The sequence below is a fragment of the Labrus bergylta genome, chromosome 21, assembly GCF_963930695.1.
Source record: "Labrus bergylta chromosome 21, fLabBer1.1, whole genome shotgun sequence".
Classification (NCBI taxonomy): domain Eukaryota; kingdom Metazoa; phylum Chordata; class Actinopteri; order Labriformes; family Labridae; genus Labrus; species Labrus bergylta.
Genome location: NC_089215.1, coordinates 8,845,185 through 8,905,103, shown reverse-complemented (window position 1 = coordinate 8,905,103; position 59,919 = coordinate 8,845,185). Strand labels below are relative to the sequence as shown.

The 59,919-nt window shown below is 39.0% G+C and overlaps 4 protein-coding genes across 4 annotated transcripts; 2 read left to right on the top strand and 2 right to left on the bottom strand.

The window, feature by feature from the left end:
• Positions 1 to 2,018: 2,018 nt before the first annotated feature.
• LOC109992985 (zinc finger CCHC domain-containing protein 24) lies at positions 2,019 to 16,479 on the top strand. The gene is made up of 4 exons (XM_020645783.3): positions 2,019 to 2,341; positions 4,317 to 4,520; positions 13,792 to 13,956; positions 14,997 to 16,479. The coding sequence occupies exons 1-4, from the start codon at positions 2,129 to 2,131 to the stop codon at positions 15,108 to 15,110; spliced, it is 696 nt and encodes a 231-aa protein (XP_020501439.1). The 5' UTR covers positions 2,019 to 2,128; the 3' UTR covers positions 15,111 to 16,479.
• Positions 16,480 to 17,925: 1,446 nt separating this feature from the next.
• Positions 17,926 to 22,016, bottom strand: ppifb (peptidylprolyl isomerase Fb). The gene is made up of 6 exons (XM_020645802.3): positions 21,772 to 22,016; positions 21,545 to 21,575; positions 20,376 to 20,464; positions 20,203 to 20,299; positions 18,992 to 19,067; positions 17,926 to 18,413 (listed from the first exon to the last, which is right to left on the bottom strand). Exons 1-6 carry the CDS (start codon positions 21,922 to 21,924, stop codon positions 18,269 to 18,271), a joined length of 591 nt encoding a protein of 196 aa, XP_020501458.2. The 5' UTR covers positions 21,925 to 22,016; the 3' UTR covers positions 17,926 to 18,268.
• Positions 22,017 to 22,723: 707 nt separating this feature from the next.
• On the bottom strand, positions 22,724 to 31,813 carry adam9b (ADAM metallopeptidase domain 9b). Its single transcript, XM_065949957.1, has 22 exons — positions 31,635 to 31,813; positions 31,208 to 31,314; positions 31,016 to 31,092; positions 30,835 to 30,913; positions 30,677 to 30,753; positions 29,645 to 29,837; positions 29,489 to 29,551; positions 29,049 to 29,120; positions 28,748 to 28,917; positions 28,532 to 28,622; positions 27,412 to 27,542; positions 26,771 to 26,942; positions 26,230 to 26,319; positions 25,946 to 26,141; positions 25,648 to 25,759; positions 24,862 to 25,042; positions 24,644 to 24,730; positions 24,441 to 24,546; positions 23,695 to 23,824; positions 23,466 to 23,565; positions 23,249 to 23,286; positions 22,724 to 23,156 (listed from the first exon to the last, which is right to left on the bottom strand). Exons 1-22 carry the CDS (start codon positions 31,699 to 31,701, stop codon positions 23,003 to 23,005), a joined length of 2,493 nt encoding a protein of 830 aa, XP_065806029.1. The 5' UTR covers positions 31,702 to 31,813; the 3' UTR covers positions 22,724 to 23,002.
• A 979-nt stretch (positions 31,814 to 32,792) lies between these two features.
• Positions 32,793 to 54,838, top strand: LOC109992995 (poly(ADP-ribose) glycohydrolase-like). Its single transcript, XM_020645798.3, has 18 exons — positions 32,793 to 32,873; positions 33,257 to 33,384; positions 33,478 to 33,569; positions 33,659 to 34,359; positions 35,085 to 35,207; positions 35,757 to 35,843; positions 36,072 to 36,146; positions 39,582 to 39,674; positions 40,478 to 40,632; positions 42,784 to 42,863; positions 42,958 to 43,018; positions 43,164 to 43,239; positions 44,485 to 44,632; positions 48,467 to 48,545; positions 49,318 to 49,426; positions 52,376 to 52,481; positions 53,545 to 53,673; positions 53,915 to 54,838. The coding sequence occupies exons 2-18, from the start codon at positions 33,269 to 33,271 to the stop codon at positions 54,088 to 54,090; spliced, it is 2,406 nt and encodes an 801-aa protein (XP_020501454.2). The 5' UTR covers positions 32,793 to 32,873; positions 33,257 to 33,268; the 3' UTR covers positions 54,091 to 54,838.
• The last annotated feature ends 5,081 nt before the right edge of the window (positions 54,839 to 59,919 follow it).

Sequence of the window (59,919 nt, the reverse complement as noted above, 5' to 3'; positions counted from 1 at the left end):
AAAGGATCATATTGATGAGATCTTAAAAATCCCCCAAGACATATTTAGTATACAGCCACTTTGTTTTATAAAAATGTTTCTTGATATGCTATTAACACACACAAAAAAAAGCCATCTTAAAACAGCAATCTTCAGGGATGGAAAATAAATGACAGAAAACTGCAGTTCCATTAGTGGCCACTTGAGGCTGGCTCCCAAAGTGAGTCGATCACCATACACTATGTGATATAAAGATCACTGCTTTACAGCAACACTGTTTTGTTAAGATGAACTTTATTAACAAGTTAGACCTACGCGTTTCGACTTGTGGCCTTCATCAGGGTCATCCTGGGCCTGAAGGCTGCTGTGAGGAAGTTTCAGGTAGTGTTGATTTTGACCTCTTCAAGCCGTTCACTCTTCATGAACCTTGTTAGTTGGTGAAGTTTTGCCAGAAAATCCCACTTGGCTTCTTCATGATGTTAAGTTGTGACATATCTCTTGAATGTCTGATTTTAAAAACTCTGTTCAAATAGTTTTGACTGTTGTTACACCTTAAAAATTTAGAAAGATCATGTTGCAGTATCTCTCGTGCATTAACAGGACTTGGTGGCTATCACCACATAAAGGAAATGTATAGTAGTTGTACAAATAAAATTGTTGTTTGAAGAATTATATAAAAAAAGGTTGTTTTTTTTCAGTAAAATATTTAAAGGCTTGGGACAGAAAAATGGACGTTTCTGTAGAATGACCCATTTGATCTTTTTTGTTCTCTTAAAAATGATGCTGTTAATTGAGTAATCCTACTATGCTGTTCTGCATACCAGGAACATGTTTCAACTGAACCTCAGTTTGTAAATACATTTGAATGATTTAGTTTCTTGGATGAAGTGTGAAATGTGTTTTTGTTCTGCCTTCGTTCTCCAATTTGTGAATTTGTTTTCATTCTATGCTAAGTTTGTGTTGAGACTGGTAAAATGCTACTTTGCGAAGCAGAAGTGGGGGAAGTTATTGTTTTTGATTTTAGATATATATTTTTATTAAGGCCTGTCCTCTGGAAATTTTGCGCAGCTGTTGCAGTAAATATTGCCTTCACAATTCCAAAAGTATTCCCAGTTAGATGGTCCCAACATTATAACATTTTGATCCATGATCCTTATTAGAGATATGAAAACGTATGTATGGCTTTGAATTTATAAAATCAAATCTAAACATAAGGTATTGGTGTCTCATTAATAAGACAGTGATTGTATGATTTGAATTGAGGTGGTAGTTAACTATAGCAGCTGTTGTAAAAATAAATGTCAGAAATATATTTCTGTATCAAATAAAGACACTAGATGGCAGCAGAGAACTTGTGATGGAGACCATAGACTCATGTAAGACATTCAACGATCCAGTTGGAGAAGAAAAAACATGGCAATCTGACATCAGCCTCACTAACACTAATTGTGCTTTGATAGTTTAATAAGCACTATTCATTTGAGAGTTTAGAAAAGTTCCTTTATTTTACATTTTCTAGTTTTATTTCATAGATGTGTCTTGGGAATGTTCAGTCAAGGAAAATCTAACCCCCTTTACTGTCTTGTGCAATCAACAAACTTGATAGTATAGGGCATTTTTACTTGTTTATATATAACAAAAAATAAATAAGAAAACATAAAAATAAAGAACGGAGATCAACTTTAGAAATAAGATAGGCCAAAGTTTCTGTGGTAGTCTAGGCTACATATTTAACCTTACCAACTGGTGTTTCTCCTATTCTTAAATAAGCATACCATTAATATCACACGCCTGCTTAATATAACAAGTTTTAGGTTACATTTTTTAAAATCAGTGTTAATAGAAAGGTAAGCAGCTCGATTGAATCTCCGGTCGGACCTCCTTCACGGTGACGCAACGCAGAGTTTGAGTGCTGCCTCCAGCTCTCTGGTATCATTCAAGCTTTTGCGCTTCATGCTCCCTGTCACTGTCTTCCGGTTTCTGGGGGTCCTTGAGGGCTCCCCAGGTGAACACCAGGATCCCACACACCCAGCCGGACCGGGGGTGGGGGGGGGGGGGGGGGTGACTGAGAAAAGTTTGCTGTTCCAGTACATCAGGCAGTTTTGACGGTGCTGTTCCAAGAGGAGCAGCCCTCTTTAAAAACAGCAACATGATGTCCGCTATAGAAACTGGTACCCCAATGTACCAACCTGCACAGCTGCTCAACTGGGTCTACATGTCTTTGCAAGACACTCAGAGCGGAGGATTTGATGCGTTCAAAGCCGAGTCAGACACAACTACTCAGGAATTGAACATCTCTAAGCGCAGTGTTGCTGATTTGAGCTCCAACTATATCAACAACTTCTTCCATCTGAGGAGTGAGGTAGATTTTTTTGTACACTTTGCATGGGTTGTTAATAACATGCATGTTTTGCTGAAACCTTCATCATCTCATTCAATTTTTTTGCTGCAGGTCTAAAACTTCCTTGCACGAATATTATACTCATATAACTCCCTCCAGGTTATTTTTGTTGTATGTACAGTAAACCTCACCTGCATGCCTTTGGGTGGCACTGTGGTGAGTGGGTAGCATATGAATATGTGTTTTGTACCCTGGTATAGTGCTTGAGTGTGTTCAGACTGTTCTGGTGTCAGTTTGCAGCTGGAGGAGGAATGGCAGGTTAAGAAAGAGCTCTCACAAGGATTTAAAAATGTCAGAGTTCACCCCAGCTGGCCTCTGTTGGTCAGAGGTATATACAGTGTTCACACAGTGGGTTTTGGTGTGGCTAAAATGGATAGGCTACTAATTCAAACTAAAAAAAATATAAGGGAAGTAGTCAAAAAGTAACATAGGATTAATGGACATAACTAATTTAGTTCCTATGTTTATTATAGAAATTTGTATTTTTAAATATAATCCTAAATGGTGTACCTCAAGGATCCATATTAGGTCCTTCATTAATTTTTTCATGCTGCTGTGAGGAAGTTTCAGGTAGTGTTGATTTTGGCTACGGAAATAGTGGGTGATTTTGCTCTTTACTTTGCTTCTTGTACATGTGTAAGAGCTCACCAGTCTTAAATGTAAATGTCTTACTTACAATGAATTTGGGTTTTTATTGAGGCTGTCCTGCAGTGTGTTGTTAATTTCTTGTCCAACACCTACCCTGCAGCTGGACTGACAGACATATAAAACCCATAGAATCCATACATTTGTTATGATGGTCCTTTTTGTTTTTTGTCTTTAAAGAGGTATCAATATTAATTTCAGTCGGTTTCATGAACAGCTAAAAACCTCACAGGAGTTTTAAATAATTCAAACCATAATTTAAACCATTCAAATTGCATACTTTAATTGCACGTGCCACAGATATGCAGCAGTTTGATATCTAGCGCACAACACTTCACTGTATGCATCTGATCACAATTGTCTGTCTGTGATGCCATCAGAATGAACAGCCAGTGTCTTCAGGCTGTTCCTACATGTTCGCCCTGCGGTGCCATAGCACCCATCTCCTCCAAAGGCACAAAGATGATGATTGTGCCGAGCCAATAGAACAAGAAAGAAGAATACACGACAAAGGCTTTTTGTTCTAATGAGGAAATGGACACTATTGGCCCACAGTGTAAATGCAGTAAAGGCAGCACATCTGGAGGAATGACATAATGTCGGCTACTGTCAGGGAGACAAAACAGAATCAATCAGGGTGATGGACTGACATTGCTGGCTGAACTGCTCTTTCATCGTACAGTCATGTTCTGTGTGTTGTGAAATAAGAGATACTTTTGTGTCGAGCTCAAGGGAAGCACTGATTTATTGATCAGTTTAACAACAGCATTTTAGTTAAGAACAATACATTGACTCTCTACTATATTAATCAATAAAACATGTAAGGCATTAGCTACTCCTATATAGGATCATACTGCTTTTATGGATCTGTAAATTAAATTTCTTTGCATCTATGGTTTGATAGAACCATTTCTAACAAGATTATGACAATAAATACATTAAAATGTAAAGTGCTAGATTACAACAAAAGTTATCTGGAAAACCTTCACATTAAGAACTGGTCTGACTCTTTGTACTATTATACGGTGTGCAGAGACTTAACATTAATCCACCAATGAAAAAATGGCAAAAATACAATTTAAATTTAAACAGGCCAAAACCTTGAGCAGAACCAGATTTATTAGTGGACAGCTATCTGCAACCGAATGGCCTGAAGTTCTGGATATTGTGCATTGTTTGAAATGGTTTGCCGCAGCCCTACTTTAAAGGTCTTTACCATATTTCAATGTTTGGACCAACATGCTTCAGTTGCAAGGGACTTAGCCTCTCGCTCTTTGTTTTTCCCTGTCAGGCCTTGAACAACAACAACTTCTACAAGAGTTCCTCGCCCTACGGGTCCCTCAGCAATATCGTGGACGGCCTGAGCTCTCTGGCGGACCATTTTTCAGACCTCTCCCTGTCCCCCGAGGCACGCAAACCCAGCAAAAGGCCGCCACCCAACTACCTGTGCCACCTTTGCTTTAACAAAGGACACTACATCAAAGACTGCCCTCAGGTGAGCCAGTCAGCGATACTGTACATCACTCAAGTCCGGATTCACATAGGCACCAACCCTAAACTAAAACACATGTATATGTAAGGAACTACGGTGTTTTGAAAAGCAAATGATGCAGAAAATCATGAAGTTAATAAGATGACACATTTGATCTGACTCTCAGTGCAAACTCTATCCTCATGTAGCCAGACTGTATAACCCCCTTTTTTACATTCAGTGGTGTGAAAACCTAAAATTCCAGGAGCTAAAATCACATTTGTATTCTTTTTTTTTTTTTTGGTGAGAAATAGACTCCTCAGCACATATTTGAGTTAGATGTGCCACCGCAGGTTAGTAATGAGCAACAGATGCCAGATTGGATCTCGGAGTTGGCCTTAATGAAAGATGATAGGTTTCTCTGTGGAACTAGGCATGGCCTCTACTCCAAACACGAAAGAAATATGACCACTGCTTCATGCACAGCTGCACTTCGCCATTGATCAAGTTCAGAGGGAAATGCCTGACATTTGTTAGGTATAATGGAGATAATCAGATGATTGATGGTCAGGATGTGTCCAAGGAGCAAGGAAGCAAAAAGTTGAAATTCCGATTAGCGGGTAATAATTAACTGCTCAATTATACAAGGTTAAAGTAAAGTGTAATGTCTTCCTTTTGGGGCCAACAGAGAATTAGCTCGTTTTATAACATTTATTGAATGCCACGTTTTAAACTAGGTTGTCAATTTCTCAACAAAATAAGTAGTTGTTACAATAGATTTATTGGAATTTACTGGAATCTATTAACATGTAAAGTATTTAATTCATGAAAAAGCTAGCCTCATTTTTAGCTGTGTGTTGAATGTTGTCTGTGTGAGCTGAAAGCCAGAGTTAGACATTTTGAAAAGGTACACTTGCTTCCTTTCTAAAATGAATACAAAAATTGAAAAATTGATTTCATTCTTACCCCTGTAAAATGTCAATGAAGCAACACCCATCAGAGTTTTAGCTTAGCTTAGGAAAAGGAGGAAGTAGAGGAAGAATTAGCAACTGTAGGAGTTAGCTCTACATGCTCTGTTCAAGGGCAAATAACCACCCCACAGAAAGTGATTTATAAGTATTATAGTCCATTTTTATAAAGATTACAAATTCAGGGAATAATATATTATTTTTGTTTTTTTTCTTAGAGTTGCTTGCAAAGGATTTTTTCTTAGCTAAAAACGAGCCATGCTAGGCTTTGGCCTATGTTTCCAGTCTGCTGAGCTACACTTTCCAGGTTACTCTGCATGCATGAGAAGTAAAATATTTCAGAAAACATACATTTAACAAAAAAAAAACACAAGGGTAGAAATAAGGAAGTTAATCACTTTGTCCATTAAAAGAAACGTGATCTACAAAACGCCTTCTTTGAAAGCTTATTGCCTTTCTAAAGCGCTAACAGACAAGCGACTGGTGTAGTGAAGCAGCCAATGCAGACAGTTAAGGAATGTAAGGAATGTTGAGAAAATAATTATGTTTGCTTATAGGTCTTAATATTTGCCAGCTTTGCATCCCTGAAAGTAGGTGTGATTGTACCACAATGTCTCAACATTGAGAGGAAGAGCAAAACCCTCAAATTGTAAAGCTAACACAATGCGACAAGTGGCAGTGTGTTAGTTTTTATTTATTTTTGAGTATACACCGGTTTTAAGCAAAACACTGCAAAAAGACATGTTTAAAGCGCCTTTCTTTACAGAAAGATATATATAGAATCTCATTAGCAGCAGTGTTTCTGTGCACTAGATAGCTGACTGATTTTCACTGGAGCTGCAGTGGACAGGAATCAAAGAAAGTCACGGCTCAGTAAGATGAGAGAAGAAGCACACAGGAAGTGGGTGTGCAGGTCCTTTAACAGCCTAACTCTGGGTGGAAAGGGGCCCAAGTCAACTCTCAAAGTCTGCTCCTTTGATAAAGAAACACATGGTACCTCAGGGAAAGCGATGAAGAATGATGAAAAGTGTCAGCTCAAGTCTATACTATCCTGAAAGGCATTAGTTATGCTGTCCACGCTGTGCTCTGCAAGCAGTAAACATCCTGTTGACAGCAAAGCGGAGAGTTGGGTTACTTGCTTCACTAAAAGGTTAAGACGTCAAAGTATTTTTCGGAGATATTTACGATTTCGTCTCTGCAGCCACACCCCTTAAAATGTGCAAAATCTGGAAACCATTTCTGCTCACTGACTTTCTCCTGCTCCTGCCCTTCTTTAGGGGGATGATGTCAGATTGTATCATGTGTTGCTAGTAATTCAAACCCAAATAAATTATTAGAGTGCCGATGGTGTGACAACAGGCCTCTTCAGTTGAAACTGTGCTGACCATCCCTCTGAAGCTGTAACTAATGAACAAACTGCTTTTTGTTCGTCATGGCTGGAATCTGAGGCATTTTAAGCCCCAGAAAAGTCAAATACATACTGCTGCTACACTGTTGGTGTCCTATTGCATGGTACACTGAATAATGGCTTCATTAAAACTTTCATCTAAAAATTATCACCATTTACTGTTTTAAATGTAAATTCATGTTTAAGTTCTACCAAATACCTAAATGTACTGCAGATTAAAGGCCTCTGGAAATTGGGCTTGAAATGATAAAAAATGCAGACATATTTCAATTTGACAAAATTCAACTGGTGTGGCATCCTAGACACCTGCCTGGCTCTACACACAGCTATAGTTTATGTTACAATCACTGTCACTGAGTCCAAAATTGTATGTTTGATACATCTGAAAAGTCAGAAACCTCTCCATCTGAAAATGATTTATTTAAGTGTTCACTAGTTAGCGCATACAATTTGTCTCAAAGCGACGAATGCAGTGCTAAATGTTGGCTTTTGGCTGTGTTAGCTAACCCTATATAATTACAGAGCTCAACTTCCCCTTCAGACGCTGAACACCCTCTATCGAAAACAGATTAAAAATGGCCACACTTAACTCACACAGTCAAACAATGCATCCATAATTCTGCACACTAAAAAAAAAAACAGCTGACTGAACTCAACATCTGTGTCTGTGCAGTTTTAGACAGAAATATATTTGCTTTTAACTGCACATACGCGTGTTCATTATGACTGTCTTGTCCGCCATGCATTTTTTTGGCGCATCGGCTGTGAACTTTCTAAAAAATAAATGTGAAGTGGTGCAAGATGGAGTATGCACATGAACAGTGGGGGCAGTTTAGAGGCAGAGGAGATGTGACAGAGACTACAAATGTTGGAATCAAGCTGATACAATATTACAAAGTCCCAAAAACAACTTTATCAACAATATTTCAAATTTGTTTTTACACCAATTAGTAATAATTGATATACTTAATATTATGACCATAAGACCCAACATCACACAAAAAGCAGTTTTTTATTTTGGCTTTCAGTGTCTTCAACACCTTTTAGCCCTTAACCCAGGGTCACATCATTTGAATGGCCCCTAATTTATTAAGTAGTTGATCCTGGTTACTGTAAAGAGAAAACACTAGAGACAGTGTGCTGACAGTAGGGTGTATGGTGGGAAGAGCCTGGGCTAAATAAGGAGGGCATTGTCTCTCCAGAGGGGCTGTGGAACTAAAGGTCAGGAAGTCAGCTGTATTGTTCGCTGAGCTCTGCTTGACTGCAGTCATCTCCGTCTCTTTCTGTTTCTGTCTGTGCAGAGGAGCGGCTGTCAGACGACCGTTTAAAGGGCCAGTGAGCTGCTAGAAAGAGATGTCAGCATCCAGTGTGTGTTTTTTTTTGGAAACAATGGGTAGACACAGGAAGTGGGTGTATGTCTTTACAGTTACAGTTTAATCAAGTTTCCATGCAGGGAAATAATCTGCTTTGATAATGAATTTGGAACTTTCGATGCCGCAATTCCTTGATTTAAATTTGGTCTGTCGATGCTGAAACTGATGGCAGATTTTGATCATTTTAAGTGAGTTGAAATCAGCCTGTCATCTAATGATTCAAAAGCTTTGCCTATGTTCCCTTGTTTTGGGTCGTTATGCTTTACTAAATTAAGGGTTTCCTGGCTTTAGCCTTTGACAGGCATGGGAGTGGTATTGATATTATTGATTTACTTTTGGAAAGAGCTCAATTTAGTATATTTATATTCATGTTTCACAGCTCTTTTAACACAGTGATTAGACAGTTAGATCATGACAGTGGGGCAGCTGTAGCTCAGTGGAAGAGTTGGTGCTTCTTTTACTTGGAAGGTTAGAGGCTTAATCTTCAACTCTTGCAGTCACATGTCAAAGTATCCATGAAAGACACTGAGCCCCAATATGTTCATGGTGGCATAGCCAGTGGAGTTTAAATCATGGTGTATACTGCTTTGGACAAAAGCGTCTGCTAAATGAAAAATTGACATTGTATCAAAATCTGTGATCAAAGAAAGAATTAACTTCCCAATCCCATCTGCCCTGGTTTCCAACAATCCAGGTGTAGCATTGTTTCAGTTTAACTGAGATTCAGCTGATTGTTTATCTGCATGATCCAAACTTTTACTGTTTTGTTTTAATCTAATTTGCAAAGGCAATTATCTTTTTTCCCTTAGCTGGCAGCCCGGGTTAGAATCCCACCTGTTGCTCCTTTGCCCCATGTCTTTCCCCACTCTTTCTTCCTGACTCTATCCACTGTCCTTCATCTCTAGTAAAATGTGTAAAATAGCCACAAAAAAGGGTATAGAGCAGCTTTATTATGTACAATAAGATTTAAGTTATCCCACCAATTGCAAAATATAAATGTCATAATAATATTCATTCATGTCAGTTATGTAAGTGGTCGACAAACTGAGAATGAACCCCTAAAACCATCACTAAAATGCTCAAATGATTTTTTGTTTTCAGACCCTTTTTCACTTTAAAAAAAATGCAGAAATAGCACATTATGTCCCGAAACAATTGATGTTTATGATCTAGACTCCTAAAGCCTGAACCCATGTGTGGGAAAAGGTTTTGTTTTAGGATAAAAAGATAGTAATTCAATTTATATTGTGCGTTACAGCTCATCCTTTCCAAAAGCCATAACTTCAGTTGAGTAACTTAAATCAGCCCCAGAGTGCAAAGAGCGATGTAAAGCCAGATTTTAGGGCTGCAGCAGATAAGCTTGGCCCAGATCCTTGTAGCCTGGTGAGAGAGGCCCAGGAGGTTGGCTGCCTCCCTCTGCCATCATCTGGAAACCATCAGGATAAACAATGGACTACTCCAAAACCTCACCCCCACCCTCCTCTCTTTTTTTCTCTCTCTCATTCACTCTCTTCCCCCACTTCCATACCCCCATGAGACATTCTCCTGCAGAACACAGCAACACCAAGCCTATTGGACACCATGTGGTCAATTACTCCACACTAACAAACCCACAGCGTTCTTCCTCACTGGGTTTAATTTGTATCAGACCCCCAAAGCATCAGGGAGAAGCCCAGCTGTTACCAAAGCCAAACAGCAAACTAATGCCTGTACTGAAATCCAGAGAAAATGGTCTCCCATGTTTTCCTGCGTTCACTTCAGTGATCCTTTTCATTGTTATTCAGGAGGGTTTATGCCACCAAAATGATGACTTTCCATTTACTGTAAATAGAGAGCAGTAGAATAGCTAGATTTTTCTAAAGGAGACAATTCGATAAGAGGTCAATAATATGAATCATTCAATTGCTTGGTGTTTATCTAGCAGAAAAGTCAAACATCAATCTGATCCCTGCTTTTTACATCTGGAGGATTTACTTCTTCCCTCTGTTTCATATCAATCGTTTTGGAGTTGGAAGCAACAAGTTATAGAGTTATCAAGTTATCATCCTGTACATAAAAAAAAATCACAATTGGTGACCATTTCACCCTTATATCAGGCTAATAGTAGAACTTTTAATGATCGTTAACAATGAACAGATTCCTGTTTAATGAACGACTGAATGCCAGTTGATTGTGAAAATTCAAAGTAACATCTGTCGACATTTGAAAGTGAAACAACATATTTGTTAAACATTAGCTAGACAAAAGCTAGTAAGCATTCAGCCATCCTGTACACATTTTGCTGTTAGCTCGGAATTTGTTCTTTTCCCATACTGTAACAGTACCCAGAAGTGATTAGTGTTAAGGCAATTTGTAGTTAGCGGTAACTTTAGCTTGAAGCTAATCTCTAGCTAATGATAATAATATTTAGTAAGTGGTTACATGCTAATGTTAGCTGTTGTCTTGGGTAGCATGAGTAATTAAGAACAATCTAATGACTGTTGCTAAGTCAAAAAGGCTACATTCTCTCAAAAAGATTTGGGGGTTCACAGAAGGAGGTACAGTTATCCTTTCAGTCGTAGTGTTAAAGTGTGTGAATAATGAAATAAAGGATAAAGCCTACAACTCTCAAGTCAATTTTGAATTGGCAGTGAAACGTGCAAAAAATCAAAAAGGGAAAACTGGTGTGACACATCCAAGCAAAATGCATACAGGCGCAGAACAAAACAATTTATCAACGTATAATACTGCTGAAAAAAGACAAAGTTCCGCAAACTGTTCAGCTCCCAATAAGCAACTTGAATTTAAACAGAACAAAGTTTTGATCTAAAAGGTCTTCCTCAGGCAAACGTGGCAGGAGACGTTGTTTTTTTTTTTTTTTAAATGATCAGCAAATAATCATTTTAACCTGTAGAACCAAAAAACAGGGACAATAAATATTCTGTCTTTAATCTAACACTATCTGTTATTAAAACTCCCTCAAAACACTTACACCTCAAATCCCACAATGTGGTTTAGTTCCGCCAATTCCCAGATTTATTTTATTTACTCTGAAAAATAATTTGTATTTATAATTTTGGTTAAGCTCCTCCACAAAAAAATATTGTGTGCATCAGTCGGCCTACATTTTTTATTTATCATAATTTAAAAATGTTATGTTGCGTCTACCAAAATCCAACAGTGGATATTTAGGTTAAAAATAACACAATTATAAAAATTCCTAAAATTTGTTACAACTTCAAAAAATGTTCTTCTTAAAAACACACAATTTTAATATGATTCAGTTTAAGGAAAATTGTTTTTGCCAACCAACATTCAACAAAAAGGAGGTAACAGTGTACAAAATAACCCTTCCTTCCCCCTTCCTTCCCCTCAGGAAAACTGTAATCTACAACAAACAAGTCCTCCAGTTTGACAAACGTCACTTTATCTTTAAAAAACGCGACCACATAAAACCTGAGCTCTGCAGCGTTCCTCTCCTATATATTCATTATGTTCCAGCAGATGACAGCGACTGCTTATCAAAGGGAGTCTATCTACCCCACATTCCAGGGTTCTCTCTATCTGACTCATCCTCCTCAGCAGATGATCCGGCCAAAAACAACACACAGTAACGGCTGAGGACAGATAAGACCATTATCAGCAGTGAAAACAAAAGCACCAAAGCAGCGGTAATCAGAAAGTGTTTCTTGAGATTCACCAGTTACATGTTTTAGCTATGAAGTGTATAACCTTGCCTTAAAAATAGAATCCAGTCCATTTGAAATAACATATCTTAACCAAGAAATCAAACACTGATCCAATGTAATCTCTAGAGGACACAATTCCAAAGATTTTAAATGAAGTAAACTGATTTATCTGTAGGCCGTAAGTTGGATATTGTCATTTTAATCAATGTTGATTTCCAGATTTCCAGTTAGGTTTGACTATATTATGTTATATGACAGCTTCCTCCTTGTAGATTGTAAATCTTGCCGAGGAATTTTCTTGAAATTGTTGTCACATTCTATTCATACAGAACAAAGTGATGTTTCAGTGATACCAATTTTTTAATTCATTTATTTATACTTATTGCACAACTAGGATAATATTCTTGTCATATATTTTCTAAATGTAATCATCAAAATGACTTCATATTTCAACGGGAAAAAAGCCGCAAGTACCAGCTAATAACTGAACCTTTTTTTTTTTTTTTTTTCAGCATTCGTTCAAACTTTCTGTCCTTGCACAAGAGTGTCTATTAACGTCAGGGTCAGAAGTGGGATTCCATTTGTTTGCTGTCCCTGTCACATCTTTTAGGGGACTGGTGGAAACTCCAGCCTGTGCCATGCCCTTTGCTGGCCTATGAGCTCCGGACCTTAGGTAGAGTTTGTTTTGCTTGCTCTGCAGAGCGAAAGCTGTTTCCTCCCTCAGGAAGATGATGCTCCATGTCTGCTCTCCCTGTAGGTGCTTGAGGCCATAAAAGTGACCTCCCACAGTGCCTCATGGTGGCCAGATAATGAAAATACAGGCTTCAATGTTCTTCACAGATTTAACACTGAACATACTTGATGTAGTGCATGGAATAAATAAAATGGGCTGCAAAAAGTTTTAAACCTGACATATGTTCCTGCTGTCAAATGAAAACAATATTATAGGGTTGCTTCTTCAATCGTCATTGATTTGCCCTACTTTCCAGTTGAGGTGCTGCTAATTTAAACCAGTCTTGTCGGGATGATTTCGTCGTGATGGGCTTTGAATTTTGTCATATTATACAAGTGCAGAGTTCATCTGGGTTTTATTTCCTCCCTGCTAACATCCGCATGTCCTGATTGGTGGGTCAAGGCCAACTGGGAGGGATGACTGAGAGCCTGAGGTATTTGTCCTATAGCAAGGAGGCCTCTCCCATTGGTCCCCCCCACGGGCCGGGGCCTCCTTTATGGTCCCTCGGGAGCACAGCTGGAGGGAGGGAGCTCATTTCTAATGGGAAAGCTGAGACTCCTTAATTTCTGTCCAACAAATAAATTGCACTTAACCAGAACAATATTTCCAACTTCCTCAGGAAAAAAAATGGGAGGAAAGACGTTGTTTTCTTCTTCTTCTAAGTGTCTACATTTGCATGTTGTAATAGATAAAAGGTGTCCATTTAACATACAAGAACCATAAGTATTGATCAAGTATCAAAGAACATGAGCTTTTGAACTTTAATCATCATTAATAATGATCTCATTCCTGAGACAAAACTGTTCCATAAACTCGATACTCTGGAACACCAACAGGGCTGCTATCACATCTAGTTCTATTCACACAGTGCTTTCAATCGGCTGCAGTCCAAAACAACCAAGCAGGTCTGTGAATATCCTCAAGTCAGAGGTGGTGATGTCTGAAATTGTCAAACGTCATATTGTTGGAAAGATCCCTATTTTCCTTTTTTCATACTGTATTCATGTGCTCTGTCAACTTTTCATTCAGAACCCCTTTTTGTGCACATACTTTGTAGAATTTTAGCAATAAAGGGAAGCTCTGAATGAGTGTAACATAATGTCAGGGATGTAAAGGTTTTTGCTTTCTTGTGTATTTCTTTTCAGGCTCGACCCAAAGGTGAAGGCCTGACCCCGTATCAGGGGAAGAAGCGGTGCTTCGGTGAATACAAATGCCCTAAATGCAAGAGGAAGTGGATGAGCGGGAACTCCTGGGCCAACATGGGACAAGAATGTATCAAGTGCCACATCAACGTTTACCCTCATAAACAGGTAACAGTGTGGCCAGAAGGCAGTGGAACAGCTTTTGTTCACTTTAAGCAAACTATGGCGTCCAATCCTCACAGGAAAAAAAAAAAAAAAATCGTCTTCACTGCTGACAGCTTCGGGGTGAACCAGTTCAAACCAGCTTGTCTGAGTGTTTCAAGATATACTTCATTTTGTTTGACCCTGGAGACCAAAAGCTGCTTTTTAAACAAACCAAATGTTTGATTTGAGCTCTTTGTATCCAACCACAGGGGTAATAACCCACTCTATTGGAACACTTATATGTCTGCTCTGACCACGTTGTTTCCTGATATTTAAAATATATTATCTGATAGTTACACGTAGGCCACAATAACAGGTAGAGTGTTTTTTTAAGCAGCTATCTTTTACCATGTGCAAATTTAAAAATAATTTTACATGATGAATAATAAGGTGTAAAGACGAACCTTCACATGGCGACAACTCCTCACTATATAAACAACATGTTTTTACATTTCCCATTATTGACCGCCAAACTCTTTCCACTCTTTCTGAGTAGTGCGGCAAATTCTTGTCATATCATCTAAGAGGTCTAAAAATCATGTCCACAAATATCTAACACAGCAATCATTCCTTACCTTATAACTGGAACTCTGTCTTTATGTCCGTGCAGCTTTGGATCTTAATACAGATTCATTTGATGTGATTGTATAGCATTACTGAAATGTTGATAAAATGAAGTTAAGATTTAGTAAAATTATCCGTAGATGTAGCTAGGATTTCAAAAACAATACGACAATACAAATCACTCTGAGGACACACGCCACACGAGGACAGAATTGTCTACACTAAGCGCTAGGAATGTCATTCTTATGGGGAAAAAAAATGTGATTTCAGTTTGAATTTAAATTAAAATATCAAACAGAGACATTAGCCTTGACTAAAGCATCATTCTGAATTCATCTGTACTTTTTGACTGAAAAGTCTGTTGAAATCCTTTGGACTCTGTTAAGGATTTGTTGCTGCCGAATAATAGTTTGTATTTTTTTCTTTTCGTTTTGTTTCAGCGGCCTCTGGAGAAGCCTGACGGGTTGGATGTGTCTGACCAGAGCAAAGAGCACCCGCAGCACCTGTGTGAAAAATGCAAAGTCCTCGGCTACTACTGCCGCCGTGACCAATAACACTCTACCCTCCTTAAAAACACCCCTTCAAAGATTTATCAATAAGGAATAGCTTTATTTGAATGACTAAAAAAATACAAGATAAAGAACTTTATTTTACTGTGATGCATTTTCAGTCACAAAAAAAACCTCTGAAACTGTGACTCTTGGCATAAAAGGCTCTTCTTTTTCTTTTCTTTTTTCTTTTTTACAGTGTCTGCCAATGAGGGAGAGTTTTTACTTTTCATTTGAAGGTAACTGACTCTGACTTTTATTATGTATATTTTCCCTCAGAGTCTTAACAAGGAACCAAGAATCTTTTCGACTGTGAATTAAGAAACTTGTGACTGTCCTCACTCATGTTCATTCACTGCAGTTCGTGAGTGAAGTGTCTTTATAACATGTTTGTATATCCCAGAAATAACTTATAATAATGTTTTCTGTATAAAATATGCAACAGGTCTTTACTAAAATAAGATATGCAGTATAAATGTATATCTGTATTGTTATCTGTATTATCAGTACTTGAGGGTGCATACTTTTAGAATATATTTTGACTTATTACATTTTGTGAAGGAATATATGAGCAAGAAAACTAACAGTTTTTCCTCCTAAGATATGTGCTTGTAAGTCTTCAGTTGTGCTTAAAGGTGCACTATGGAGTTTTTGGTAGAGAACTGTGACAGTTGCAGACACAGATTCTGTGGTATATGTTCATAACTCTATATACAAACTGTCCTAAGAGGGACATTTTGCCCCTGTAACACTGTTTGAAGATAAAATGCTATGCGAGAAGTTCTAGTGATGGGCCCTCAACAGTGAAACCGTAGCTCCTGGTAGCTTTTTCGCTCCAAACAGTGTTCCAGGGACCCATTTTTTTCCTTTGAATTAAGTTGTTGTATTAAGTTAAGTGAATATAGCATAGAATTGATTAACTTCTCAAACTTTCAAATTTCAGTCCCAAATCTAGCTCACCTTTCGGTTAGTTTGTCAGTGAGAAGTTTTTCTAGACTGTAACCAAATGCAATAAGGTGGAAGCTTTTGATTCCCTGACATTAGATTGAATTACAGCTGTTATATTCCAGCACCCAGTGCTAAGGGACTCGCCAGAGTGTTTTTATTTTTGGGGTTGTGCCATGACATGAAGAGGGAATACATATGTGAATGTAATATGAAGGATTAAGTGGAAGGCTACGTGTTGCTTTAAGGGCTTTTTGTATTTCAGTGCTCTTTTGATGTTAAATGACTATGGAACAAAATCTTACTATGACTTTAAGCTGTTTTAAAAAGTGTGAAACACCATTTTAATGTGCCTTATAAGTGACCCCTGAGATTGATGTTGATCTCTATAAAAAAAAAGTTTTGTATTAAAAACGATTTAAACACTTTATTCTGTGTGTCCTCTGGTTGTTTTACTCTTCTGCAGAATTTTTTTTTTTTCTGTGTCCTGTAAAAGAATTAAAGCACAAGATGACGGTTGTTAAATCAGGAGTTTTGCATTAGGGGTTTGGTTTAGGGAGGGTCCACACAGGGCTGTATACTTGACAACTGATAAAATCAATTTTTGTCAACATAAACCGATCCAGATGTTACACATGTTTATCCCCCACTCATATTCTCAGAATCTTGATGTCAATATTTTTTGAACATCTGGTATAGCAAAGTTGGATTTGGCTTGGTGTCCGTCTATAGCAGCGCTGGAAGAACATACAGTAAAAGAAAAGCTGAACCCCTCAGGAGAGACTATATCTCGACATTGTACACCTTAAGTCCCCTGGACAGTCCAATACTTAGAACATCTGTCAACTGAGGCTGATGAGGAAAACAGAGGGAGGCGAGGAGAGTGACGCAAGTCTGATTTCATTCACCCAGATGGTGATAAAATATCGGCTTTCCCCTCCAGTAACAGGGCACACCTTTGACTGTAACAGCTCAATGTCAGCCAGTTGTTCAAGGGCAAACATTTCCTGAGAGAATCTTTCTATGTGTTCTTTTCTTGTTCTGTTGTCTTCTTACTATTTGGATTCTATTGTTGATGTTGTCCTTGTATGTGCTGTCTTCTGTGTGCTCCTGCTGCAAAACAAATCTCCCCTTGTGGGACCATTAAGATTCTGAATGAGTCACTCTCATGGTGGTCATACAACATTTTTTAGTCTTGAATGTTTGTAGTGGCCACAGACTTTCTAAGAGAAGTGGATGAAGCCATGTGTTGTCACTCTTTGGTTTATGGACTTGTTTTTACATCTCGAATTTGGTATTTTAGCTGTCTCCATATCGGTTTTTTTTTTAAGCCTAAAGAAATGATGTCAGTCATGTTAAGACAACATGATTGGTAAGAATTTCTACAACTCTTTCCTGGTGGTAAGGTAGCTCGTCGATTTGATTGTACTCTTAAGGAGACCATAATGAAATAAAATAAAATGTTAATCAAGGTCTAAATCAAGTAAGAAGTGACTGTTTTCACATCTGGTTCAATAGAATCATAACATCCTTTTTGCGTTAAGTGTTGCTGCCCCCTGCTGGCCATTCTGAAGAATGCAGGTTAAATTAATTCCCCATTTCAGGTCACTTTAGAAATCAAGAGATTGACTTATATACGGTTTATGGGATATGGAAACAAGCTACAAATGGAGCTAAATAGCACAAATGTATAAATTCCTGCTCTACACACACTGGTTGTGCAAAACAGATGAATGCTAACAAGTTTTCAGATAAACTCTGATGATACTGTATGTCAGTTCATGATTGATTTCCACATCAGTGATAGACTGAAATATTTATAAATTAACAAGAACTTTAAGTTCATGAAGGAAAAAAAAAGCAAGAACAAGAAATGTTTAGCAAAAAAAATATTTATTTATTTCAAATAAATGCCTCTTTCCCACACCAGTGTATGTTAATGAATTATGGCTCTTAAAAACAATACAACCCGCGATTTTGTATTCTACTATACTAGTTCACATTTTATGGCCTGACTCAGTTTGGTGCGTTAATTGTTACCTGAAGAAACACAGAATGTTTGTACCTAAAGAAAAACTGATTGGGAGTCTGATAAAAGCGACCGTCAGTAAGGAGAGGCAGCACTCTGCACCATGACTGAAGAAAGAGCCTCTTTCACTCGGACGCTCCCATTTAAATCCCAGCAGCAGGAGATGAGACTACGACCGTGTCCTATGCTCTCATGGAGCCTCCTTGAGCTCTCCACAGTCTGCGATAGTGATCCTCTTGGAGGTGCGCCCAGACTGGGAACCGAAAGACTCCACTTTCTTGATCACGTCCATTCCCTCCTTCACGCTGCCAAAGACAACATGTCGGTCATCCAGCCTAAATGGAGAGAGAGGAGGTGTATTATCTCTGCCCCCAGACAGCGAAACAATCCATAATCTCTGCAGAGAGTCTGCTATTTCAGGCTATCATCAAAAGCATCACCTTCTTTCTTATGTCTTTAAAAAAACATCCGAAATGACTTTTTAATAAAAAAGGACACATAAACCAAATTCTTAAGATGCTATAAAAACCAAAGCCCTCCACAGGTAGCAGTATTTTTTAGTTGGATAGCAATCCAGAACTATTCAAGTTTATGAAATCTATTGAACACATTACAGATATAAAAGAGTGTTACTTTTTTCATAGCTGTGGTGAGTAAGGAGGCTCCTCCCTACTGAAATCATTTACCAACATCTAGATCATTATGTCTCGTTGCAATTTGAAGTACTTCATGTCTGGATCTTGGGTTTGTTAGTAATGATTTGAATACACAAAAAGTAATAAATAAAACTCAACCTTGACTTACAGAACTGAAAAGAAAAAAGACAAGCTCCCTATTTTACACAATGTATTTAAATCGTCAAGTGTTTGCAGGGCCCACCAGGAAGACTTAAAAAACAAAGGTTAGCACGTACCACTCTGTTTTATCGGTGCAGATGAAGAACTGGGATCCATTAGTGTTAGGACCAGCGTTGGCCATAGACAAAATACCTACGATGGAGCAACAAAATCATTATCAAGCAGTGTAAAACTTAGTGTATTACAGAAGTCATATTGACATTTAACAGGAGGAAAAGCAAAGGTTTAAATAATGAAATGAATTGCAGCTGGGTTCCGATGAGCTGCTATTCTTTAAGAGACCCTGTTTCTATGGATACAGATGCATAACACGGTCATGTTTTTCAAACAGCCAATGTTGACGTTATATTTTATTGTAAACACATAATTAACTCAGCATAATCAATAACACAAGTGAGTCTCTTATTAAAAGCACATTTAAGGATAAATCAACTAAAACGTCCAGTTTGTTCATTTGAAACAACACAATGCTGCCCCCTGGTGGTGGTAAAAAAATACATTTGAAAACGTGTAAGAAGTGAATAGCAGTTACAGACTATGTCTACATGTACATTGTATTTTGAGTTCCCCTCTTGTAAAGGTATAAAATATATGTTTTAGGTATCATACTCCTCAGCAGCTAACACTTTTGCATACTTTTGTCAACATTTGAAGTAAAGTGCAGAAATGAGTTAAATCTGTAACCAGCTGGGTTTCAAACTGTTAAAAAAAAGACTCGCTGAAAACACAGCAGGAAGCTCATCTGCACGTGAGGTTACACTGGCCTGAGTACTTTCACAATGTCCTGTGCACTTCTTTTTGTGTGTATTACACGAGGGCCTGCTAGTTATTATGCAACGACAGCGGCCAATTTGTTTGTGACTGCGTCTCATTTGTTTGTAATATTGTCTGTGAGCTTTTTGTGTGTGTCGTTCTGTTCAAACTGTCATGTAATTGTACAATTGTTTTAGGTTTTTTTGTTAGTACCTGCCTCAGGACTACGGATGAAAATGAGCTTTTGTGCTATCCGGCATATTTACATGGATACTATTTTGTTGACATGTTGATTAATGTGCACTGTCGTAATTAAATAAATAAAAATGAAATGAAATATATCCCACATGGTACATTTCATTATAATCTGCACTGAGCTATAATAAGAGACTGATTTGAGATTTAGTGAAGACCTATCCTCAGAAGCTGTTCATTCTCAGAATCAATGAAAAACTAGAGACAAAAGAATTCCTCCTTCATTAGCATCACTGTGCGAACAGAACGGGATGATTACCGGGTCCAGTGTGCTTCAGCTTGAAGTTCTCATCTGGAAATTTCCATCCATAGATCGACTTCCCTCCAGTTCCATTGTGATTTGTGAAATCTCCACCCTGAAAAACACACACACACCACTGTAAGTACTGCAAGAGCAACAAAAGGACACAATAGAAAAGTAGAAAAGCTCACCTGGCACATGAACTTGGGGATCACCCGGTGGAAAGTTGATCCCTTGTAACCAAAGCCATGTTCGCCCGTGCACAGCGCTCTGAAGTTCTCTACAGCAAAGATTTATCAACACATTCTCACTCTGGTCATTTGCTTACAAAAACACCATGCAGGAAATCCAGGACATACAAGAAAGAAAAAAGTAAAGAAGTATGTTTTGCCTGCTGTTATTTGTCTGTCACATCCACCTTTGAAGACTATAAAGTACTGACTGTTGCTGAGAACAAAGATGATTAAATCAGAACTTGAAAATAAGATAATAAAACCATCATTCAGCAGAACTGCATGAAAACTAAAACAACTTAATGAACATTTTAGGCCAGCACATTAAGAGTATTTGTCATTTCAGTGTGCCACAGGAGAAGGATCTGTTGCTCAAGTCACACTCTTGTATTGAGCAGCCACTTAATCTCGGATTTAAAATCGCTGACGCCTCATACGCTTAGGTTCTGGCTTCAACTGGTTGATCTTGATATGATGACTTAAAGAAAAGGAAAACGTGGTCTGATCCTTTTCTTTACTTAAAGTCAAATCACATCATTTTAAAATGACTTAAATCCTGCTTTAAGTACCGCATTTAAAAACTTAAGTTTATCAATTGTCAGCATTATTCTCTCACAGCTTATGACATCAAATAACTTCATGTTGACCAAATGGTCCCTGTCAGTGTTTTGCTGCAAATATTATGTCATTACTTATCATTATATAACTGTACAAGTGTGTATTATGATTATTTAACTTTATCATTGAAATGTTTGACTAGTACATTTATCATTTTCATGTTTTCAGCATTTCTGTCCGTCGAAATCCTTGTTACACTGTGAAGTCCACTTTGTGAAGCCATGTGTCTTTTCTTTCATCAGATTGTCACACAAACAATACTTCCAAATTCCTAGAAAGTTCTTCACGCTACTATAAGAGTTAGAAGTAAAGAGACATTTTTTTTTTTTTTTTAATCTTTATGAACCATTTTGTTCTGGACAGACACGCTTTAGCTGTAGTGGACAGGCATGGTTAAAATGATGATATAATGTACAAACACCTCAAGAACATGGTTGCATTCAGCTCCTGTGCTCATTTTAAATTTAAACAGGCTACTTTAAAGATGATATGATATGGTCAGTGCTTACCTGCAGTTTTTGGCACAACTTCGGCGTTGAGCTGCAGAAGAGAAATGAAACACCTCAGGGGTCAAACATGAGATAACAGGTTGTCCTTATGGAGACTGTGACTTGGCCAAGGGCACTTAAACAACACAGCTCGGGTGGAAAAGAGTTTGCATTTTACCCACACACTCAAAAGGGACACAATGGTAAAGAGAAAATAAAAGCCACAAAGGTTATTAATCACATTTTACCTCAAAGGTTACTCTGCCGATGGTCTTGTTCTCTGCAGCAATGTCAAAGTAAACCACGGGGTTCTTGTTTGCAGCCGCGGGACCGCTGCTGCACATGCGCACGGCCGTGAAAGCCAGAGAGCATAATTTTATCCTGTTTGAGAAAATCAACATTTTGAAAACGAAGGAAAGCTCAATGAATCACCCAGAGGCAGGAGGGGGAGAGAGCACCGCGGAACACAGTGGTGGAAAAAAAAAAGTCACGCCGGGGAGAACAGGAAGTTCTTCTTACGTAACCGGTAGTGTGCTATACACATCAGGCTCTCGCGAGATTAAACGTTATTTCGACCAATTTGAGCGCCTAATAAAGCCTGATTTACTCATACTCAAAAAAGGTCAATATCTCAGTTATAAACAAGGAAAACAATGAATGACAACCAGCTTAGAAAATATATGGAGATATATAACTGCAAAAAAAAAAAAAAAATTGAATTGTAACAATCCAAAATATTAAGCTCACTGTTTTCATACAAAGTGGTAGCACCATGTTGGTGTCATACTTTCTTCTGTATTAATCTATCCATCTATCAATCAATGTTTCAAAGCTCAAAGCGATCCTGTTGGAGAAGGGCATCCCATTGGCTCAAAGGATTAAAGATCCTGCCCTGTGTACCAAAGACTAAACTTGCCCGATGGTTCTATTCCAACCTGTTCTGAAGATTGATTGATTGATATGCCAATTTGTTGAACGTCATGAATTGCTCTTAAGCAAAATGGAGGTGGTTATATACATGATGTTAGGTTGGCTTGGGCTTTGGTAGTGGAGCTCACAGTGAAAATCCTATCACCAGGCCCAGAATTCCTGGAGATGCCTCTGATTTCTGACATCGATGTTCGCCAAATTTGTGACTACACTGGTATGGAAGACTAACTGAAGTTGAAATACAGTAAATTAAAAAAGCCTGAAACCTAATATGTGATAAATTATTTATTACAATCAACAAGATCAGAAATATTTTACACACTTTTTAAAAATCCCACATTAACAAAGATTTGGTAATTTCTTTTTTTAAAATGTTGCACATTCACCAGCCTTATCCACCACCATGTAACAGTCGATATTAGAAAGCTGCCACGGCAACCGGTAACAGTGAGTCCACTTGTCACAGTGTTTTAAAATTACATTTTCATACAGTGTTGAGCAGCATACTGTATACATTTACAGTTGAAAATATCGATCTTAAAAGCAGAATTAGATTGGTGGCTTCCTAGCAGGGATTGGTTTCGGAACTCCGGGCCCCTGCCTATGTGGTTGTGCAGGTTGTGCAGGTTGTGCAGGTTGTGCAGGTTGTGCAGTGACAGGGGCCTGGTCTGCGTTCCAATAATCCAGTTCTCCATACCTTAAACTAACAGACAGGAATTAACTTAAACCAGTTATACAGGCATGCTTACGGATAAGGACAATATGGATAAAAAGAAGGTTAAATTAGGTTCATACCCAGAAGCTGGAAGTGGGGTAGATGAAGGATATCCAGCCTGGAATTGGAAGAAAAAAAAGAAAGTAAGTTTTTACTGAAAACAGTGTGTACCACTTTTTCTGGTTTTCCATTTAATTGACTTCAATGTTGTAATATTAAAAACTACTTTTTCTACTGCAAAATCAACACTGGTCTTCCTCCCCTGCAGTGATTATTATTAAGCAAGACAATATTTACCCCATCAGAAGCATACTGTACTGAAGGCTGGGCTGGGGCAGCTCTTGGTACATCTTGGGTTGATTGTGAATTTGAATTTCCTTTGTTAGGATTACTTGACCTGTGAAAGGAAAACATTAAAATAAAGAAATCGTAATCCAAATAATAATCAATCATCACAACTGCTGTCCTTTAAATATCTATGGATATAATTTTTTTTTTTTTGGGGGGGGGGGGAGTTGATGTTTACTTATGACATCTGTTTATGCATGGGTCCAGGGATTCCCTCTTGAAGATGTAGAGCAACAGCAGAATGAGGAGGACCAGAACAGGAACCACCAGCAGGAAGAAGATCAAAAGGCCGTTCCTGAGGGAGTGGTCTGTGGAAGGAAAAAAAAGAAAAGAAAAAAAAGAGGCCATGTGTGACAAAGTAGCAGCACAGAATCATTAAAAATGCACAGCTGTCACACCCAACAATCAACTTGTTCTTTCCATCATGACAAACATCATGCGTAATTATATATAACTGGAGAGGAGAAAGAGTGAGTACTGTACAGTTTACATAAGTATAACAACATGGGAATACAATTAACTAAGGATTTTTAAGATTTCTCAACCAGTAGACACACTGTAGGGATATAGATAAATCAACAATACAAGTTCAACACTTTTACAAGACAAAAACACATAATGAAGACAGAAAATAGAAAACAATAAGTGTGCGCTGCCACCACAGTAATACCAGCAGAGGACTGAATATTTAATACATGAGAGAAATGAAACCCTAAAACAAGCCCTCTATAGGCAATGGAAACATGTATTACATTACCTCATATCTATTCATGCATCGAAGAAACATTGTTGATTTCATTATAGTGCTTTTTTAAAAAAAAGTTTATGCGATTTGCCTCAAGTACAACGTCTACAATAGAGTCCCTTTGGTTTTCTGTGTGCTTTATTTATAAAAGTAAATGGATCAAATCAATTCAAACTCACCAATCTGAGCAGGACCGCTGTCTAAGCTTCCACCACGCCCGAACTTGTTACAGCGAGGGGGTGCCCACCCGTCATTACAGTGGCAGTTCCCTCTGTCATTACAGACCTGAAGGAAACACAGAAACAGAAAAGTCAGCTTTTTTTAACATTGCGTGTGTTAACAGATGGAAAAATGTGCCACAATGAAGAAAATGCCACCTTACCCCTTTGTTGCTGCAAGTGGTCCGGGCTTCACAGTTCAAGTTGGGCAGCAGAGCGGAGGCGTTCACACACTCAAAGTCCAGGCAGGTCTAAGAGAGAGGACTTATTATTCATTGATTTCTTTCTCTTTTTTTCTATTTCCTGGAACAAATTTGATCACATTATTTTGTTAAATTCCTTCTTTTGTGTGTACTTTTGGTCAAAAATTATTTTTGCTCACCTTTCCTTTCTCACAAGGGCTTCCCGGGTTAACATAGGCAGGATCCAGCACATCTGGGCCCAGGTTGAAGTCAGCGTTAACACATTTTTTCCCGTCAACGATCACGGAACTGACTTGGGCACCAACAGGGTGACTGTTAAGGTCCACGTTGGTGCACTGCAACTTTCCACACTTGGCATTTCTGCAGTGCAGGACAGAGGAGAAAACAGTCACTTTCAACAGTTGTCAACAAGTTTAATGTTGGATTGTAAGAGCTCATCAATACTTCGAATGGTGGGGTTTGCAATTCATTAGAAAGGGACTGTTTATATTTGAAAATCAAATCCAACATACACTCAGAAGCTATGACCTCAAATCATGGACCATTTTGCCAACGAAACATCTTCTATCAAAGTGTACTAGTAAGCTAGCTTGTAAAGAAGGAACTTTTGAAAAAATACATTTTGAGAGCCAGAGCTTTGTAAAAACACTTTTTTAAATCATGGACAACTGGCAAACCATCAACAAATATTTGCCCAATGAGAGAAAACTGGGTTTGGCTGGACGTGTATAATGCACCTCTATCAACAAAGATGATCCTCCTGAGTTTATCTTATTGGATGGCTTTCTACAACAGTGACGACACAAACTTACTCACCTTATCAAAGTATCTAGACAATTACACACGTTTTACTTATATTCATTGTTAATAATAATAGATTGATTTTCTCCTTTAAAAAAAGGGGCCCAAGGAAACTTTACATGGATTTTTAAATTCATGCAATAATTACAAAATAAAGTACTCACACGAGACTACATTTTTTATACTTTTGGTTGCTATCGAGTCCACAGTTTCCATATTTGTCCCCCACAATATTTGCATGGCTGAAGCACAAATCGTCAGCCTTTGTAGCTGGATCTGCGGAGTACAGAACAAATATCTAAGATGACACATTAAAGCCAATAGAGGTTTATACATACAGGCTGATAAGATAAGATTTATTTATCCCACAGTGGGGAAATTTACAATGATGTATTATTGGTTGGATAATCAATAGTTAGGGTGATGATGAGAAGTGCACAGCACTGGCATTATTGAATGTACCTTGTGCAAAGAGATGTTTGCACTGGAAATCATACGTCTGGCATCGGCCTTCATAGCAGTAAGCATTGTTGTTGAGACACGGCAGGCCGTCCATGACATAATAGTCATCGGGACAGAACCCTGTGCGGCCGTCACAGAATTCAGGGAGGTCACAAGTGTTGACCGACGCTCTGCACTTATATCCAGATACTCTGACCTAAAACATGAACAAATCACATTACGTTATTCATTTCATTTACTAGTGTCAAAAAGTTTCCTTAAGTGAAGTCCAACATAATGCTGACCTGACAGTTGTTGCAGCAAAGCCCCTGAGCGCAGGTCGACCCGGATGTAAACTTGCAGGTGGCCGCATTGCAGCAGTCGTTATCGCATTCCTTCATTAAATGGAGACAGAACTATTTTTTTTAAAACCATCCCCAAAAAACGAAAGTACAAGAAGTTATTGCCGTTTTAACATGTCTGTTCATGCGACTGTACAGATTTGGGTATTTTGTGTGGAACCATAAAGTCTCCATATTCAAATACTAGTTTGTCTTTTATCACAACTTCCCAGCTTCATGGACTGAAAAATGTTAACGTAAAAGTAAATTAAAAAGACGCTCTCCATGACCCAACCCCTTCAATGTTGCTGTCTGGGTAAATATTTGAATTTAATCTAATGTAACTGTTTGCAAGCCCTTAAAAGTCAGCATAAAAATGTCCCAAAAATGTATTCAGATATAGTTTTAAAACGTTTATATTACAGTAAAGTCATGAAACTCCAACAGATAAAAATGTGATGTGCTTAATGCTTTTGTGCGTAGGTCTGTGTGTGTTGTACTCTACCTCTGGTTTGCCACAGTCACATTGCTCTCCTTTGTCCAGTCGACCATTGCCACATTCAATATTACCGACCACATCTGATGGGTTGGGCTGGTTTTTCAGACACTCTCCTCTTCCTTGAATGAACAGTGTCTCAAAGTCCTGCCCACTGCAAGTGCTGAACTTTGTGGATCCACTACAGGAAACAGAACAAACCATTGATGTAAAAAAAAGGACTTAGAAGGACATCGCATCTCTGAACAATCATTACTGTAGTGTAGAGGATCGCTCATGAAACAATATGAACAATAATTAGCAGTTTTAGGAAGCCAGAAAAGACCCAACAAAAAATGTCATCATATAAAGGAGTTAACACAACAAACTGGTCAAAAAATGTCATCGTTCTGTACCGAATGGGCTTTGAACCAAATCTTTTCAAGTTAAGACGGCTGCATTTATAAAGCACATTTAAAATAAGCAAGGTTGTGCTATACAGAGTAAAAAAAGGTCAAACAAGACAAAAAGAATACACAATACATCATCATAATAATCATAATTATGAACATGGAGAAGTTCAGTGCTGTTCCATTAGAGGAGTAAAAGTAGTGTTGGATTTTAAATACTGTCATTGCTTCCTTGTCAAGGCACATATTGTATATGATTACCTTAGCGTAGCAGCCATGATACAGGGGTTTCCCTCGCATTCGCAGCGTTCATTGTCGTGATTCATGCCCAGGTTATGTCCCATCTCGTGGGCCATCACAGTGGAGAATAAGGGCACTTTGTCGTCACTGAACTGTGAACAGACACAAAGTACAATCATTGATACAATTCTCTTTACTTTGTATTCCTAAATATATGATACTGAACGAAAGATTAAAATGTGCAAGTCAAACAAACTTTAACAGTTCATATTTTATTCTCCATATATCCGGAGCACACTCCCAGAAAACTGCAGGTCTGGGTTGAAGACTCTGCCTTTCATTCAACGATTTTAATACATGTATTTTAACTCTGCACTGTAACTTTTACTCTTATTTATTTTATAACTCTTATAGTTCAGCTTCTTTGTAATCTCTTTTGACTTTGTCTTCTCTTTGACTGTTGAGGGTTTTGTCAGAATGATTTTGAACTGTCCTCTTTTATTGTCTTTTTCTGCCATTTCTCGTGATACTTTTGGATCTCTTGTGTGAAGCACTTCAAATTGTCTCGTTGCTGACATGTGCTATCGAAATAAACTTGCCTTGCCTAAATCAGTGATCGAAAGAGAGCATGTCTCTTGATTCATTGTATGCCTTACTTGAAAATCAGCATATTCAAGGAAGAGATCCGGCCTGAAAGGATCTTTGTATCGTTTAAAAGTATTGGATAAGAGTCATAAAGAAACTAATTCATGGTAATGTGGGACAGCACATGGACAGATATAGCATTTGATTGGATTTCAGACCATTTTCAATGCTGTAAAAAACTACACACAGTTTTCTAACATGAATTCTCAGATTTACATACACTTTAAAGACTGCTGTTTCTGTACCTAGTGTTCCTTAAAAGGAATTTAAGGACTCCATCAACCCAAAGAAAGTTGCTTTGTCATGGCTCTTCCAAATTCTGTGTTCCAGTTGAACCTGTTTAACATGAGTGTCAGTCAGAGCCTACGTGAATAAGCTGCATTTACAGAACTTCCCATAAATAATTCAGATGGTTTCAGTTTCTGCATACAAGCTCATGCTGCCACAGCACCGAGCTGTCAGCTGGTGTTAGAAGTTAAACGGATGCTGAACTCACCACGTTAATTCCTCCAGAGTTCGCTGCAGAGCAGACGGTCCCAAGAAAGGCCATTCCTAATATACTGCCCATATAGGGGCCGCTCCGACCACTGAGAAAAAAGTCAACCAGGACATAACTTCACACTTCTGAAAATTTTTAGACTACGCAGCTTGTATCAAACTATTTCATCTGATGTCGTCTTTAAAATAAACAAAGATGACACAGCATACTCACACAACGAGTTGACCAACATCATGCCTGATCTTTGGTAACAGAGACTCCTTCCTCCACTTAACAAAATTCCCTAACACCTCTCCTGCAGAACCGTCCACACTGAAGGGATTCCCGTCCTTAAAGATCTCCAGGCCCATCAGCACCACACGGATATTCAGCTGCTTATAATACTGAAACAAAACAGAAAATAAAAGCATTACATTTTGAATTAGAACACAGAGCTGGCACAAGAAATAAAAAAACATGAAAATAAAGTCTGAGAATTATTTATATTTTCTTTAAAAAACACTGAAGTTCTCACCCCGTCCAGGAGATTAGCTACTTCCACCATTTCCTCTCGTATGGCCGTCTCGTTTCCGTTCTTAAGTTTGTACTGGAAATACAATTAACACAAAAATAAATCTCCATTCCTAACATATAAAACTAACTATATACACTATGTAAGCTTAATAACTCTAGCATTATATTCCACAGCAAATGCATTAAGGTGTTAAAGTAAACAAGCACATTCCTGACTTCCACAAGCATGGTTAACCTGCTTATCTACTCGCTCAAAGAGTCTCTGAAAGGTTTAACTGTTGCAGCAAATGTAGTAACCCTATAACGTTCAGGTTCATTAATCCAGGGACTACAGATGTGAATTAGCTTATAGCCAACTCTGGTTCAGCTAATTGGCTGTACACTGTCCCTTTCAAAATAAACAAATAAAATACATTTAAATTTAAAGATATACACACTCACCCTGAGATTATCCACAACCACCACCAACTCCACATAACTGGTTAGTGGCAAATTGCGCTTCCTCTGTTGAAAGAAAAAAAAAGGATTAATTTCACTCTTAGCCTCTTCCGCTCATTTTTCAAATATACTTTCCAATTAACAAATCCAGCATCCTACCCTCAGCAGCTTGGTCAGTGATTGGCCCGGCTCAAACGGTTCATGGCTTTGAGTTGATGCATCCTCACTGACGACCCCACAGCTGATGGGCCCAGTCTGATCGTCATTCAGAAGGTAGAGAAGGTGGTCGTTTGTTTCAGACTGTTCCACGGGTTCAAGTCCGTACGTTTCATTTCCGATTACAATCACACCCCTAGAGGGAAGTAGGACAAAAATAAATACAGTCAAAAGGAGTGTTTCGGTCTCTGCCAAAGCTAGGAGTGACACAGATTTTATGAGACAGAGGAGCACAGATACATTTAGAAAAAGGTCTGACTGGTAACTTTCTTCAGACAAAAAAAAAAAAAAAACAACCGCCTGAAATAAGTGAAAAAATACCATGTAACCATGAAATATCAAACAATTCAATGTCTGCCTCTACTTGAGCTTTTGTAATAATCTTCTGGGAATATCAAAAAAACTCTCAAAGAACATTCGGTATACAGCTAACAATTTTTTTCTTGACTTAAAAATCATTTCCAAGACTCATCATGTCAACATTTAGTCAAAACATTGTAGAAAAATTAATTTCACAATTTCAAAGAGCCCAAGACTTATGTGTTATGGTTTTCTTCCATAGTTAAAATAACCATCCACAGTTTAAAGACCCTTCAATTGCATTTACATTTAGAAAGATGGAGCCAGTGAAAGTTCAATATCTCTGCTTGAAAATTACTGAAATGATGAATAAATTATTTAATTAGCTGGTGATTTATTTTCTTTGATTGATTAATCACGGCTGCTCCAGACAAGATGAACGCAAGTAAGTCCAATTCATTCATCATTTTTTTTTTTAAATCCTGTAAACGACACAAGTCAGTGATCCATGTAAAGTTAATTCATGTTAACACTGATTCAGTGTCATGCCCTAGATCCATTTAACACTCAAATGAAGAAGTAAAACATTATTATACACTTTCAAAACTCTCAGTTACAAAGTGCTTCACGCATAAAATTGATCAGAACTGGGAACAGCAGAAGAGAATTTCAAACCTAAGGCCAGAGCATGTGCTGAGTGCTACCACTGAATCCTCATATCCCTCCACCTGGCCGTGGTAATAGCAATGCACCTGAGAAAGAAGAGCAGAATATGTTTGAGAATAGGCGCTCAAACCAGCCTCCTGATCCACAATGACCTTATGTTTACTTACAGATTGCTTCGGATAAGATGGCTCGTAGTTCCCAGTGGCATCACTTGAAAACTGAACAAAGTTCGGATGTAAAAATTCTCTGAAAACAAAACAAAAAAAATTACATAAATGATCTCATCTGAAAAATAAACAAGGGCGTTATCTGAGGAACATTAGCCAAGTCTTCACACCCTGTGTATACCTGTTCTTTTGCAGATGAAGGAGGTGCTTCCTGCTGTTAATGTTAAGTGAATATGAAATGTTCTCATCTTCATCATTCTGAAATGGTTATAACCAACAAAAGATTTTTTTATTTTGTGGAATAGAAATAGCAGTTTAAAATACATGTGTGGTTTTTTTTTGTTTAGTTTTTTAAATCAGGGATGTAACTTACTCCTCTTGACTGTGTTTCTATGTTGATGCTCCTTGTCCATCTTCGAATCAACTGAGGATTCACAATGGAGTATTTGGAGCGTCGTAAAGGGAGCTCATTGTTAATGTCTGGAAGAAAAGTGTTCACCCCAGAAACTGTTAAGATAGACATTTTGTATTTCGGGGCTCAGCCAATGCCATTTCTTAACAGGACAGAAAGCACAGACAAATGATCCAACCAATGAAAGCTACTGTAGGATATTCACATGATACATTTAAACACTTTTAAACAACAACAAAAAAACAGATGCGAACATATTTCCATTAAATGGAAGCTTAATGGAGTAAAAAAAATGTGTAAAAGTCCTATCGTTTAGAAAAAAAGCAACCTCTATCGTTCCTTATCTTACTATCCAACCGGTAAGTTGACCGTATCACCTTCGCCTCACCTTTGTTGTCAATCACAGAGACGTGGCACAGCAGGAAAACAGCGAATACGCTGTGTTTCAATTCCATATCCCTGGTGGAAGTACCCAGAAACTCGGTTAAGCCCCAATAGTTTGTATGCAAGCTATTAATGAATGTAAGGCTCGTGCCTTTACTTCCTTCTGTGAGTCAGGTGCTTCGTGTTGGGTGTGGCTTATAACAGGTGAGCCGGTAAGGCTGATAAGGCAGTAAATATTTGTAATATCATTAAGTAGGCAGTTTAATTGTTAAAGGTTAGTATAAGAGTGAGGATAACTGACAGAAAAAAAGTTATTGCTTCCCTATTAATTGCATGATCTCCAGGGGGTGAGCATCACTCTGTGCTGTAAATATAAATTGATACATCGTCTTTTAAAAAAAAAAGGGGACAATAGTTTTGAAAACTCAAGCATCGGAACTTCCCCGTATCTATTTGTCCAGTCACAACAAAACAATAGACTCAGACCCTTTTTCAGACCAACCCCTACACCCTCCCCCTCCGTCACGGAGTGACACTCGCAGATGAGTGAAGTCCCCTTCATCAAGGTGTAGGGTAGAAATACAGCGGCACACGGAAACAGGAACTGTGTGGTTACTCAGAGGTCTCTTTGCGGGAAACTGCTTTTTTTTTGTAGCTAATGCATTCTGTAAAAGTATTTATGTAGCCCAGATTATTCTTCTACTTTAGTTATATTAGTGTAGACTTATAACAAAACTATTAGATTGAGCCTACATTGTTATAATTTCAGTTAATTTATTGTCATTTCATAGAACAGCTGTTAATATTTATTTCTTATTTTTCTACTTTTGATGTCTTTGTGAAATCTCAATTCAACAACAAAAAAATACACTTTTTTTTGCTGCTCTGATGTTCAACAATATTATCCTTGTCTTTGCTTTAATTTAGGACACCCGAAAAGTTGTCCGCAACATGATTTTAATATTCTTTTTTTTTTTTTTTTGCAACAGTCCCTGTAAATATAAAACACTTATAATAACAATAAATAAACATATATTTGATCCTCACTGCACATTTGAAGTTGTTAACGTCTGTATGACGATATTAAATGTCTCTCGTTAGTTAAGAGTTGAAGCAGCCATGGAAGTTTTTAGATATCGCGATAATTCGGCATTTGTTACGTCACGCGCATGCGGAAGTGTTTCGTTAATAAACAGCGGTGCTTTTTGTTTTTAGCAACCAACATTCAACAACTTCAGAGAGTGTAGGTAGTTTTAACATTAACCAAGGAGGGAAAAAAGTGTCCTCAAAGGCATCATTAGCGATGTTTATTTTCCTAAAATGCGGTCACTCTGCTTGCTCGAATCTAAACTAAGTTGTATTTGTTTTATTTCTAACAACCTACGGTGGTACGAAGCTAGTTAGCATGCAGGGTAGCCATTAAAAGAGGGCGTTTGAAGTCGTTTAATGATAAACTGTCATGTTTTACACAGAAACACCAACTACGATCTAAGACAACAGTCAGAATAATATAAGAACATAAGAAAACATTTTCCTGCATTTTCTTGTAACCTTGGTAACGACACTTCGCCAGTCACATGACAGCATGGCGACTTATTTATTTGCGTTTTAATTGTTTATAACTAGATCGTGTGATGTATGGCTGCGTACCATATCTTGAGATTTGCCCGCTTATTGAGGAAAGGCCTGCCCAAAAAACAAGCCTGGACCATCCCAAACAACACACCCTTTGTGGTGTCAGCTCAAATAGTTTTGTAAGTATGCTTTTAGTGTTTTTGCCGAACTGTAAAGTGTTTTCTCATGCCTGTGTAATGTCTTATTGTTGCTTATTTCTTCTTTTTTTGTAGAATGACAGCACTGTTAGACGTTGAACCTTTAACTAAGAGACTCAGGGTTGAAATCAGGTCTCCAACACCCTCCTCCATATGTTCAATGAAAAGTAGGTTTTCGTGTTTCTGTGATTGGCTTATTTTAATTTTCGCCACTGTTGTTAAGCATTATGTTGTATTTTTGTTTCCCTATCCTTAGTTATTCGCAGCAAAGACAACGAGACAGTAGATCAAGCGAGAAGGAAAACCATAACAGAGGCGAAGATGGATTCAAGGACAAAAACTGGAGCAGATGGTTTGCGAGGCGTAAAGACGAAAAGTCAGCATCAAAAAATGCGCCCAAAACAACAAAAAAAGAATAGTCTTGAACGGTGGCTGGTAAACACCTCAAAGAACACAAATGCGGCTGTAATGTGCCAAACCCAAGAGGATGTAGAAATGGCCGAAGAAGATTGCGTTCAAAGCACCTCAGCTCTGATTACGGACTGCAAAAACAATGAAAAAACATCTGTCTCTGACTCGGATGAGGAAACGCAACCCTTGACGCCGCAAGACCTGGATGAAAACAATCCTGTGTCACCGGTTCCAAAGAAATGTGTGGGAAGTGAATTAATGCAAACACTGCCCAATAATGACGGTGGATTAGAAAAACAAGAAAGGGAGATTTGCCCAGCCAGCTCAGATGACTCTGTCAAGCACAAAGCCAAAATAACAGACTTCTTTTCAGGACGCTCATCCTCATCAGGTGTACCTGAGAGACGGGGAAGGCCAGATAAGTCTGTCGAGCCTGATGTGAAATGGCTGGGGTCACCTATTAATGAGCTGAAGAGAATGCCTGAATGTGGCAGACCGCTTCCTCCACTGAGGGATGTTCCTGGACAGCACACTGTGATGATAAGGGTTTGGGCTATTCTTCTTTTTAATACAGCTCTTCTGAAAGCAGTAATGAGTTATAGAGCATGTGCTCAGAAATGTAGATGTAGAAGTTGGTGTACTTTGTGTCTGAACTGTTTTACATTTTTCAAGTACATTATTATACTACTGAACAACAAACTGTTTCTTCATTGTCATACACTGTTTACAGATTGCCATTGCTTGAATCAAAATTGATTTATTTCATGCATCAGTCTGGTGAAACTGAGATCTTTCTAGGTGCCAGTTCCTGAAGATGCTGAAACATGTTTCTCCAAGTCTTTTAAATTTTAATATCTGTGATTGCTGTCAAGTGAAATTTACCAAATCTGAATTCAGCATTTTACCGACTTGAAACTATATAATAACAACAGGGTAATTAAACTCAACCTTGATGTAGTTTAAACTTTTAAGAATCTAATTGAAGAATTCAGTTTTTTTTGCCACTTAACACGAACATATTGGAATCTACAGTACGAATCATGTTTAAATAATTAAATATCTCTGCTTGTTTAAGTGCCGTTTTGTACAATTATAGGATATCTTATAATCAGGCTTTCAACTCACTTGTTAACATTCAAAAAACAGCATCTATATAATTGGTGATTATTCTCTTGCATTGTTACTTTCTAATCCATTTCTTATTGTTAATATGAATTAATTAAGTATTGCATTTACTCATAGCTTTATGTTGCACTTCTTCCTTTTGACAGACTGACCTGCTGGAGAGTGGTAAAGTTCCTGCTCCATATCCTGCTAGGTTTCAGGATACCTGGGATGATGTCTATGTGAAGATGCCCTGTTCCAGTAGGAGTCTGTTTCCTGTTGTGGATGAGGTAATGACCTAAAATGCCTACAGATCAGCCTGTCTAGCAGATGAATCCATGGTGTAAATAAGCTCATTAAAACCCTGTGAACGTAGAAAATGCCTTATTAAAACAAGTTAACATATTTTATTGCTTCAAATGAGGATGATACAAAGAGAAGAGTTCTATTCACTTGTATGAATGTAGTTTGAAAGTGTTGAAATAACATTTTAAGGAAGACTTTTGCAAATGATTGTGTTTTTACAGGACATCTCTTTACATTTACTTTCAGTGTCTCAAATTTGCATGTGCATGAAAACTTATAAGGTGCAAATCACTGTTTGGAACTTTATAACAGTTTTTAAATCATTCATGTTAACGATACTTCACGAAACACACCACAGCATTTTGTAATGTTTTTCACTTTGCAGATATCTATTTTGTGTTATTATATTATATTTTGTACAAAGAGAGCACAGTTTACCAAAGTAAAATCCCTTGGGTGTTAAAACATACTTGGCCAATAAAGCTGATTCTGATTTTGATTCTGATACCTAACCTGAATTTGTGCCTCCACAGGAAACAATGGAACTACAGAATAAGAGTCGGTGGGAGTTGATCGAGGAAACTTTAAACAACAAATTCACAAGTCCACATGAGTTGAAGGCAAGTTTCACGTATTTTTTCTGTGGACAGTTCTGTAGCATTTCACTTCATAAAACAAGGTGCAGACATCACTTTGTGTGTAATTACCAGACTTTGCCATGAGATGGCGATATTAGCCCAGAAACTGAGATGCACACTCAGAAATTGGATACTTTGTCATTTTGTTTACAGTTACAGTTTACCCTTTTAGGTTTCCTGTACATTAATAATTTAATTTGTTTGTTGCAGAATGCCATCTTGAAATACAGCGCCTCAAACGCCAAGAAATGGGACTTCACAGCATTAAGTTTATACTGCACAAAGGTAAATAACTTAATATCTTTTGCATTTCCTGATTACTCTTTATAAATATTGCGGAACTCAAAAGCAGAAAATGAAGTTTTCTTTTTTTGAATTTAAAATGTCTGGAAAAGTAATTTGATCAATACTGGCATGCAGACATGTGAACATCAACTGTCAAATGGTGAAAATGAATTGCCCAACAGACAGCATCGTTAACCAATGACAAGGCTCTTCTGTGGCCAGAGGAAGTACAGATGGCTCATAAGTTAGTGATGAGAATCTCTTCTGTTTGTAGAAGACACTGTTTGTACGTTTTTTAATTTCACACTCGACCAGATTGAGCTTAATATGAACCATATTTAAGTCGCATTATGAATCAATGAAAATTGAGAGGATTCATATCTTCATATCTCTGTAGAAATCTAGAAAAAAGTCAAAACTTTTCAGATATTTCTCTTTGATTCTTTCTCTCCTTCTTGAAAACATTGTTTTTAAATACGTTTTTGGAAAAGATTGGTTCTGTTATTAAGCTCTGTAGTTGCCTGGGTGTGCACAGATTATGTTTTTTTAAGCAGCATCAATATCAAATTAAGAACATTTTATTAAAAATGTGATTCATGAGACAAAGTATCACGTTTGTGTGCCGTGTGGACATCTGGCTGTTTGGATTTCTGAGGCTCGGATCATAAAGTTATATTTTTAAAAGTGTTATTTATGAGCGCTTTATCTTTTACTGTCCACAGCTTTGTCATTTTCTTTCCAAGCCAAGGGTAAAATAGGCTCGAGTTACATCATGATGGCCAGAGCGCTGTTGGTTCATTCGTTGTCTCCTCCAGACTCTTTTGGAGGCCATCCATCATCTGTAGTCTTGACGTGCTCTGCGTCATCCTGTGTAGAGAATCAGGGAGGGCTGTACTACTGTCTGGCTCATGAAAGGGACGGGAATATTCCATTTTGGAGAGTCGGGCGTAGTTGTGACACGAGGGTTTGATAGAAAGGATCCTGAGTCTGTGTGACCAGCTCTGAACTGCATGGGATCAACCAGAACACACCAACTACATGTTTTTTTTAATAATATATCCCATCTGAGGGTAAAAGTACATGTAACACTCTTTTTTTTTTCTTGAATGCCAACGTGTCAGATGTCTATCTGTCATTGTGCACAAGTACAGTAATGGATTTCACATGGGAGAATGTTGAAGCCCTTCAGAGGCATAGTGGGAGTCTGGAGAATTCACTTAATCTTTTGCCAAAAGGTCACGTTTCGTAACTTGACAGAAATGAAAACGGTTGACATTACATCGAGGAACGCTTTAGCCCAGCTATATACCATTAAATCAGTTGTTTGCCCAACAATATCAGTATGTATGTCGTAAATCATGTGAGAAAAGGGAATTTAATAAGATGAAAGATCCCTGGCTGAGACTCTGCTTTAGCCAGAGATCTAGTTCTCCGTGTTGAAACTGGATTTGGATTGTATGAAGTGTCCATTACTGGTCAAATGTAAACAACACTGCAAAATGTGTGTACTATCAAAAACTTTAAAATGTAGGACGTAACCTTCCACAAATTAAAGAAACGGTTTGAGCTATCACTGTTATATTTTTCTTAATTTTAAGATGTTTGTTAACAAGCAGTCAGTCATGGGCGCCGGTAGCCTAGTGGTCAGTGTGCACGTCCTATGTGCAGATTCTGTAGTCCTCCAAGCGGGCGGCCCAGGTTCAAATCCGACCTGTGGCTCATTTCCCGCATGTTGTTCCTCACTCTCTCTCTCTCTCTCTTCGGTTTCTGACTCTATCCACTGTCCTGTCTCCAACATCAAGGTTCAAAAAGCCCCAAAATAAATTTTTAAACACAAACAAGCAGTCAGACAGTTGTTCACCAAACACTGTCAAAATGGAACATCTCACTGTACCAAATCAAATGATCGTCATGTAAGGTACTCGCAGCAGGTAAGTTTCAAGAGCCAAATTAATATCACAAAGACAGACTCCACACTTTGACTGAGACATGAACCTGTTTGTGCTGTAGCATTCAGCCTCGATGTACAGTGTCTCTAATCTATCAATAGGAGAGTTGCTCACACGGCCCACAGAACAAAGTGGCTGTTTGTTGGCACACTTATTTTAAAAATCCAATCACAGAGGATCCAACATCGTCCAGTTTATTTCCATTGCATCACACAACTAACATGAGGAATATGAAGAAGTTGCACACAGTTTGTGTCTCACTGTATTGCTGTTTCATGGAGTAGCTTGATTGGAGAATAGCAGAATGATTTTGAGTGTCAGAAAAGAGAAGACGTGAATGGCACAGAGTGACGGGCTGGGCAGCCTCATTGAATATTCATTCCAGCACGTACACCTTATGAATAACCGAGAAGCTGTTGACTGGCAGCATCAGTTCGGTCCGTTGTTCTTTCTCCACTTTACCCAGTGTCGTATTAATGGTTATGAGCCTGCCAGTGTTTTCTTTTTTGACACAGCTTCACGTCCACAGAGGCAGCCAGGCGGATTGCTTTATTGCTCGGACCTGCGGGGAATCAGAACAGCAGCGTGAAGCATTGTATTAAATCTGTATGAGGGCCCTTGTTCCCCCCCCCTCCCCCCCCCCCGCATCTTGCTTGATTACTTTGTCAGTTCGCTTTGATGTACAGACCTGTATCAAGTCATACAGAGAGTTAGCCCCGGTTGATTTGATGCACTGTCTTGTGCGTGATTTAAAGAGCTCGGATCGTACTACCTCAGCTGTATCTGCCGCCTCGCCCTGTCAGCCGCCTTCATTTATTACGCCCATAGGAGCAGTTTATGATGTCAACCAGGTCATTACTTATGACAGCGTTTAGTCAGGCTTCCTTTGCCAATAATATAAATGTCCTGGGCTAAATCACCAGTCAAGGCTCCTTGTCCTGGGAACACACTGTCCTTTCTGTTTCAAATGCTTGTTCATTTGCATCTCTTCCTGGAAGACTTTTTAATCAGCTGGCGTGGTCGTGTAACCTCGATGAAATGGCTCTGTGATTGATCCCGCTGACATTTTGCAGCTGATATGGTGTGAATAAAGGTTGTATATACTGTCTGATGTACATTAGTGCACTTAATCAGTGTTGTGAAGTCATGGAGGGTTAGTGTGTCTCTTTCACATTTAGTCAGGGTAACATCATTTTAGATTTGCTCTCCAGCTGGAGCTTAAAATTCTCTTTGAAATGTCCAACATGAGGTTATCGTCTTCATTTGACACCCGTTTCACCTGCACAATATTAAAGGCATTTTGCTCGTAATTCATGAATGTTTGTTTCTCTGTAAGACTTGTCGATAAAGCATCAACATTTTGACATCTGATCTGTAAAATGTTGTCTGCTTATCTCAAATGTATTTATCCAAACCAGCTCCTAATGTCACAGCTGAGTTTTGTGGCAGGACAACAAACATTAACAGATCTTTCGCTCTCTCCAAGGTCCTGGGGCCTGATGAGGCTGAACATCTGTTTGACTCCCTGCTGCCAGACGTGGCGCAATTAGCACTGAGAGCATCCGAGCTGTGCACCAAGGTAACAGCCATCACTAACCAACCCACAGACAACTGACTCACCAGTCTGTGAAAACAGTAGATCACCCCCAGCAGGTTGATCCCAAAGGTCACGACATGACAAATAATCTTGTGAAATGGACATAAAAAAAAAAAAAAAAAACAGCTGAGGTCAAGGCATGCAGCCATTGATGGTCATTTATTGGATGGTTTATTGTCCATTTGGTCATCTGGTTCTTTGGTGTGTGGATGATGAACAACTGAGCTTATTTGCTGTCCCCTAGAATGAATCTGGGAATCAGTCAGTTCTTCATAATAATCTTCTTTCTTTAATAGAGAGATAAAAGAGTTCAATTCTAACTACTCTATTTAAATCTGTTGTCAGTGTTTGAGGTGTTAGATACCAAAATAAACAGATTAGGCCTATTGCATGATAAAAACCGGTTGCAGTGATTTGATATCGAGCTTAATGCTTGACCTGTATTGGAGAACTTTAGTAATATGATTTATCCGTTATTATTGATTTGATGTTCCTGATGTTTCAAACATTTTAGCCATACAACTTGTCATGTCGTCCTGTAGATCTCTCATGTAGCTTTCTCATCGTTACTGCTGAATTGCTGATACAGACGCTCTGATTATTTATGAAAAGAATGGATCTTTTGTGACTTTGACATTGATTGTAATTATGATTGCTGATTGAAGAAGCGCAGAGTGGAGCCAAATGACTACATTTAAGCAACATACTTCAGTGTCTCATTTGGCAAATGAACCAAACAAATGATTCTGACCTTCCCTCGCTTGTACCTGTGTTTCCTCCTCTAGCCGATACCACTCCTCAAGGTAGGCATGGACCACTCCATCACCATGTCTCAGGAGCAGGTGGCATGTCTGCTCGCCAACGCCTTCTTCTGCACCTTCCCCCGACGCAACTCCAGGAGGTCTGAGTACAACAACTATCCAGACATCAACTTCGTCAGGTAATGAAGGGCACATGTTTAAAGTTACACAATCAGGCTTTATATTACGTTTCTGTGACAACTAGCTTCATTTCCATGAGGGGGCACTACTGTATATGCTTTCTTTACCGCTCATTTAGTCTTCTTGCTACATGTCACAGCAAACATTTACATTGAAAGTATATTAAAGCATAAGCAAACACCATCTTATAACCTCACCAGTTTAATCTGACTTTAGACATTAATATGAAAGATTTACCTTAAGAAATAGACATTAAGTGCATCTTTTTCTTACCAAAAGTCTTAAATCAATAACTAGTTGTTGGTCATTCGATCAATATGGAACATATTTATTCTGATTATAAATATACATCGGGTCAGGGGGGTCTCCTGTATTTAAATCCCTGCAGGTATTCACTGTCGAGATCATCTGGCTGCTGCGATGCAAAATCAGTCCTCAGAGCCCTGCTCAGTCATGTCCCTCCTCTCTGTTGGCATCACATTGTAATTACCTAAATGGAAAGGGGAATTAGATAAACATTGACTGAGATGGCTGCTTTTGACAATGGGGAAGGCCACTGGCTTTTTCTCAGAAGGATGTAACAGAGTTCAATTGCATCAGTATTTCATTCACGTAAAAGTTTTGCCCGGATTTGAAAAGAAAAACTAGCTCTGGATGTCTAATGGTTAGGGAGTGCCCCATGTACTGAGGCTGTAGTCCTCCAAGCGGGCGTCCTGGGTTCAAATCCGAACTGCGCATCCTTTCCCACATGTCATTCCCCAATCTCTCTCTGTCTCCGATTTCTGACTCTATCCACTGTCCTATCTCTAAATAGAAGGCATAAAAAGCCCCAAAATACACCTTAAAAAAGAAAAACAGTGTCATCAATTTAACCTGCTGCTTAAAATAGTCCTCATACACCACTTTGGTTCAAGTGAGGATTTGAAATGCATGATTTAGCATGTAATTGTTTTTTATTTTATAACTTTTTGGTGAAGATGTAAAGGAGCCAAACTCCTGTTTTTTGAAATAAAGAAAACTGGCTTTTTTCTCTTGAGACCCTCTTTGATCTCAGACTGGATTTCCCAGTTTTTTTAAGAGAAATGTTTTCTTGATGCCGATGATACAGAAACTCCGCTGTTAAACATACTGTAGTCACTCATACCCTCTTCTGAGTTACATCACAGCTTCCTGCCCTCTGTGTGGGTAAATGGATGTTATATAATTGTGTATTAATTCTCTTATCCCCATAGACCATACTGCGATTTCTTACTAAAAGCATGCTCTCACTAGTGGCTACTTAATGTCAAAGACTTTGCCCTGAGGACTACACAGCGCTCGACTTTTTTTTAGGGGCAAAACTGACAAAAAAAAAATAGAAACCAATGCAGGAGTTGACTTCGATGAATGAGTTTCCATCGCCTGAAGGGCTCTCAGAGCGTCAAGCTTTTGTCATTATTTTATTTCCCTCGCATGAAATGTCTTTCTCCTCATTGTGGCATGTGAGGCTGGCTGCAGGCTTCTTCAAAGAGTTGTTCTCGAGAGCGAGATGGTGGGCTTAATGCTGAAAGTTCTTTCAAACCTGCCCACTGCAACTCCACACCAGCAGCTTTGTGTGTGTGTGTGTGTGTGTGTGTGTTTGTTTGTGTGTTATTTTTCAGTGGAATTGACCTTTTTTCCTCCTGAGGACTCTGCAGCTTAAAAGGGACACAGGGCTTCCTAATGTATCCGCAAGGAGGGAGCCCTGTCCCCCCTCTCTGTTCCTTTCTTTTTGTCTGAGTGCTGTGATGTGGCACATGAGTGTGACCGTGATGGCGAGCCTGGGGGCAACTCCATCGTCGAACAATGTAGGAACTCCTACATAATCGGCGAGTGACTGAATGGGAAGCTGAGAGAGAGATAGACTAATTCACATCAAAAGTTAAAGCTTGACTGAACTCACATGGCTAGAGTGGAAGTCTTGTGTCTCTACAGCACTGGTTACATGGAGAGACATTTTTCCTCGTCTCTGCTGTAGATGTTTGATAGCTAATGAACCTCGAAGAGTTGGTGGTTGGCTGTGGTGCCATGTTTAATCTGCTTGCTAGGGAAGTGTGCTTCATTTGTAGAAGGTGACATAATACGTAGTCAACAAGAACTGTGTTGAATCCTGAATCTTCTCTGGCCATCAGACTTTTTGGGGGATCCTCTTCAAGCAAGATTGAGAAGCTGAAAACCCTGATGTGCTATTTCCAAAGTTTCACAGAGCAAAGTAGGTGTTTACAGTTATCATTTTCTAAATTCCTTATGATTGATGTAAAGTAAAATACATGGTTGATATTTCATTGTTCTCTTTTGTCTTTCAGAGCCTCCTGGACTTGTCACATTCACACGGAAAAGCTTGGACAAACCTCTGAATTGGAAAAGGTGTTGTTCAGTGATTATGTAGCAAAGAAAATGATTGTCAGTTTTTTTTTTCTGCCACTTTGCTTTGACCGTCTGGTAGCAAGCATAGATAACTGATCTCAACTCTAGTCCATAGCTGTAAAGCACTTCACTATTTGTCTTTCAGCTCACAGACTCGGCTCACAAAGCTCCACATAACTTGTGAAGGGACCATTGAAGACGACGGTTGTGGAATGCTTCAGGTAAGACGAAGGGGAGACGTGAACCTGCACAGATTTATATTGTGATTTAGAGGGAGGTCACCTGGCAGGACCCTGGTCTTTTGCCTGAGGAGGCTCTCAGTTTGAGAAATACTCCTCCTTAGTCCTGCTTCCCCTCCTCCACCCTCTCTGCTATAGTCAGTCTCCATATTCTCGAGTGTTTCACCCAGAATGCTTACTGCTGCTGAAAAGGCCTTTGAGGGGAGCCTCTGACACGTCGCAGGGAGTGTGCGCTGGGACTGGGGTCGAGGCCCCTGAGCTTCCTCTGCTCTTCGTGTCGGCCGTGCTTCCTGTGCACTGTCAGGACGGCCCGCTCTGCCTTTCACCTTTTGTTTGCCTCCGGTTGCCACAAGCTGACAGTTGATGTGCACACATGACCAGCTCCGGGGGCTCGCCACGGCGCGGGATTGATGGATGCTCTGCTGGGGTGGGGTGGGGGGGGAGGGGGAGGGGGGTTGGTGCTTTGACAGCCTGTCAAAGCAGACTTCAGAGGCTGGCTCACTGTCCCAGAGTTGAGTGACCAGTTTGGGGAGATGTGCTGCTTACTCCTTTGCTGCTTCTTCCCGGGGTTGTGACGAGGTTGCTTTGGGCCGTCTACAGGCCAATGAGCAACAACTGTCAATCCTGAAATTGAATTATTTGTTCCCCATGGCTGCTTTCTGACTTAAACAATGCGTTGTCATTCCTTTTTCTCTGAGCAGAAACAGCGAGAAACGTACTGTCGTTTGAATCACAAGATGACCAAAATAAACAATGGAAACAGGGTCACACAGAGATCTGCCCACAAGCTGGAAAGAACGAGAAGGAAAACAGATCATAGGCATCTGTCAGCAGTCACTTTAGCAGCATGTTATGACTGGAGGGAGATGTTATATTGGACTTTGGACTGCTCTCTCTTTTTTTGATATTTGCCACCGGCAGCAGCACACCTAAGTGCTGCTCCTGGGGAGAGCTCATTTTGGCATGGGGGGACAAATGTCTGAGTAATGCTAGAACCTCAGGCCACCTTCATGAACAGAGATTTTGTCACAAATAAAAAGAAAAGGGCCCAAACCTTTTTTTTAAAGGGGTCTGTTGAAATCTGTGGAACTATAAATATCACTTTCTAAGAAAATGCTTCAATGCTGTCATCCGTTTTTATGTTGGCCTTTTGTTTTAAAAGGATATTTGAAGAGAAAGTGGATAATGCAAACGCATGGATGTCATTTCAAAAGGTGTCATTTGCAGGTGGATTTTGCCAATAAGTTTGTGGGAGGAGGAGTCACCAGTTCGGGTCTAGTGCAAGAGGAAATCCGTTTTCTGATCAACCCAGAGCTTATCGTTTCTCGCCTCTTCACTGAAGCCCTGGATCATAACGAATGTCTGATCATCACAGGTCAGTGGTCACGTTTCTCACACACTGTGTTAAACAATACTTCACACTAAAGGGAGTCCTGCTTTTTCTTTCTTTTTCATGACTTAGTCCGTTGATCCAGATCAGATCAATAATGCCCTGGATCCTCACAACGGCCATTTCTAGTAACACCCAGCAGGGAGTACACAATGCACTCCTTCAATTTACCCCATCCTGGTTCAGCTTGAAGCTGAGGGATGTTTGTCGCAATTGCTCTCTTTTCTGTATTTGTCCTCGTCACATGCTGTCTTTTGATTGGCTGCATGGGGAGACTGGCAGCATCGGTCGAGGGTGTGAGATAGGGCCGTCCTGATTGCTGTACATCACTTTTGAGTGGTTACAAACAAACAAGGCTTGGACCGACCGCTAGACCCAGTAACAAGAGCCAGACTTATAGAGTCCCAGCAGGTGGCTGATGGCTGCAGTCTGCTTTTTCTTTTTTTCAACTGTCTGTCACTGTTTGTCGAGACTGTTGTAGCCGTTTGATTGTGATTGCTGAAAGGATTACAAAAATAATCATACATTAATAAAAAGACAAGATTTATTATACTTCTTGTTTAAGCATATATGATTCTCTAGACAATGTAGTTTGAAAAAATACAAAAAATGTTTAAACTACAATTTAGCTGATTTTCAACCTACGCTTTACCTGCCCTGATCCTGCATCTCTCAGTAATGTTTAGATTTTAAAGATGTGTTTCTTAAAAACATGGCAACTTAGACTAGAGTAGATTAAAATAGAATACAAATAAAATGCAAGCGCCACTCCTAGTTGATGCTCAAACATTAAAAAGAAATGCTTGCATACAATATGAAAGACATTTCAGCTGCACACTTAATACAAAGAACCCTTTAATGTAAAAACAACATAACAGCCAAACCATACACAGTATGATAAATAACCAGGTCAAGTGCCAGAGTCAAAGTGCTGTAGTGCTAATAGAATTAGATACATCTAAGTGTATCTAAGTAATCGTCTCATAAAAGTGATTAAAACAATAATTGAAAGGACACTTTTCTGTGTTGATGCTCGATTGGAGTTGAATATCTGAGTCCACAAAACGTAACCAAGGTTTTTATTTCCTGTGCACTATTTATTTTCTAACTGTGTTGCTGTAGTTATTTAGCTAACTAACATCAACCACTTCTGCTGTCTGTATGCAACCTTTCCAGCTGAAATCATTCACCACCCCCTGAAATATCTACCTTAACATTACATAACTGGTGGGTTGGATTTCTTCAGAAAGTGAGGCTGCAGAGCCTCCGCCCTCCTGATCAGCAATCATAGCGATGCATCAGGTCTTTGGCAGAGTCACCTTCAGACTCCTTGCCGGCCATCCCTCTCTTGCCTTCACTTACGCCACTTAACTTTATTACTGCGGCCCAGAATTAATTATAGCTCGAAGACCTGCCCAAGACCTGCTTCGCTAATGGACTCTTCCATTCCATCATCTTTATTAAACCCTGCCTGTATCTCTTGTCCCCCTCGTTGTAAAAGTCCAAGCCTTAGCTGCATTGTGGCCATGTGGTAAATCGTATTCCCTTGTGATGTGTTTTGGCATACTGTCGGGAGGCTAATGGATCCTACCTCTGCACTGAAATTTGTAAAAGTGCCCAGGTCTAATTGAATTTTCCTTGATTGCTAGATATCTGGCAGCCATTGTGGCGGTCAAAAGTATAAATAGCATCAAGGCGAAGTCATGTATTCATTGATCGCAGTACTGACCAGAAAAAGTGGTGCAAGCTATGACGTCAGCATGAGAAAGAAAGAGGAAACTCTTCTTTAGTGTGCGAAACGTTCTCTGCATTGTTGCACTGTTTGTCGGCGGGAATGGATGGTTGTTTAAGCTGTCTGAGAAGAGTCATTTGGGAGTCAAGTAGTGGTCTTATGATAGATATGTGTTGAACCTTGTTTAGATAACATTTAAAGCTATTCTTCTTATAGAGCTAGATCACTATTTTTGACATCTTAGCAGTGTTGACATTCTTGTTTAGTTGAGAGCAGATGCCTACTTCTGCTTCGAGATTGCAATGAGATGCGCCCCTGACCTTTTACTGTGTATGGTCCACCACAAATACGAGCCACTTTGTTTTGATGTATTAACACATGAAAGGAGCAACCTTCAGGATGGTTTTGACTCGTCATACCTGCTGATTTTGATCTAACCTCTTTGATAATAACAAATCATTTTTCAAAAACCAGTCACATCTTCCCCTGCAAAAGATTGTGGCCTCCTGATAAAAAAAATATATATAATCTTGAATTGAATCTTGATTTTTTTTTGTGGCAGATACCGATATTGGGTAGGAAGATACCAATACATAGGCTGATATCTCCCTTAGATCTATGTTCGATCTGTGGTGATACATGGATAAACCCATTTATTGTGTTGATCCCTCAAATGCAGTTATCAAACACAAGTGGAAAAGATATACGGTATAACAAGGTGGTCACTCAACTGGAAAATAACTGGAGACTCTGGAGAGTGAAAATGTTGTAATCCATTAAGCACACTCTGCGAATGAAAGAGAACTGCTAGTGTAATAAAATGAAATGCTATTTGAATGGTGAATAAATCTAGTAATATCGGCACATATCTGCGTTCAATTAGCCGATACCGATAGTCACTTGATAGGCTAATATCGGCTGATATTTTGGCTGGCCGATTAATCGGTCGGGCTCTAGTAAAAATGGCTTATATGAGAAAAGGAGGAGCAGTGTTGAAGTTAAGATTTTTTGCAGGAGGGTTAAACACTATCAGCAACATGATAACGTCTCCTTGATATCATGTAACACAACGATTACATGGCTAACATGTTACATCCAAGAGTTTTTATAGCACTTACATTCATCCGTGTGTTCAATATATTTTCAGTATCAAACTGTTTTTATTATTTTTTTAAACGGTTATAATATTCTTATCAACATACTTTGTGTTGTAGCAATCAGTGGGTGAACTGCATTGTTTTGATGAGCAGCGATGGATGTGTAAGAGCATCCCGCTAGATGTTCTACAAATATTATATTGTATTTCCTCAGTAGATGGAGAGTAAAAAACTGTATCTGTGGTTGTAGCTGCTCAATGTATTCTCCTGGTCAGCCTCAATGTTCTAATGAAATCATGCAGTATGCTTTAAACCACATTCTGCTCCCGTGTTTTTTTTTTGTTTTTTTTTAAGTGGTAAGAGGCAGGCTGATTATTAGACTGTCAAGTGAAGTACGCTCTAGAGATTCCCTCCCCCACGGTGCGCCTTCTTATAACTGCACACAAAGGCCGCACAACTAATCACTTAGTTTATTCACTTTGCAGCATGAAGCTTCTCAGCAAGTACTCTCAACGGCCAGGTACTAATGAGCGCTAATGAATGGGAAGTTAATTTGTGGCCTCATTTGTTTGACTGTGCTGTTGCCTCCCCACCCTCCATTCCCCCTGTATGGGTGGTGAGTGTTTCCCTGTGGGCCGCCGGTCATCCACTGCTTCTCGTTGTTCCAAGAGGAAGGGAAGGGGGGGGGGTAATAACTTGACCTTCATGTTGTCAGGAGACAGGGTCTCATGTTTCGTTTGCTTATATCAGGCAGAATAACTAAAGCTATCTCTTCTTGTGTAGTCCTTTTGGTGTTTAAGTTAATTATTTAAGCTTTATAATTTTTACATTATTTTTAGTTCAACCATTATTTCCCTTTAACAGTTTTTTATGTATCATCTTCATAGGCTAAATTGAAAGTATTTTTTGTGCTGAACTTGCTTATAATGAAAGTGGATATGATGGTGCTTGGATTGGCGTGTAACTGATGTCCTTATCTGTCTTGACCAGGTACACAGCAGTACAGTAAATACACAGGCTATTCTCAGACCTTCAAATGGAATGGCTGCCACCAGGACGTTACGCCAAGGTATGTATTTGTCTTGTAGCTTCAAAGACCGTCGAATGTTTAAAAAAAATCATCATATTTTTCACCATTTCTTTTTGCCGTGATAGTTCATGGGAAGTTAATTTGGTTTGGTCCAAGCTGAAGTATCTAAAGAACTGATAATTCAATGTTTTATCGACAGTAAAGTTCACATATTATCCTCCTTTACAATCAGTTTAAATAAGTCTCCTCGCCCCCCTACACAGTTTCTTGTTATAAATCCACTCAGATCCTGTATTCCATCATGCCTATAAACCCCTCTATTTCAGCCCTGCTCAGAACAGGCTGTTTCTGTGTCTGTAGCATTAAATTCAAGTGAGCTGTGTTCAACCACGCCCCCTCTCTGGAAGGGCTTAGGTGCCTTGGGCTTACTTGCACCATACCCGATTGTTTACATTGAGTAGGCAGACTCAGAGGGCAGAACAAACACTTAGCTGTGGCAGTGTCACCCACCTGGGGGAGGGGTTACTGCCCTTTGTGATGTCATGAAGGGAAAAACAGCCTGTTTGAGCACACATTTTCTGAAAAGTGGAGCAGGAAAAAGACGAAGAGGACAGACTTTTTTGATAATTGGGGGGTTTGTAGACCGACTAGGGACACATATTAGTGTTAGAAAAACATGTTTCAGTGTATTTTTCATAATATGTGACCTTTAAACGCCTTCAGGTGAAATTGTATTGTTTTGTGTTATCCTGACATTAGATGTTGCATCAGATTTGTTCCACACTTCTTGTCTTCCTTTGAATTACTTCAGAGACGGCTGGCAGAGACGATGCACGGAGATCGTAGCCATCGATGCGCTGCAGTTCAAGAACTTTCTGGAACAGTTTCACCCACAGAGAATCAACCGAGAACTCAACAAGGTTATATTTTATTTTCTGTATTTCCTGCTAGCCACATCTTACTGTGTTTTAAGTATTTTTTTCATTTTTCTGTGTAACTTTCTGCTATACATACCACAGACGTAAGAACTGGTGTACGTGCCCTTTGCTCCTCCTCTTGGCAAAGTTTTGGATCACAGGGTGGTTTAGAGGGCACTGGATAGCCTAGTGGTAGTGTTTCAATGTCCAAGGAACAGAGGCCTTGATCCTGGTCGCGGTGGCTGGGGGTTAGCGTCTGGCCTTGACCATTTGCTGCATGTCATCCCCCTCTAGCTCCTCCCACAATTTTCTGTCTCTCGTCCGCTGTCCTGTTCAATAAAGTCGGAAATGGCCCAATAATATAACTTAAAAAAAAGTGGAATCAAACACATAGAGACAAAACAAAACATACATCAGTTATCATAAAGCAGCTGTTAACGTGTAAAGTGATGCTTGAAGTGATTTTTGTGTTTTGCATAAAAATGAACCATTTCTATAATTAATGGCTGTGGAAGTGTGGGGGTAATCTACCATTTGATTTTTGATGTCAGACTTTCATGTCTTAAACCAGAAACATAATGTTTTAACTGTGACATTTTCATGATTGTTTAGTTTACACTCATTTAATTACTTTCATATTCATTTAGTTGATAATTGGAATCCTGTTTAATCTAAAATGTCAGCTGAAGGACAATTGACTCATTTTTATTTTTCTAAAGTTAAATGTGTGAATTACAGATTAGTGTCATAATTATGTTACATAGACAAATGGATTGTCAAATTTATGAGAGAAAATGAATTCCAGAGTTTTTCCTTTAAGGATCAAAACCAACCTCAGGACGATTGATATAATAACTACATTTACACTTCCATTCGTTGAACAGGAATCACTGCATATGTGAAATAATCCCATTCACACACGTCCGTTCATAATAGCCAAATCAAGATGTTGATGTCAAGACAGCCGTCAAAAAGCACAGATGAGTTTGACAGCTCTGACAAGAGTGTGAAGAATGCACCAACATGGGGATCAATCCGGTTTCGAATATTGTTCAGCCGACTGTCATATCTGCCCTTTCAGAGGACCAATTTATGACTGGTCAGGTGGGAGGATGGGCAATCGCCATTCATTTTCACGTTTTACACATAATGTCCAGAGTGAAAATTAATGTCCGTTCAGGTCTTTCATTTCATCCCTCCTGCTTTCAAAATCTATTCTTGGTGTATCATCAAACCATGTCATATCAAATGATCCTGCTCATGCGCATGGGCTTAGTCTTGTAGTGTGGTTATATGTATGTAAAATACCCCACACCAATTTTACACCAATTGCAACTCAATTGAGAGGCTAGGTGTGAAATGATTGAAATGTTACCAAATGATCTTTAAAAACTGTGTGCTCAGCCAGGAGTACCAGCCTTCATGTGTACATGCTTTGAATGTGTCAAGCACAGACCTGCAGGCAAATGGAATTACTTTGTTGCTCTCTGCGTTCCATTTTACGTTTGATTGCATGGAGATGTTCCGTCGAGCCGCTTCTTATAAAACTTACCACTGATCTGGAGCAATAAGGTGATCACGCGACATGAGGCCTTCTTTCATGTACCAAATGACACCTCATTCCCCCTCTCACCTGTGCTATCTGGCGTCATTTTGCTGACAACTTGATGTAACATAACCTGCTTTATTCACAATACGATTTTCGCATATTCTGAGACCAAGGTGTTACCTGAATTCTCTTCCTATTTTGAAACCCAGTGCAATATATTTATTCACCGCCATTTAAAGCCCTCAATCATCCCGTGCTCTCCTTCCTGTCTCTATCTAAAGTAACAGCTACCTTTCCCCCCCAAATACATTTGGAAAATAAATCCCTTTTGCCTTTGAATAATTGTAATTCCTTTACAAAATGAAGGTTCACAGCTGTGTTCAATCTCATGTTACTGCTCGTTGTATACAGAACTAATAAGTGTTGACTATGTAGAGAAAAAAAAAAAGTGTTTTCATACGCAGTCAATGTTTGACTCTTCTTATATCCTTGCATATGCTGCTATGTAAATAATAATAATACATTAAACTTGTATAGGGCTTTTCTAAGTACTCAAAGATGCTTAACAAAGAATAACAACAAGACAAAATAGTGAAAACAAAACAATGAAGAAATCATTTAAGAGAAGGAGGATGAGAGTAGAGTTTGTTAGTGGTTGTAGGGGATGCTGAAGAGGTGAGTTTTTAGGGATTTCTTGAAAGAAGTGAGTATGGGGGAGTCTCTGATGGAGAAGGCCCTGTCACCCAGAAAAAAGATGGTTGGTCCTGCGGGGGGGGGGGGGGGGCAGTAGGTTTGCATCACTACATACAGAGCACAGCATGGCTATATTTGAAAACCATGCCCATTGTAGGGTAAAGCAATGGGAGCGAAGGGCTCAATTGCAAACAACCTCACAATCATCACAATTCTTGGAGTGAATGGCCAATGATTAAAATCAAACAGAAGTATTTGACCACATCTCAAGGTATGACAGTGATCATCCTTAACAAGGATCAAAGTTAGGACTTCACTTAGCCTTAACATCTAAGACAAGTTTGACCACATTATTAGTTGTCTGGATCCTACAGTTTACCCACTCATACCGTTGATGCCTCACATCTATTGTAATTGCCTCTTTGCACTTTCTTAAAGGCTCATTCAACGGGGTTTGAATGTCTAATACAACGTAGTTCTGGGATCTTCCCTGTTTACAGCACAACCCATCAAACAGCATCTTTTTGGGTTTTATGTGGACAAAACAAGTGACAAAGAGTTCAAAGTCATCATAAAGTGACTACTGTTTTTCCCTCTGCTTTGGGCGGGACAAAATAAAGCTCGGTCTTGGGTTTGTGTCTTGTTTTACGTAGACTTTACTCTCGATAATATGTAACCTTTGACCTTCTCTTTACTCTTTCTTCATTCAGGCTTACTGCGGCTTTGCTCGCCCAGAGGAGCAAAGCCAAAACCTTGCGGCTGTTGCTACAGGGAACTGGGGCTGTGGAGTTTTTGGCGGCGACACCCGTCTGAAAGGTAAGCTCTGACGTTACGCCGTCGACAGAACATCCTGTAGAAGAAAAAAAAATGTGCACACAAACATCGCCTTCACCTCACTTGGCAGTCTAAGCAGACTGTCCCCCCCCTGGATATTACAGAATACATTTTGGATTGAAAGGCTCCAGCAGATCAGCGCGGGCATCCATTTATCTTCTGGGAATGCGTTCATTTAGTTAAGGTCTATTCGTCGCCTTCCTTTTATTGATCAAATGACAAAGTTAATATGTTTCATTAATAGTGCAATTGATCGCCTGCTCGAGTCCATCAATCCGTTACAGCTTCCTGTCTGAGCCTTGTATCACTGTCACAGAGCAGGGCGCTTCAGGAGAGTTTAGGCTTTGCAGTTGCAGCTCTGTTTCTCCCTTCCTACCTTACTTTAGTGTCATTTTGCTACAAACTGTACAAATGCCTGCATATAAGGTAATTAGCTCAAGCAAGGTTCATCCCTCCGTAGGCATTAGCTCCTACTCTCTGCTTAATGACATGCCTCATGGGAAGAGCCTCTTAATTCAAACGCTGTTCACTTCCTGGTTTAACCTTCTGTGGCCTCACATTGCCACATATATTTTTTTAATTGTCAGATCCTTTTTAAATAAAAAAAAGCAGTTGAACCAGGAGATGGAAACTGCTGAAGTGTGGGCATATTCAGCTCGGCCTTATTTTGAAAATGTTGATTCAGTGTTGCTCGTTAACGCTGCGTCCCAACCTTCATTAATCAGCAGACATATTTCCAGTCTCTTAAAATATTCACAGCTCTCCGGGGCCAGACCTGGCCTCTCTTTGTAACTAATCCAGAGTTCTCAGTGGGGGTGAGACCTATTCCCTCGATTACTTACCTTTTACTGAACACAGAGGCAGATGCTGCTGCACGCTTTTAATGGTGCCACTAGCTAATGGATGAGTCTGTGTTGGTTTAAACTTTGCTGTATTTAAGTAATAAGACCGGAATATAACCTGCAAAAGAGACGCTTGTTACTGTGCTGAAACAGATTTCACCCTCACTCTCGATGTTTACAACTGGTTTCTTCTTCTCTTCCAGCTCTCCTCCAGATGCTGGCAGCTGCTGAGGCGGGCCGAGATGTGGCCTACTTCACCTTTGGTGACAGCAAACTCATGACAGATGTCCACAACATGCACTCTTTCCTCACTCAGAGGAAGATGAGTATCGGTGAGGCAAACAACTTCTCTTCCTGCTGTCTGTTTATATGCAGCTTCATAACTTTTATTTCCTCTTCCTGTGCCTGTTAATTATGTTCTGGAACTAAATGTACTTTTAGGATTTTCTTGTTAACTATGCACTCCCCCCCTAAAAAAAAAAAAAAAAAATCAATGAAATGGCTCATTATTATTCCTGAACACTTGTTCACATTTTGCTTGTTGATATAAGGTCTACACTGCTTCCTTCACAGGGGAGGTGTATGATCTCCTGGGGCAGTACTACAGCTCAGTGTGCAAGAGCTGCCTCAGTCGGCGGCCTGACGTCAGCCTCTACTCCTTCATCTACCAACAGGTCGGCCCCTCCTCGGCGCCGGATGAGTCCGACGGGCGCTCGGCCAGACAACACGTCCCCTCAGTTAGCAGTTAAGGTCATGTGGCCGATGAGTCACTGTGCCTTATTGTTGGGAAAACAGACCATTCACCAAATTAAAAAAAAAATCTCATTCTGCCTTTAGCTTTCTATTTAATGATAAATATGTTTCTTCAAAACATTTTCAATCATCAGCGGTGGATTTACTAAGACTGGTCTCCACTGCTGGTATCTGAGTGTGGAAAAAAATCAGTTTTATTTTTTTAAACAACTGAGCAGCTGAAGGTGATTAGTTATGACCCTGTCTCGCACTGTCGTCCAAGCTGTGTTCATTTTTGCCACTGCTGGTAATACGCCAATGGATTGAGCTTCAATACGACGCTATCGAGATTTTAATGGTGAAGCAAAGGTTGCCATCCATCTTGTGGGTTTGTCATGTTGCCTTTTTTTTACACCCACACATATCCAGCCTAATTGAATTGGCTGTCAGAAATCAAGTTAAAGGAAAAGAATAACAAGAGCCGGGATTGGAAAGCTCGGAGCAGGAAAGTGGTTTGATTTAAAGAACAGCCATGCAGGCTCTTTGGGATATTATCTCCCACCTTTTGGGTTTAGAATTCTAGTTTTCATTATGAGTCCATGAATTAAATTGTGGTTCTTTGCTGTGCAGTATGTGATACGCACTCCAGAGAACCCAGTCGCACTTAAAATATTATTTAAATTGGAGTGTTTCTATGTTTAAGAACTGATTTGATTGATATTTGTAGGCCTGTTTATTGTTTGAATTAAAGGTTACACAATTTTCTGACTGACTTTGTTTTTCATCCTTAATAAAAAAAAATATTTGCAATTATTAATATTTCCCATCTGGAGCACCATTTGAATGGAGCCACAAATGTCAGTTATACATCTCAGAACAATCAGGATGAGGGCTTCTCGTCCCATGAGCAAAATGAGTTTCTATACAGCCTTGCCATTTCTATTTCCCCAGCTATTGCCTCACCCTTTCACTCATGAGTTTAATAAGGTCATACCTTTTATATAAACTGTACATGACACCTCATTAAGTAAAGAGGAGATCATAGAACATCCGGTCGGAGGCGGGAGTCGGGCAGTGAAGCTCCTGGGTGATTTCTCTGGCTGTCGGACGAAACACGGCTTCATTTGCATGGAGAAGAAGCTGCTTGACGATAAGTCTCAGAGGTGAGACCTTTGGCACCTTGTATTTAGGTTCGAGGACATGAATGAGTTTTAATTAATGTACATATTAGGGGGTAATTGAATGTGCAAAAACATTAAAACACCAAAAATGTGATCATTGTAGGTTTTTGTAAAAAGAAAAAAAATAGTATGAAAGATGAGCAAAGCTAGCAGCTTGTTGCTTTGTCAGTGATGCAAGGCATTGTGTTGTTTTCTACCTACATGTCTGCTAAGCTTTTTACTGTCTGTTTACAGATGATCAATTCAGCGGGAGCATATTGACTAAATGTTTGTAAGTTGAATGTGAAATGAGAAAGTGCACACTTTGCTGAATGGACTCCTGGGAGCCCGTGCGTGAATGAACCAGGTGTAGGCGTCTCTAAGCTTGATGCTGTCTGCCTTCATGGAATCAGGGCTTGAGGTAGGTGGTCTCTCTTTGTAACGTGCCGAGTTCAAAAAAAGCCCTTTGGTGTCATCTCTCTCTCGATGGGATCCACCAGAAACACACAGGGGTATCCTACTGGATCGATCCCTTTGCAGTGGACCCCATGTGTCTCTTTGACCTTTAGCTTACCATCTGCTATAAAGTCACAAACAGCGATTAGGCTTTAAAAACAGTATCACACTTTGACACATGACAACACTTTAGTTTGGGTTACAGAACAGGTAAAATATACATGCAGGTAACACTAAAAAGCAGACAGGCTGTTGCTGAAAATGATACTTTTTGTTGGCAGTTTTTACCTTTGAGGGACTTCTGCAGGTAGGTAATCTTCAAGCAGGACTCATCCCATCCATCATATTCAAATTCTAATTTATCCGCTAGCATCTTCAGTGGTGTAAAAAGCATCAGTACACACACAGCTCACGTGAATGACAGCACAGAACAAAAACAAACCATCAGAGGTCAACATCCAAAATGCGATCAAGGGGTCCTGAGTGACTGAAGTTTGAAAGCTATAAAAAGTGATGCATGACAGATTAGCAATACATAATGCTAAAGATTCTAGGGTTAAAAGCAAAGAAACATTCAAGTTAACTTTTGAGATATATTCAAAGCATGATAAATAGGTCATGAGTAATGTTATGAAAGGTTAAAAAGACTGGTTATATTTACTACACCATTTAAAATCAGGTCTCTTTCTATCAGTTTGACTGACTCGAGAGATGGTAATGTTCACAAGTCTCAACAATCACTGGATGGACTAACACACAATTTATACAGACTCCTGGTTTCCAGAGGATGAATCATAGTGGTTTTAAGAATATTACAGTTCTATTTGATGTCTTCTTGAAGCCAAAATTGGAATCAGTCCTTGTTTTAGTTGAAAAACCTGCAATAAAAAATATTCAAATTAGCCCCATCTGTTTGTGGTTAGGGCTTCTTTACAAATATCAGCATGCTAACATGCTAAAACAAGGCAAAATGTTTCCTGGTAAACATTCCCTCCGAGTCCTATGTTCTCTAACATTGTTAAGGATTGGTTAGTGCTCTCTTCTCACCTTTATTTTTACCGCAAATTCTCAAAGAGATAAAAGGTTAGGCTAGCACAACATTTTAAAACACAACAAAAATCGACAATCTATACGGAGCTCTTCAAGCACAAGTAGTGTGCCTATGCATTTTGATTTAGTGATCACATACTGTACATTCCTCACTTTAGTAACACAGTTTTCTTTTGTATCAATAATCAATGGGTCTCCAAAGACAAATAAAATGCATCAAACAGTCGATAAATTAATCTTTGAGGCTGGAACAACAGCGCCACAGTATATTTAAAATTGTGTTTCCGTCCAAGAAGGTCAGCTCTGATAACGCAGGGTGCTGTATTATAAATGGGAAGGCCTATTTAAATTCATTACAAGCTATTTACTTCATATCTCTTTATCTTTTGGGATCATTAGTGGATACTCCCTGTGGGGTTAGGAGGAGTTCTGTGAGGCTCTCTTGGATGCAGATTAAAGGCATTATCAGCTGAATATTGATATGTTTGATGAAACCCTGCAAGCTGTGACTTACATTTGTTTAGACTGAAGACATAAGACTGAAATAGAATTCGTTGTCATGAGCTCCCTTTTGCTAATTATTCATACGTTGTCCTTTCCATGATAATAACATGCATTTAATGATGAATAGATTAATGCTGCATTTACACCTGGGGCTGTGGAATACTTGTGGGCTGCAGCTTATTTACAATTGATCTGGCATGAACTGTTATCACTTTCATGGTATGAGACGAGATGTTTGTGCATATACACAAAACTAAATTGATGATTGTAAGTTTGCATTTTTAGGGTTAGAATTGCTAAATGAGATCCTTTATTCAAGCAAATTGCATCATGTTAAATAAAACAAATCTTCATCAACACATCCACATTTTTTCCAAGCCATCAGCCAGTTCAGTAAACCAGCAATTAATATTCATTTTCTGACAACATATAAGACTTGTGCTTCCCATCTTCTAAAACACGTCTTTTATTCAATCAAATTCAACATAGCAATCACAAGAAACACTAATCTTGCTTTGTCTGTAAATGTTTCAACTCTCACTGCTGTAGCTGTGAGCATGTTTGAACTCAGTGTGACCTAAATGTTCCACCACTTCCTGTGTCCTGCGTGACGCCTCAGCAGTGTCATAGCCGCTCTCGTTTGATGATAATTGGGTCTCTCCTCCGGCTCTTGAACATGCTGAGATGGTTCCTCGTCCGAAGGCAGTTCCTACACTCGCTGCCTTGAAAAACCTGCTTGCATTGTCTTTTACTGGGTCTAAACAGCCTGCAGACAAAAGAAACCCCTCTTAAATATGGACTGTTCTGCAGAGGCGGAGGTGGTGTTTAAGTCCAATGCAACAGCAATTATTTATTAGTGACAGCTTTCTGTTGCTGTTTTAGTTTAAATGTTTCCACTGCAATTGATCCAAAAGAAAATCCATTTTTATGTGATAGCTGTAGCTTTTAAGCAAACTGACTGCTCGCTCTGTAAGGTCAAGGATTGACTGAGTGAAGTTATTTTTTACTCCTAGTGTTATTAGATTGCCTATCTATCATTGGAGTGTCATGTGATTGATACTGACTCAGCTTGAATGAAAGATAAAGCAAGGCCATGGCTGCTCCAACACTAGAGTAAAGAGTCGCCTGACCAGTAAGGTGTGTAGCAAAAAAAGGACGGACTAGCTCAATACTCATGTTTTGCCATTGTCATTTAAATTCTTGTGATTATGTCCTAATTTTAATGTATTTTTAATCACAGAGTTTACAACATCAGCACATTTGGTGGAGAAAAAAAACAGCTTGAAAGTCAATTGTTGATGATCCAAGTATTTGTGCAAAAACATTAATTCAATGGTCGTCATCATCAGTTGTTCCAAACCTCTTTTAGCTTGTGATCCCACTTTGACTTCACAAAACTTTGGAGACCCCAGACATCCAAAACACATACTGCTTTTTTGCTAAAACAATTAAAAATTCAATTGTCATCGTTTTTTTTCTAATGTGTTACAAGTAAACATCCATTTTAAACCACTATTTTAGGTATATTCTTGTGGCCAGGGCACAAAGGTTGGCGTAATATTTGCGCAAAAAAGGGAGGATTTTATTTGTTGTGTACAGCCAGGTGGGTTTTTTTTGTGCAAGGCCGAAAATGAATTCTGGACACATGACGCATTGATGAGAGACGGACGGAGATACTGCAAGTTTGCATGTTTTTAGCATGGCCTGCGGCCCACAGTAGCCCTTGTTGAACAAGATAACTTCTTGTAGCTTAATTACGCCAGAATGCTCCAATATATTTAATTTAATCATTAATTAGATATTTCAGGAGACCCCATTTGAATTCCATGTGACTCTATTTGGGATCAGGACCCCAAGGTTTGTGAAAGCCTGGTCTTCATATTACTAGCCATTTAAAAGTACATGAGCTGTTAATTATAATTGCTTGATATCGCTTTACCACATATTAGCATTTTTGGCATCTACTTTAACTTTAAATGCACCACATATGAACTTTGAATCTTGTGGTATGTAGGCTGAATCGGTTTATTTTCCAGAGCATGTCTGTTCTGAACTGAAGGCATCTCGTCAGGTTTTTAATTGCACACTTGTTGCTGCTTCCACCATCTGCTCAGTGTCCAAACATTTCCAATTATAAATTCAAAAAGAGAAAAGTATATTCTGTGCCCTGGCATGGATTTCATATGGGAAGCCCATTAGGTGATAGGAAACCCACATGATTTTTGATTTATAAACATTTTGAAACACTTCATATTTTTGCAGAGGTCTACTTGTTTGAACCCGATGTATGGATGAATGAAACCATGTGAACTTTGGATACAGCAGACAGATGTCTCTCTGGGTTCCAAAGGTGCCAGAGACAGATGCTCCCCACAAATTTCAAAGGAGACATTTAACAGGCTTTTGCCTTGATCATTTCAGGAAATGATTAGATTCTAACACATGGCATGTGTCATTAACAGAAAGATAAAAATAAACATACACAGTTAGTTTGAGCGTATTTTACTAAAATGGCAAATTAAATGGTCAGGTGTCAGGAACTATTTTGATACCAAACAGTAACTCCAACTTGGTGCAGATTTGGAGCCTCCTTTTATTTATCAGCATTGTTCATGGTTCAACAGTTTTTAGGGTTTTGGGACTTTTGGTTGAAATATAAAAAAGCAACAATCAATT

Bases quoted from the DNA above. Each gene is read 5' to 3' on its own strand.
- LOC109992985 (XM_020645783.3), top strand. From the start codon at position 2,129: ATGATGTCCGCTATAGAAACTGGTACCCCAATGTACCAACCTGCACAG. The intron at 2,342-4,316 runs GTAGATTTTTTT...TTTCCCTGTCAG, and splicing joins TCTTCCATCTGAGGAGTGAG to GCCTTGAACAACAACAACTT. The intron at 13,957-14,996 runs GTAACAGTGTGG...GTTTTGTTTCAG, and splicing joins ACGTTTACCCTCATAAACAG to CGGCCTCTGGAGAAGCCTGA.
- ppifb (XM_020645802.3), bottom strand. From the start codon at position 21,924: ATGTTGATTTTCTCAAACAGGATAAAATTATGCTCTCTGGCTTTCACG. The intron at 20,465-21,544 runs GTAAGCACTGAC...TCTTTGCTGTAG, and splicing joins AGTTGTGCCAAAAACTGCAG to AGAACTTCAGAGCGCTGTGC. The intron at 18,414-18,991 runs GTACGTGCTAAC...CTCTCCATTTAG, and splicing joins TGCACCGATAAAACAGAGTG to GCTGGATGACCGACATGTTG.
- adam9b (XM_065949957.1), bottom strand. From the start codon at position 31,701: ATGGAATTGAAACACAGCGTATTCGCTGTTTTCCTGCTGTGCCACGTC. The intron at 31,315-31,634 runs GTGAGGCGAAGG...CTTTTCTTCCAG, and splicing joins CTCTGTGATTGACAACAAAG to ACATTAACAATGAGCTCCCT. The intron at 23,287-23,465 runs GTAAATATTGTC...TTCCAATTCCAG, and splicing joins TACAGTATGCTTCTGATGGG to GCTGGATATCCTTCATCTAC.
- LOC109992995 (XM_020645798.3), top strand. From the start codon at position 33,269: ATGGCTGCGTACCATATCTTGAGATTTGCCCGCTTATTGAGGAAAGGC. The intron at 33,385-33,477 runs GTAAGTATGCTT...CTTTTTTTGTAG, and splicing joins GTGTCAGCTCAAATAGTTTT to AATGACAGCACTGTTAGACG. The intron at 43,240-44,484 runs GTAAGACGAAGG...TGTCATTTGCAG, and splicing joins ACGGTTGTGGAATGCTTCAG to GTGGATTTTGCCAATAAGTT.